This window comes from Phoca vitulina, unplaced genomic scaffold (assembly GCF_004348235.1).
Source record: "Phoca vitulina isolate PV1807 unplaced genomic scaffold, GSC_HSeal_1.0 scaffold27, whole genome shotgun sequence".
Lineage (NCBI taxonomy): Eukaryota > Metazoa > Chordata > Mammalia > Carnivora > Phocidae > Phoca > Phoca vitulina.
The window spans coordinates 11,550,117-11,622,205 of NW_022589730.1; the positions used below are offsets into that span (position 1 = coordinate 11,550,117).

General features: G+C 35.5%; 1 long non-coding RNA gene across 1 annotated transcript; it reads left to right on the plus strand.

Annotated features, from left to right (window-relative positions):
* Positions 1-8,559: 8,559 nt before the first annotated feature.
* Positions 8,560-51,140, plus strand: LOC116643832. The gene is made up of 3 exons (XR_004301637.1): positions 8,560-8,699; positions 34,385-34,464; positions 50,423-51,140. It is a non-coding gene; the product is annotated as an uncharacterized LOC116643832 (long non-coding RNA).
* The last annotated feature ends 20,949 nt before the right edge of the window (positions 51,141-72,089 follow it).

Below are 72,089 nucleotides of genomic sequence, written 5' to 3' on the forward strand. Positions count from 1 at the left end.
GATTCCATAACTAAGGTGCAATGCATACTAAATTTGAATCTATGAATTTGAATCCTCTTTTGAAAATTCTGAAGTAGAAAATGTCCTTAAAACATTCTTTCAAAGATGCTCTAAAATTAAAATGGCGCTCCTTAAAAACTCGGTTTTTAAAAATCGCTCTTCTTCTGGGACCTGATAAGCCAAGTTGTTCTTTTTTTCTTTTGTCTTTTTTTCCTCCCCCTCAGAGGGAAAGGACATTTTATGACTAAGTTGTAGACAATTAACAGGATAGTGTTGTAACTGAAGGGCTGACAGTCTTACCTATAATGGTGCAATCTGCCTCACTTTAATCTCTTAGCTGCTACAGGGATATACGATCAAGTACTATTATCTGATATTTTGGCAGGTAAGGAGGGGCAGTAATCTTCTTTAAACCCGTACAAGTTGATTCTTTTGAGGTACCTCTAGCTATACATAAACATTTTGTGTTTCTTTTCTTTTTGTGTGTGTGTGTGTTTCTACATATGCATATTCTATCCATTTAAAAGAAAACAGAAATGTTCCGTTCTTTCTTTAGACTTCAGAATTGGCTTCACAGATCACTCAGATGTGCTTCCCCCTCATAGAGTCAGAAGTAACCAACTCAATCTTTAAAAAGAACTGTGAATATCAAGATATAAAACAAGCAACCAAACATTACAGAAGAATCCCAATATTTTAGTTTCAAACTCCATTCATACTATATACAGTATACTCTGCTCATATTAGATGCAGGTGCATTTTATCTAAACTCATACTACATACAGGTGGCATTTTGTTTCCACTCTATATATGTTTATATATATATAATTTATGTATATATATATTCTTCATCTAACTTACATTTTAGCTATTTCTATCCCCCTCTGTTGACCACTACAGTGTTAGTTCTTTTGAGGATAGAGGTCATGAGTTAATCATTTATGCATCCTGTACAGGGAGAATTGGTCTTTATAAACTTTCATAAATAATGCTACAAAAATATTATTTATTTTATTTTATTTATTTATTTTGAGAGAGAGGGAGAGCACCAGCAGAGGGAGAGGGAGAAGCAGATTCCCCGCTGAGCAGGGAGCCCCATGTGGGACTCATCCCAGGACCCTGGGACCATGACCTGAGCCAAAGGCAGATGCTTAACCGACTGAGCCATGCAGGCGCCCTAAAATATTATTATTAATTTAACTAATTTATAATATGGCCATAATAATATGTTAAATTGTATTTTCTTACAATTTTTTACTAAGGGAAATTCTTGGCGTAGTCTGACACCTCATTCCAGTTGTGCAACCAGAGATACCATTTCTTGTTACATTTTAGACTCTCACAGCTTTTTTGCTCGCCGGATACCGAATGGTAACAGGAGAAAATGTCCAAATACTGGGCCTTCTAAGTGCCTGACTATCAACCGAGAGGAAAATGTAATGTGGTCGAAATTATTTTTTAAACCCTGTCCTCTATTCTACAGAGAATATAAATTTCAAAAATGTGACTGCCCAAGCATCTGCTCAGTTACCAGCTAAGGCTGGCCAGAGTTCTTACGAACCCTCTAGCTGCCAAAAGTGCGCTGTGTGGGGCGTGCGAACGGCTGGCTCCCAAACTGGAACCGATCCGAACGGAGGCCTGAGGACGCAGGTTCGGGAAACGCAGGGGCGCGAGAGAGGAAAGGATGCCAAGTTCTCTCAGAAATCACCTACATATGTCCATTTGCTTTGTAACTGCAGTATGGTTTATTCCATTTCAGAGGGCAAATTAAACGGCAAGAGAGGGTTAGGGATGATACTTCATCTCCATGGAAAATAAAATTAGGTACAGATGGTGAGGATCCATCCGCTCGTCTTCTATTACCTGGAGTTGTAAAGGTGGTAGTTTGTCACTGAATCACCTGATTTGGCTGAAGTCATAACAAATCACAGTGGGTGGTTTTAATGTTGTAGGCAATGACTCTTCCCATCTTCTAATCCCCCAAATGATTTCTAGAGTAAAAAAAAAACAAAAACAAAAACGTCATTCTTACAGCAAGAAAATATAATTGTGCTGACTCAGGTTTGGGAGATAAAATAGAAATTATTCATTCAAAATACCATTCAAGATTTAAAAAAAAAAAAAGTATAGGAAGAGGAGGAGAAAACTCAACACTTTTACTGAATCTATAAAACTTTAGTAGATGTTTTCATTATACGGGTAGAGGATTAGTCCTTCACTATATAGTGAGGACTGATGAATAAAAATCATGTTATACGTCATAGACACTTGCCTACAGAAGAACCAGTGAGGAAGGCTGGGATATTTTATCTCCTCTGACTTTATTGTTATTTCACTTATCCATACGTATAAAATAAAATGTTTAATTACGAAAAATTTCAAAAATACAGGACAACAAATGATATCAGTAAATAACTATTTACTAAATGATGCTATAATGAATGTATGTGCTGTGAGTGTACATTTATATAGATAAAAATCTTGTATGTCCTATTAACATGCTAATATATTGCTATATCCACGGAGCGCCTGGGTGGGCTCAGGTCATGATCCTGGAGTCCCTGTGGGGCTCCTGCTCAGTGGGGAGTCTGCTTCTTCCTCTCCCTCTGCGTCCCCCACACCAGCTCTTATTCTCTCCCGCTCGCTCACTCTCTCTCTCTAATAAATAAAATCTTTAAAATACATCTATATCTATATAGATATAGATATATGTTGCTATATCCACTAAGTAGAAATAATACTGTTTGCATTTTTTACACAAAATATATTGTAATATATCATAAAACAGACTTTTTACATATGGTTAACTAGCCCATTGACTTTTGTTGCCATCTTCATCGTATCCCAAGTGCCAATACATATACAGCTCTTTTTCTTTCTTCTTTGTAAATTTTCTTTTATCTGTGTCTCTATCCTTGTGCTATTATCATACTGTTTGAATTAGTGGCTTTATAATAAACCTTACCTAATGTGGCAAGTTTTGACTTATTTTTCTTTATGGAAATTGTCTCTTGATCATTTCATCTTCTATATGAACTATTGGTTCAGCTTGCCTGATTGCATTGCAATTATGAGATACTTTGGGGGAAAAATGATAATCTTTGTGAGTTGGGAATTATGAATATTTTTATTTTTACTTAGATCTTTATGTGCTATGATAAAATATGATAATTTTTTACGAAACTTGAACAATTTTGTGAAATTTATCCTGATGACTGTGTTGTTGCTATTAGAAATAAATTTATTTATTTATTTATTTATTTAATTTTTAAAAATTGGCTCCACGCCCAATGTGGGGATGAACCCATGACCCTGAGATCAAGAGCTGCATGCTTTACCAGCTGAAACAGCCAGGTGCTCTTAGAAATGTTTTTTTAAATAATATTTTATAATTTTTTCTGGTATATAAGTTTTTAATGGTTTTCATATATGGATTTTTTTATATCCAACAAACGTAATTAGTGGGCACTGTTATAGTTTTTAGGGTTTCTCTGATGCTATATGCTACAAAAGATCACATCATTAAAGTTTCCTGACAATTTCATTTTCTTTATTGTACATTTTATATCTTTTTCATATCTTATTTAGCTGAATTGGTTTTCCAGTATAACACAGGAAAGGAGCAGTGATGGTGACACCGACTTTGAATGAGATATTTTGTATTTTCACCAAGTTCTAATATGTGCACTGTAAGATTTTGATAAGTCTTTGGATGGATCAAGTTTCACGTATTTTTTTTTCCTTTTGATCCTTTATGTTTGGAAGTTTTACATTTTATTTACCATTAAAACTTGTAACAGCCACTCTTGGCCTAATAATATTTAATGTTTTCAAGAGCTCTAAAGTTTTTCCTTTACAAGGTGGTTTAAATCTGATCTCTCATTTGCTGATTTATCTAGGATTTTAGTATCTCTTTTATAAGTAAATTACCATTATCTTTATATTGAATTTTGTGGTTAGTGTTTATTTAATTTTTTTTTTTCTTAGAAGTTTGGTTTCCTTCTTAACTACATCCCCTATGGCTCATTAGAGTGGCATAGCCACTATGGAAAACAGTATGGAGTTTCCTTAAAAAAAAAACTAAAAATAAGACTACCATATGATCCAGCAATCCCACTTCTGGGTATCTGTCCAATGAAGATGAAAACATTTATTCAAAATATACATGCGCCCCCATGTTCACTGCAGCATTATTAACAATAACCAAGATATGAAAACAACCTAAATGTCTATCTGTGGATTAATGGATAAAGAAATCATCTCTATGATAGATGATAGATAGATAGATGATAGATAGAGATAATGAAATATTTTTCAGCCATAAGAAAGAATTAAATCTTGCCATTTATGACAATGTGGATGGACCGTGAGGGCATTATGCTAAGCAAAATAAGTCAGACAGAGAAACACAAATATCATATGAAATTTTTTATATGTGGAATTATATATATATATATTTTTAATATATATATTTTAAATTGCAAGAGTGTATATATATAAAACCAAGCTCATAGATACGACAGATAGGTGGTTGTTGGTGCGGGGGGGGAGGTGGGGTGAGAGAAATGGGTGAACTGTTTGTTTGTTTTAGTTTAAATAAATTGAATAAAAACTTAGTAAAATTAAATAATAAAAAAATGTCTTAAAGGGAGTTGGACATTAGAATACAATTAAGAAACTAATATTTAGAGAAGACGGTATGATATTAATATGTGTACTTGAGTGTTCCTTGAATATTATTAAAAATAAATACAAACAATATTGTTATTAATTTTGTAGGAAAAATAAATCTCCAAATCTAGATCAATCCACTAAACTCACTTCAACCACATCTGATATACTTCTTTTTAATTTTATTTTATTATGTTAATCACCATACATTACATTATTAGTTTTTGATGTAGTGTTCCATGATTCATTGTTTGCGTATAACACCCAGTGCTCCATTCAATACGTGCCCTCTTTAATACTCATCACCAGGCTAACCCATCTGATATACTTTTACTGTTATACAGTTTCATTTTCCAGTAAAATACGAATGTGCTCTTAAGAGAGGTTAAGTAATAATCTTCCAGAAGATTTAATGCAAAATAGGCCCAGAAATCAAAAGAAAATAATCCTATATCCTCATCCCCTGCCCCTGTAACTACCTAAATTACTGGTGACAAATTGCTCACATCTGCAGTTGAATTCAGCTGTGCCAAGAACAGCAATTTTCCCTCTCCAGCATCTTCTTGAGCAGGCCACAGACTCACATAGCCACTTAGATTGCCAAGTACATTTAGGAATATTCTGGAGTAAACTGAAACCCTGTAAAGAGGTCCAGCTACCTGAAAGCTCTTGGCATAAAACAGAAACTATATTTTTAATTTAAACTATGCAAACACTGAAGAGATAGCAACAGCATGCATTCTGAAGATTCATAGGAAGGGTTGTTGGATTTTGAGAATTTAGGTCATTTCCACAGCTTCCTAAAGCTTGGATTGTGCCATAGTCATGTGATTATAGAAGCTGGAATATCTCATAGAGAAATCATTTTCTTCTACTTTAGTTGACTAATGATTTATGAATCCCACAATTGAGAGAGAGAGAGGGAGAGAAGTTGAGAAAGAGAGAGAGAGGGAGGGAGGGAAGCATATTAGTTAGAAGACAGATAAAAATAATTATCTAGTGGTTTGCCATTGTTCAGCTATTAACCACTAACTTGTGATTTGATTTATTGATAAATGTGTAATTGAAGATTCTGAAAATTGTACTGACCAAGACCCCGATAAATGATCTATTATTTTAGCCAAAAGGGGATTTATTTAGAGGTAATTTATCCCAAGACATTCACTATTTTGGGGGCAATAAAGCCCAAATAGTTTGATTTCCTCAAAATCACAGTTGGCTGGCGACAAAGCTGGGATAGAACCCACATCTCCTACTACGTCCTACATCTACATATCCTAAAAGATGATCTAAAAATAACAACAATAAGTATCAAAAGTGATCAGTGCAGAAATTTGGCAGAAAATTTCAGAAAAGAATCCAAACTCTCAAGTGCCAAATTATTTAGGAAGCAAAAACTTTTCTTAAAGTTTAGCACAGAATGCTTAAAAATGTGATTTTCTTAGAAAACCACGGTAGTTTCCCGTTATAGTGACTTACTATGACATCGTGGAATGAAATCTATTTCTAATGCATCTGAATTTGCATATGCAATGGCTCCACCACCATGGCCCATGTTATTAAGCTTTTGCACACAGAGGTAAAATTCTGAATTCTCATGTACTTGAGGCTAAAAATTAATGACTTTGCTTTAATTGCAAAGTAGGCTAGGGAGGTCAGGAATTGAAATCTTTATCTATGATCCTGATTTTTTTTTCTCCTCCAAGTTTCAAAAAGCAATAAAGTACCTTTATCTATATGCTCTCTGTAGGTTAGTGATGACAATTCAAGAGAAATAGTACAGAGCCATGTGTGAAGTTGAGGTCTCTTCCCTAAAATTTTTCTCCTAACTTTATTCATCACCAACAAACCTTCCCTTTTATTTTCTAACATAATAGTAGGTGCTGAAAGTGCCTTACTTTCTCCATGGAACTGTGATATATTCAGTAATCTCTGCAGCGGTTGTAAATGATGAAGGGAAAACATTGGTGGAATACTTGAAATGTAAATTATAAATATGTAGTCCTTACAGAAACACAATCCCAAACAAATGCATGAATAATGAAAGCAAAATATACATCGTGACTTTAACAATATGAATTTTGCTATAAGCTGAAAAAAATCTATACTCTATAAAAGTATTTCTCAAACTATTTTTATGTATCTGCTAAGAATACTGGTATGAATGTGTCTATGTCTTGAAGGTCATGAAGGTTGTTATATGAAGTCTATCAAGAGCCCAGTATGGAATTCCACACTCTGAATATCATAGGCTCGCTGGTGATTTGCAGGAGAAGGACCTCCGAATCCTTAAATCTTGTCCCACGACCCTGAGGCTTTTCCTACTGCTAGCGTCCTGAAGGAAATATAAATGGGGGACATGCTATTTAATAATCGCACTTTCTTACTAGTTTGGGCTCGCCCTCTTGTCCTTATCCAATCCTTTTAAGTGCTCTTGGCTGGATTATTTTTTAGTGGAGCCTTTCTCCTTAGATTTGAGGGAGGCCTCTGATGCCTATTTGAGGCTCGTTCACAATGTCCACTCTGGTTTGAACTTTTGACCTTCATAGGGGTAATCTAATGAGAATTTCAAATAGGAGAAGGTACAAAATAATTATTTGAATGTAAAAGTCCTAAATGTCTATTTCTATTACCAAAACCAAAGAACACACTAGCACCTTGGCAGAAGTGTTTCTTAGCTGTAGCCTCGGAACGGCCCCCATGGCGGAAGAGGAAGTAGGTAGGGAGCCACCGGAAGTGCGGTGCTCCCGGATGCCGGCGTCTGTGGTCCAGAGTCAGCAAAGCGTGGACGTGCTATTGATGGGAGCGCACATCAAGGCAGCTGGCTACAGCAGCACACCGAACACAGGCATCATAAATACCTGGAAACGAGAGCTAACAAAACATTAACGAATTTGAGATTTTATAGTATAAACCTCTACTTCCCTGATTGCAGAGTCCAATAATCACACTCTGGAGACAACCAGAATTTTCTCTAGCTAAATAAAGTTTTAGAATTCAAAAGCAGATTTTGTCACAAGTCTGATTGGTGGGTCCTATCTGAAAAAAAGCTAAACATATAAGAAATTACCTCCTTTTGAATGCAAACTTCATAGGAAATGACTAGGGGTCAATAATTTTCTTAAATTTTGGCTATCAATATTTGCCAGTGTAATACATTGGGGTGTCTTATGGGAAAAATATTGAGTATTCCAGAAAACCTAAAATAGCATCAGATTTCTTAGCATCAAGGATGAAGAAAAAAATGTTCAGAATCTAGACTTATCATAAGACTCAAAATTATAAACCTTTTTTTTGGTTGTTTTGCTATCTTCTTGTACACAAATTTAAAGTATACTGATTAATCTTTGTCAGCAGTCATAGTGTTTTGCTCTCCCTTTCATTTCCAAAATTATTTTTTTCTGCATTCCCATTTCATCTTCATTATTACAGATTTATTTTAACATTAACAGTTAATTTGGTCTATCCTCTAATATTATCATTGGCATTTTGTATCATATTAGACTTTTTGCCTGTAGCTTAGCTCAAACTCTGTGTAGCATTTTGTCGTGGTTGTTTAAGTCTTCAGAAATATGTAAAATACTTGTAATTTTATCTACTTGATTAAATTCAAATCAAGTAAGTTTAACATGACACATTTTAGAAATTCTAAGCTTAAATTCAGAAAGTCTGTGAAAATAAAGCCCAGAATAGCCTGTGTTGGCATTTCTCAGTATCGATCTTTAAATTAGCAAGTGTCCTTTTCATTTGAGTACTGAATACTCAATACTTGAACGTTCCTTGACTGAAATCACATGAAAATCTGGTACAATAGTCTGCAAATAACTACATAGTGTGTTGTGTGCGTGTGTGGACGCGCGAGCGCGCATGTGCACGCTCAACAGAGACAGAGACAGAGAAAGATTAGCTTTCTCATTTACCTCTATAAAGCAAGAATTCTACCCAGATATCTTTCCTTCGTGGAGGGAAGAGTGGCCATGCTGGGGATGAGCTCACCTGGAGGAGAGAAGTCAGAACTGAGCGGCAAGGTGGGTTGTGCGTGTGTGGTTGGTTTTTCTGTTTCACTGAACATATTATTCCTCCTCCCTCGTGAGGACTACGTACCAGCTTCCCAATTACTCAAAAGTTCTTACCGTAGGAATGAAAATAAAAAGGCAAGAAAAGGACAAAGATAACTCCTTCTACATAAGCTATATGCTGTTTTACAGTTTCTATAAACTTTATTATAACACTTGAGCCTGATTTATAACCAAACCTGTGTGCTTCTCAGTCCGCTGTAACTGTCTTACTAGCAATATCAAGGGGCTGTTGCAAGACTCAATTGCACACTTTAAGATTTTGTCCTCCCCAGAGCAAATAGCACAACAATGCTACATAAACTACACATGTTGGAATCTATAATCCCTCAGACATTTCTTTTTTCACCTTAAACACAGAGTATGTTGACTTTAAAGATGAGGAAAAGAAGTATTCTACAAGGTCATTCATCTTCTTTTCCCCTTGAATTTGAGGTTACTATCAACAGATGCAGAGATTTCCAGGTGATAGAAAGTAGTGCATATGACGTTTTCAATTTCAGAGACACAGCTCACTTGTTAGAATGTAACAGCGTAGATGGAACTGTTTACATTAAAATCATATGGAAAATATTTTCAGTGAAAGGAGAAAAAAATATTACAAAGTAAAATTCATCATAATCAAAACCCCGTATGAGCAATCAATGGGCAAATACCAGTAAGTAGGAGAGAATCTGAAGAGTACATTTGATTATATTTTCCCAAATGTGGTCGGTAATCTGTACAGAGGGGAAATTGTTCTTCATTTTATACAAGTGGTTTCTTTGTCAGTTCTCTTTCTCCTCGTTCTTGAGTCATTTCAGGAATGTCCATTATGAGGAAAGGAAATTAAAAGACTGGTATTATTGTAAAGGTTTGACATCCAATAAATCATATTTATGAAAATATGCCATGTGTTATTCATTAATACAAGCATTAACATGACAAACTTGGAAGTCTCCTCAGTAGGAATTTTGACCTCAAAAACTAGTAAGGAATAACCACATTGGTATTTGTTCAAACATTTGCATATAATTACTAGGTTTCCTAATTAAATGCCTAGCTTTTTTAAAGAACTGTGAAAATAAGTCAGATGAATAAGGGGAGAGTGACTGAGAAAGATTTACAATAATGCTTATACACTGGTTGATTATTTAAGGGGATTGTGTGATTTTTGACCATAATTTATGTGATAAAAATAAAGGATCAAAATACACTTTCTAGAAACCTTACAGATGTTTAAGAAAACATTAAAATTAAGTTATATAAGAAAAGATAAAAATTAGGCTAGATAAGAAAATATGATATTTCTTTTGTGTGATATTTTTCCTTGGCAAGATCCATGATGCAGGTGACTCATTTCAATAACAGAGAGCAGAGGATAGTAAGTTTCAAAAAGTTTGTCAATGGAAATAGGTTTCATCAAGGGCAGGAATCCCCCTTTAAAGGTAGAAAACTGAAGCCCAAACTTATTGACTCCCACGATGTCTTGGACTGATTAGTAACAGAGCCAAAGGGTACAACCCGGTTCTCCTGATGCTTGTCAATAACGCTCCCAGCACAGGCTGTTACCTTGAGCCAGCCTGAGCACGTACAAGTATCTTTAAGTTGATGGTTAGTAATGATCATTCAGAATAGATTGCCATACTTAAAACTAAGCACATTTTAAACTGTGGGTCAAGCATGTAACTTTCCTGTGACTCCAGCAAAAATCTCAGTTTTCTATCTTGAGAATCGCTTACTGAATTATTCAGATTTTAATTACACGTCTCTCTTTTGCAGAGCTTTATGCACCTCTTTTTCTGGGGTCAAAAGGCTATCATTCTCTCTTTTTCTCTCTCTGAACCAAATTGTCTATGTGAGGAGTGTGCAATTGTTACACTAGTTGCATTTCAAGGATATGTGGAATTTTCCACGTAGTCTGGCATAAGATCAGGAGCAAGGCTACTCCGTTGTCAGCTTGTTCATGATGATGGATCTTAAGGAGAATTTCCTTTCATCAGCCAGAGAGGAGGATCATTTAGCTGATTTATTATTATGGCTCATCACCTTGGAACATTCCTTAAAAGACCTTTCTGTGTGAAATGTAATCTCCATCAGCAGATATATTTTACATGACATCTGCAGTTTGATACATACCTGGAATATAAACTGTTTTAAGATTTTAGTTAATGTTCTACATTGCACAAATTGCTGTTTTAGCATTTATTGCTTGGTCATTTTTTTTCTACCTCCCGTGCTTTTGGCCTATCTAGGCAATGTGGAATGATCAGGTTGCTTTTCTAACACAATTCAGATGAAATCTTTTCCATACTGTTTTCAAGCCCTTTGGCATGGAGGGAGTGTATCCAAAATGATATAGAGTTAATGTATTTCCATTGTACTAATACTCTATACAACATGAATGGGTTTGGAATATGAGCCCAAGCCCAGTGGATCAGCACTACGTGAATAAGACATCTACTGGAACCCCCTTACCTCACTTTCCATTACTATTTCTGTTAAACATAGAAGTTTATGAAATTGCTCAGACTATTTGCTAATGATTAACAAAAGTAATAATATATTATAGAAATACACACATTAACTAATAGTTTGAGTTCCTCAAATTTTAATTTTGTATTTTAAGTCATTTTAATCTATTTCTGGCATTCAGCTACACTTTAGTTGCAAAGTCAGTCTCAATTTCATCTCTAGCTATGTTTGTTCTGCTAATAAATTTCAGGAATTGGAGTATCTCTATGTAGAGACTTAGCTGTTTAAAATTTATTTTGTAGGGGTGTCTGGGAGGCTCCGCCTGTTAAGCGTCTGACTCTTGATGTCGTCTCAGGTCATGATCTCAGGGTTGTGAGATGGAGCCCTTACTCTTCCTTTCCCTCTGCCCCTCCCCCAAAAAATATTTTAAAAAATTGATTTGTAAATTTGATCTAAAATACCAATGTGGCTCAAAATATAAATCAATTAAAGACAATACAAAAAAAACCTCATTCACTATTGACATTCACGGGCCACATTTTTCACAAAAGAAAGAAAAAAAACAACTTTGGTTACTCTTTTGAAAACCAAGAAAATACTCCACTTGTTTCCCCACACTTTTCAGACTATTCTATTATCTAATCTTGGGGGGTAGGGAGTCATTTTTGGAAACCAGAATATGTGGTCCATAAGCGAACTTGGTGAAAAACCAAATCAAATCTATTTAAATTTGGAAAAACAAATCCATATCATTAAAAGTGAGATTCTGATATTGTGAAGAGACATTCCAGAAGAACGGTGAGGATACTTTGGTGCTACTCTTGATCTTGAAATGATAAAATGTAAGTAGTTTCCTTCACACTTTTTTTAAAATATTTATTTATGTTAGGATTCCATGAAAATATGAGTCAACCAAACAGACCAACTAACAGTTTCTCTATATTTATTTTTTCACATGATATTTTAAATTATAGTCTCAAAGCAAAGTGTTTTCATCCGTAGAGAGCTGGTCTGCAGAGTGGATGGATGCATTATATAGGTTTGCTCTTATCTATAGCATTTTTTGGACTGAAAGTTCTTTTATTTTTAATTTTATTTTATTATGTTAGTCAACATACATCAATAGTTTTTGATGTAGTATTCCATTATTCATTGTTTGCGTATAACACCCAGTGCTCCATTCAATCACGGGGCTAACCCATCCCCCCACACCCCTCCCCTCTAAAACCCTCAGTTTGTTTCTCAGAGTGGACTGAAAGTTCTTAAGTATAGGATCCTTATTCGCTGAACAACAGAGTACATGAAGAATTTCAATATCCAAAATGCAGGCTTCCAAATTATACCGTTTCTGCCCTGCCCACAGAACTTAATTGGTCAGATTTTCCTCCCCAGTTTAATGTATCCTACCAGCAATTCAATCTTTTTTCTTGCTCAATCGCTATTGAGAGTGCCGTATTCTAAAGGATGAAAGGTGAAAGTAGAGTCATCACCTGGCATCGGCATTTTGGCTGATTGTAAAATCCATGGTCACAAAGTGGAAAATCAGATGTCCAAAGTTCCACTTGATTCTACTTGACCTTGGGAATGCCGGATCAACGTGGGGCAGGGGATTTGAAAGTTCGGAGTCCTTGTGACCTAATTTCAGATGATGCTATTCTTGGATGCTGAACAACCTGGTTTAGCTAGACTGTCACTGACTTAATTCCTCCCTGATTCTGGGGACAGGACAACTTAAATCCTAGTTTCTGATTTTCTCTTGGGAGTTTCTCTCGGGAGTTTTTGTGTGCAGCAGGTGGGAAGTGTGTGGAAAGGACAAGAGCTTCGAATGGGTCTGCTGGCCAGACATCGTTTTCTGTTAGATGGTCCATCATTTTTTACTGTTAAAAAGACATCTCTTTTAAATATTTGTGCATTTTTTTTTCAGTTTAGAGTGCCATTATCATTGATAATTATGTATTCTGTAAAGCCATTCTTCAAACGCTTAGCTATTTGTTTCAAATATATACTAATATGGTTCGTGGCTTTTCAGTTTTCTGACATTAATAGTAAAAGGAATCCTCACATGGAAAAGAATCACTATATGGTTCAATAATAATGAAATTACATTATGAAAAGTTTCATATGTACATATTTGTTTTATTTAATTAAATAGGCTTGTAGCTGCTAATACATTCTGAATACAGTCTCTCAAAGAAATGTCTTGCCTTGCAGCTTTGAGTTAAGTATGTATAATTTTTTTAAATCAATTTGCAAAACAAGTATATTTGGCATAAATTTTGGATATCCAACTTCATTATAAATTTGAGAATAATGAGTATTGTGCTGAAACATTGGTAGCACTATTCAGCACTTAATATGTCCCAGAAAAATTTGGCAGGAGATAAGAAAGCCCGATTTTGTTGAGTCTTGTTTGAGCTGATTTTATGCAAAAAGCTCATTATTGCTTTTCTTTTCTTCTAATTATTTGTTTAGGCGATCTCCCTCAAATTTATTACAACAAAAGCAATTGCATTAACAAAAATAAAATGACTTATACTGACACAAATTTTGTCTTTTTGAGGGATCGAATGATATTAAAAATGCTTTCATTATTCTATTTGTCTCACGTGACTGTGACTGGCTCTATTTTGCATCATTCCTAACAAAGGTGAATTTTATTCAAAATAGACAAAAAAGTGAAAATTGTTGTCACGATCCCCTCAGAATCATAAAATTGAGATAAACTGTGAAACTTTTCAGTTTTTTACTCAACATAATTTTCTAAATTGAAAACTCACTCTGAGCTTTGCTGGAAATTTCTCAAGGTTCCCCAACAACTGAGAACAATGCAGTTATAACTGGCCATGACATTCATGCCCCTTTGAAGAAAGAAGCCCCCCCCCCCGAAAAGGCCTATTGCTACCTGCAATGCTGCATCTTGGCCCTTTTAAAAGAATAACTGGCTTTCATACAGAGCCAATTTCAATTTTTGCTTTTTGTGAAGCTGGGATTTTGAACACTGCTCTCCATTCCTGGTTTGGTGGTTTGATTTTATGTTTTACCCTGTGTGTATATCTGCGAATAACTAGGATGCACAAGAGTGGCTAATACAATTTGTTTAGGAGATGCTTCTGATGGATTTCAAGTTTCACATGCCAAACAGACTGCAGGCCACACGTCAGTTTACAAACCTTTAGCCTTGAGTTTGATGCTTCATTGATAACGCGTGGTACCGTGGCTCTGATCCAGAGAACTAACTGGGGAAACCGCATAGGGCAGGGGATGTCTGGCTCATGCAGAAACAATACCCAAAGCATTCTGTTGGTATTAATCAAGCGTTTCCTTGTTCATTGTTTCACTTAATCTGAACAACTGTTCTTTCAGAGGACATCATATTCATCTGGTAATCCTATTTTATTGGACTAGATATGTCATAGACACCTTCTCATTCAGACAGTTGAGTATTTTCCGTTTAATACTACCAGGTTAATAACTCCTTTTTCAGTCTTTCTAATCATGCAAGATGAGAGACATCCTCGCGTTCCCAAAGATACACCCTAGTTCTGATGAGCAACTTGAACCTAAAATAGTTCCCCAAAACCTTGGATGAGGCTACATCATGGATACAAACAGTTGCACTTCCAGCCATTCAGGGAATATTTTCTTAACGCGACCTTCTAGTCACAACTTAAAACATTAATCAAAATTTCTTATGCTCCAAGGGGTGCCTAGCAGGCTCAGTTGGAAGAGTGAGCGAATCTTGATTTCAGGGTCATGAGTTCAAGCCCTGCGTTGGATATAGATATTACTAAAAAAAAAATTAAAATAAACTTAAAAAAAAATTCTTACTCTCCTAAAGCTATCCAGAGCTATTTAAAATTATTACTAAGGCAAAGTTTATTTTTAATTAATTTTCCTTACGTTTTGGTCTGACCTTCAATCATCAGCTCCAGCAGAATTTCAAAGACAATTTGCATTAAGCATTTTAAAGTCAAGGCATTTTAATAAGTCTGCTTACTTACCAAATTCCACATCTGAAACTTTTGTGAAAGGGAAGGTGGTTAAACGTGCTCAACTTAGTTATCTTGCGATTTCTTGGAAAGAAGTGACCACAACACACAAGTTCATGGGCACTGGGCAGTTTGGCATAAATCTATACCTGGTACAAAACTGGACCACATATTTATCTCTGTTTAATTGGAATCAGAAAATGTTACTTAGATGTTCAATTAAATAAAATTTTAATAATTTAGCTGTGAATACTTAATAAGAATTAAATTTCCACACTTAATAATTTAAAATATTACACTTGCAATTTTCACTTTTGTAACTTCTATTAATCATCAATTATTCATTGAATAAGAGATTTTTAATATTTAGCTCAGAAAATTTAAATAGTGCTCATAAATAAGGAGGATATTAAATAGAAGAATGCATATAATTTCCCAAGCATAGAATTAGGGACTGCAGTACTTTTAATTAGCATCTGCCTTTTTAGAAAAGAGAAAAATATACTAATGTGCTTCTCGTTGGCCTGATCTTTCTCAGTCTATGAAAACTTATCATACTTATAATTCAGTAAAACGTGTCTCTGAAAAGACTTGTGTACATTTATATCTTCTCCTTAGCTAAAGGAATGATAGGTGAAAATGTCAGTTAAATGTCTTTTATTACTGTAATTAGAATTAATTTTCAGCAATGAAACAGATTGTACACACACTAATGTAATTCTATATTGATTTTAACTATTAGTCATGTTTCTTCTGTTACAAGGATTGTTTTAACTTTATTTGGATGAATATACCTAATTCGGGGTAACTAGGGCCTCCTAAAATAAATATCAGCAGATTATAAAGCAAAGGAAACCATTTAAATTGAATTGATGTAATGGCACTTAACATTTTCTTTATATAAAACTTTATCCATGTGCATGAATTTTAAATTCCTACCATAAATCCTAATACTACAAATTACCTTTAACATTAAAAGGCAGGGATAAAAATAAATATCTTGCCTAATACCAATTATGGGACAAGAATAAAGTACTCATACTTAGGTTCCTTATATCAAACTTTCAACTAGTGGTAAAAAAAAAAATCAAGATTATTTTCACCTCCCACAGTACACATTACTATCCCTAATCATCCAATCTAATATCATTCCTCAAACTCAATCATCCCAGTACCTTATTAATTCCATTTTTTATCAGTCCCATTGCTCAATTTACTTTAGTTTCATCTTCATCTTAAGTGTTGATCCTCAAGAGTCAGTGTCGTATTCGGAGAATTGGCCAACATTTTTCCTGAATACGTGTGCAGCTTTTCGCAACAAGAGGCTAAGTTCGTTAAGTGCTAGGTTCTGGGGTTTAAGAGTTCTTGTCTCCAAAATGAACCTGAGCTTTTCATTAAATCTTTGCAAATGGCTATTTTATATTAAGAAACGACTCTTATTCCATTGTTTAATTCTGCTAGCGTTTCTTTTTTGCCAAACTCTTATATTTAATGGACTATCACATTACTCATAAAGAATAAAATAACAACATAATGAATATAATGCATTTTTGCTTTAGAGTCAGCAGGATGTTAACATAATAAACTGATCATCTAATTCTATAAACACATGCTTATAGGGTGACTTAAGCCACCAATATGTAAACTTGTGTTGTTAGCACAATTAAGTATTTGGTGTTTCAGATTAGATGGGAATAAATTTGTCTGACTGAAGATTCCATTTTGCATTTATGTAAACAGTAGTGTATCTTTAGGGAATATAACTAATTTCAACCTATTACACTAATGTAAAGTAAAATTGTATATTTTCTGTAGTTTTTTATCAGAAAAAGTTACAGATGAGTATGTCTTAATTATTTTGATGAGCTATAACTTATATAAAATAACTTACCAATTAAAGGACATAGGATACATAATAGTAAGAGAAAATGAACTTCAACTCAAGGAAACAATTCCTTCTCGAACTGAGGCAGTTTTAGCTTAAAAACATGCTGTGATATTTAAGCTTATTCTTCCTTATTAATGGTCTTAAATGTAAGGGTTATGTTTTATTAATCTTTGATTCTCGATTTTTATCACCTATGGCAGTTAGTTGTGCTAATTTGCAGATCCAAAAATTTGTTAAAAGAAAATTAAAATAGAAGAGTCTCTAAAAGTTTTGGAATGGAACAGTAATACAAATTATCTATGTTTGCTAAGCATCTTGAGTATCTTTAAAATTTATGTAAAAGCCATATTAACTTTTTCAGCCCCCAGAATTATGCAAAAATTTACTGATAGATACTACTTATGGTAAATAATATGGCACTGTATGGTAAATGATATTCTGAGGTCAACTAATATGAGACACATTCCAAATATTTTTTAAAGAGGGACAAATGTAAATCACTGGCTGAAAGAATAAAGATGTGACCATTCTTGGCCATGACAAAGGAGAAGTTGCTTAACTGGCCCACCCACCTCTTAAATTTAAGACTCTGATATCTCAGAGCAGAGTCACTGTAAGTCATGTGAAAAAGCAGATAGATTTTTAGCTTAGAGAGCTATCAGATAAAACATAGATATCTTCTGGCAGATCCCAATTTACTAGATGACCAAATGAATATGACTTATTTTTTCTTGACTAATTTAAGTTGAAACCAATAATGAATTAAAGCAGGAATAATTTGGTTAAAAATCTACTCTTCTTATTTTTAATATAAAAGTGATATATAGTTATTGTAGATAATAATGGATAAGCAAACAAAGGAAAAAAGAAGGAGAAAAAGAAAGAGAGGGAGGGAGAGAGAGGAAGCGGGGGGGAAAGGGAGGGAAGAAAGAGGAAGATGGATAAGGATAGGGCCTAGGGAAGAGAAGAGAAAAAAAAAATCACTAAAATTTCTACCATTGAGGAAATAGGTGTGACCCTCTTAGTACATATCCTTCCCAGTATTATCTGTGCATATGAAGATGTGCGTATTTGGGTGCATAAATCTGCCTTACGTCTTTCCTGGTCATACACACAGCTCTGAACATGCAAGTGGACTTCTGTACTCCCAGGAAATATGTCAGAGCTTTTTCAAAGCCTCCTATGGACATCGCATTTCCTAGTTTTTTAAGGGTTTTTTTGGTCAACCCCTTCATAGCTCCAACTGGTAACACCACCTCAGGCAGCTGTGATATTCAACAATTTCGACTGATTGTTTTTGACAAAAATCCTAGGGATATGGCTGATCACACCAAGCAAGTTCTGAGGCAGGTCAATGAAGGCAAACCCTGATAATGGAGCTTTCCTGTGAGATGCCAGACAGGTCAAATAGTGACAATTATCTCCGGGTGGTGCTTTTAGAGGCTCCAAATCCATTCTTCCCAGACAGGGGCTATAGGCTATGGGTTTTCACAGCCTCTGTGGTTGTGAGGCTGTTGGTTTTCCAAGGCTTTCTCAGAAAGGGAGACGCTAAAAATGAGTCAATATGGCACAGTGCTCACTGTTCCTAATGAATTTCAGCCGCATTTCTAGAATAAACACTCCTACTGTTAGTTTTCAAAGTTTGGAATACATTGATTTTGACAATTTTGACCAGAGCTCACACCGCTTTTGTGGAGGAACATATTTTCTGAGGTCTTCACTCCACCCCTCCTTGAAATGTTTCTTATCTCTCAATACGTTTGAAGGATGTGAAGTGATCTGGACACCAAGACTATTAAGAAAGAAGGAGGTAGATAAGGAAATTTTGTCCCCAAATAATTTTGGACACAGAACTTGGTGGCAGTTGTTTTCTCTTCTTAGCAAAATGATATGCTTTATTTAATATCCAATGCATCCAATGATTCAATAATAAAACTCATAAATGCAAAGATAGGTGAAAACACATCAAGGTACAACTCTCTCTAAATACATGAATAAAATGGCCATTGTAATTTGATCTATTGCTTTAGATAATTTTTAGAGTACAGCATATATTGATTTCCATTATGAATATCCAAAAAGAGAACACTCATAAATCATGATATATAATAACTAAAATAGATCCTACTTCGTATTCTACTATAAACTATCATTTAAACAAGGATTACTTCCAAAGATAGACTGATTTAATTTGAAATAATCTCAGCAGAAGCACTGAGGGTTTGGTACAGACACTAAAATTTAACTTGTTTCAATCCTGTTTGTGCAATCTTAAAGCTCAGCATCAGTAGATGCTGACAACAGTCTTTCATTATGTTATTGGAAATAACATTCTCTACTAAGTATTTCTTTCCATATAGGAACATTCGTGTGTGAATATCTAAGCAAACTGAAAATGAAGCTTAATAATAAATTATATGAACATTCGAATGATATTCTATTATGCATATGAATACAAATTGTGCCTAATAATTCCTTTAATTAAACATCTTTAATATAATATGTTATATTAATATATAATATCTTATCATTAAGAAAAATAAGTCTCTGATATGATCTAGAAAGAAGTATGAACCTGCATGTCTTCTAAAATCTACTGACTATATTTGAAGACAAATTTAAGAACTCTGATAACCAGAACATGTGTTGAAAAAGAAGCCATCTGACAAGTCACTGGAACATAAATAAACAAGTACTAAACACTTGTTTGGAGGAGGCAGCACTCAGTTATGAGTTTCTGACAATAGGGAGGCTTACCAGACCGTGCATTACAAGAGTACCTGATGCCACAGTCCCTATTGAGATGTGTTCCTAGCACCGTACCTTAATAATCATACCTAGGAACCCTGCATATTCTCTGACATCATTTCTCTGATATGGTGGGGTTTACGAAGAACTTAATGATACCAAAGGGCTTAAGCCAGCTCCAGTTTGCATATTCTTCCTAAGCAACTCCATTGGGAGGGTTTCCAGAAATCAGAAATCTTGTATTTTAACATAAAGAGTAATATATGTATTTTTCCCTCAGGGGGCCTAGTAGCATTCTTTTCTCAGACTCTGTCAGCTTTCAAAAGGAAATACTGTTTATCAGAATAAAATCAGAATATAAAATAAATGGCACAATGAAATCATTAATACACCAGCTCAGGAAATCACAATATAGGGTATCCTGGCCGAAAAATCTTTAGTCATTGGAGCCCTGCTACTCCTTTGTCCAAAGTATAGAATAGAGCTCTCCAGGCTAGACATTAGCTACAGTATATGATAGAATATGGGGATAATATAATCAACTTATTAAAGTTGATAGTATATACATATACATATATATGTATTATATATATACATGCATATATAATTTTAAGGTAATGCTACAGAGTTTATTAGATTTATAATGCATTATAACTGTACATGTTGTTTTCAACAGCGTATGCATGTGTATTATGGTAACATCAAATTATTACAGAAATTATTTTATCATTTATGTTGGCATAAGGTAAAATTATCTCAAAATTCATATATATATAAATAATATTATAGATATATAACTACATAATTATAATTATATATAGTTAGTTAAGGCCCAACCCAATATTCCACAAATATATCTATATATCTTGCCAAGGCGTTTAAATGTAATAAATAAAAAGATAAAGACTAAAATATGGAGAAAATCTCTCAAGGCACAATCTCATACTTAAATTTCTGTTTAGGAAATCAAGAAAGCAATCAGCAAGTGAATAAATAACCAAAATACTAAAAAATAATACCAAGAACCATGAAAGTGACAAGACCATATACAAATTACCAGGAAAACATTTAGAGAAAAAAATATAAACTATATTAAGAAAAACAAGGTTAAGTTATGTAATATAACTCAAAAAAATAGACAAAGTATAATGAATATTTTGTTAATGAAGAAGAATGGTCTATAAAAATACAAATATTCAAAACTACTGGTATTTTAAAAATACAAGGTAAAAAAAAATATATATATATATGTTGTGTCTATCTGATTTTCTCTTAAATTTCAATAATTAGTACTGGTGATGCTATAAAGGAAGAGACATTCTTTTATGTTATTTGTGAGCATGTAAATTGATGTATATCTTGAGAGAAGTCTGACTATATCCATCAGAGGTCTATAAAATATTGTTACAACTTGACTTAGCATTTCTATTTTTAGAAAGGTTCCAAATCAGGAAAAGTATTAAGATAAATGTGAATGAATGTTTTAAAATAAAAAGAAATTTAGAAAAATATAATCAGAAATATGGAATATCTTTAATGTATTTTGAAATCACTCATGAGACTATTAAACAATTTTAAAGATAATGTAGATATATATTTAAAATTGAAAGATATTATGTTAAGTAATGGAGTAGATGTATAATTGATTGAAAAAAGTCTTCAGTGAATGCAAATATTAATTTCCAATTTTATAAATATTTAGTGTGTGTGTGTGTGTGTGTGTGTGTGTGGTTTTCTACATAAAGGCCTAGGAAATAGAGTTGCAGATCAAACTTTCCACATTACCTTCTTGAGGGAAGATTTAAAGCAATGAGTACAGTCTTTCTTTTTATATTTGCTTTAGTATTTTCTGAAAGGAAAATTAACTAATTCTTTAATTAGATAAAAGTTAAAAAATAATTGAGATCAGTTCAGAAATCAATTTGTCATAATTCACTACCATGATCCTGTTAACAACTAGCTTTTGGTTACAGTAAAGGATGGTATTCACAAAATGTTATAGTAATTTGATTCAGTTATTTTTAATCTAAGGTACTTTATATTTAATTATTTATTTATAAAGGCTTATCAAAATTTTCTTTTACAAAGAATTTAAAGAGAGAAAATTATTTTACCATTGTTTCTAGAAGAATATGTGAATGAGTATCTGTATATTTATTTTCTCCTGCTGTGGAGTAAAATACCACAAATGTAGCAGCTTTCAACAATGCACGTTTATCACCTCAGTTTCTGTGGATTAGCAGTGTGAGCATGGCTTAACTGGGTCTTCTGTTCAGGAGCTCACAGGGTTTCAACCATGATGTTGGCCAGGACTATGATATCATCTGAGTCTTGGGATACACTTTTTTTTTTTTTTTTTAAGATTTTATATATTTATTTGTCAGAGAAAGAGAGAGAAAGCACAAGCAGGGGGAGCGGCAGGCAGAGGGAGAGGGAGAAACAGACTCCACGCTGAGCGGAGAGTCAAATGCGGGACTCCCATCTGGGACTCCAGGATCATGACCTGAGCTGAAGGCGGATGCTTAACCGACTGAGTCACCCAGGCGCCCCTTGGGATTCACTTCTAAAAACCCACTGGCTGTTGGCAGAGCTCAGTTCTGTGAAGTAGTAGGACTGAGGCCTCAGTCCCTGGAGATAGCCTGACAGTCACTGTCAGGTGACCTTCATCATAACACCATAGCAGTTTGCTTCTTCAAGACCAACGGGAGTGTGTCTCTGCTGCTTCCCACTTTTGATCCCAAGAACTTTTTTTAACTGATTAGGTCAGATCTACCCAAGCTAATATCCCTTTTGGTTACCTTAAAGCCAGCAACTAGGGATTTTAATTATATCTGTAAAAGCCCTTCATTCTTACCATAGAACATTACCTAACCAAGAGAGTACCACATAATATTGTGTTGAAGCAAGTTATGGGTACTGCCTACACTCCAGAAGAAGAACCCAATACAAAAGTATGACTCAGTGGGGATCATCTCAGGGTATGTCATAAAATATACACGGTAATTAATAGAGATTTATAAAATTCTCAGTGAGTATCCATGCTGTCCACATCTGCTGAAGTTGACTAGTCAATATAATTTACCCACTAGTTTCTGTAAGATTTCTGTAAGAGCTCTCTGATATTTTAATAGAATCACAATATTTATGGAGTATTCTTGATGTAAAATTTTAAATGGCTTTAAAAAGTCTCATAACAACTTCATGAGTTATCTGTTTTTATTCATTTATATAAATGACTTAACTGACCACAGTGCCAAAAATTAAATGCTTCATTTAGCTATACGAGAAATATTCAAGGAAACTGACACTGAACTCCAATATGTTTTGATGAAGCATTGCCATTATGATTCAAGATAATTATTTATGCCAAAAGAATATGTTACATTGCATTGGAACATCAATTATTTTTTATTTATAAATAATAAGCTCTGTGAAATGTTACTTTACCACCATATCTAAGTTCCAGCTGATATACATTAGTGAGAATCATGGAAGTTGGTTTTAGAAAGCTTCATATTGAGGAATTTAACCATGAGAGACTGTTTTAAAAGTTAACAGAATCCTTTTAGCTTAAAAGTTCACCTAAGGCAGAGATGCTTGTTTTCTAAAAACTATCCATTTTCAGAATTTCAGGAGTAATTTATTTAAAATATATTAAGTTATGAGATGTTTAGTTTGTAACTAAGGCCCAAAAATGATTGATAATAACACTGCTCAACAATTCGGTTTTTCATTATAAAGTGTTTAATTTGTGTCAAGTACACTACAAAGCACTAGAAATTCAGAGATGAGGACTTTGGCTTCTAATAATGTGGATCAAGTTCTTTGTTAGAACCAACTTTTGCAAGGAAAACAATAAAACTGCAGGTAATTAGTCTTAATGAACTAAATACATAGAAGAGCTAATGGGAAACTGCCAGGACAAATTCTCAGGAAAGTCCTAAAGGAAGAGTAGTGGGCAAAATACTTGAGCATAAAAGTATTTTTGTCCTATTAGTCCTGATAATTCAGCAAATGTAGGTTTTGGTTCAGAAGCCTCATGGAGTGAGTAGAAAGAGAGAGATAACTTAAATCTAAGGCAGAAATTGTATATGAACTCCTTGCCATATTAAGCTGGGAACTCGAAGGGCTACACTCTCCAGGTAACAGTGAGATACATGTAATTCGCTTTCATAATCCCTGATCTCCACAAATCCCGAAGGACTTTTGGGGATTTTTTTTTAACCCAAAACTGAGTTAAACAGGAGAAAAAAAACCAAAATGATAAAATAATAGTAATACCAACTAAAAACATTTATTCGGGATAGCCAACACAATACTGAAGAAGAACAAAGTTGGAGGATTGACACTACTTGACTTCAGTACTTACTATGAAGCTACAGGTATTATGGCACTGTGGTATTGGTAAAGAATAGACAAATAAATAAATGGGATAGAGTAGAAAGCCCAGAAATAAACCCACACAAGCATAGTCAACTAATCTTAGACAAAGGAAAAAAGCAATACAATGGAGCATTTTTCCAATAAATGGTTTGGAGCAACTGGATATCCACATGCAAAAAAAAAAAAAAAAAGAAGAAGAATCAAGACACAGACCTTATAATCTTCACAAAAATTAACTCAAAATGGGTTACAGACCTAAATGCAAAATGCAAAATTATAAAACTTCTAGAAGACAACATAAGAAAAAAATCTTAATTGGGTAAGGGAATGACTTTTTAAGATCTAACACCCAATACAGAACGATAAAACAAATAATTAGTAAGCTGGACTTCATTAAAACTAAAAACTTCTGCTCTTTGAAAGACAATGTCAAGAGGATGAGAAGACAAGAGACAGAATGAGAGAAAGTATTTGCAAAGAACAAATCTGATAAAGGACAGTTATCCGAAAACACAAAGAACTCTTTTAAACTCAACAATTAGAAAACAAGCAACCCAATTTAAGAATGGGCCAAAGACCTGAACAGACACCTCACCAAAGAAGATACAGAGATGACAAATAAGCATATAAAAAGATGCTCCACATGATCTCTTATCAGAGAAATGGACATTAAATAAAAGAGATATCACTGCACACCCATGAGATTGTCCAAAATCTAGAGCAATGACAACACAGTGTCATGGAAAAAATGCATTTATTAAGAAAATAGACTATAACAAATAGCAAATATATCATCTTTAAGAGGCTTTATGAGATACAAGCACTTGAAGAAACCTGAACACTCATGGGAAATATTTTACAAAATAAACACGATGTGTTTCCTTCCAAGCTCTCCTTCTGCCTGGGAGACAATCTACATTTCCACACCCATTCCCCCCTCCTTATCTGTATAATGCCAGATTATTTTCCAGGACTTGGATTAAATACACAAAAAATTTACCTGAATCCCCACACTTGGTTGAGTTGCTGCCTTCAACACACTCATTGCAACCTGTAGTGTTTTTTTTTCTCCCCCTAGAAGTTAATCATAATTTTTAGAATGATATATATGTTTGCTTAGTGGTAACAAGGGCCCTCTTTTCTCTACTTTCCAATAGATTTTTTTTCTCACTTCACAAACTCTCTCAAAGTCCGGTTAGGTTCTGACTGCCACACAATCCCATAATAAATCCCATATATTGTAGGTTTTTGTTCTGGCATCATTCCACTTGCAGGTGTGATTTTCTTTTCCATTAATCTTTTATCATGAAACCAACTGTCCCAAAACTCAGTGGCTTAAAATAACAATTATTCTGTTTGTCTCATGATTTGGGCATCAGAAATTTTAGCTGGACTTGGCTAGATGATCCTTTTGTTCCACGCAGTATTAGCAGAGGTTACTTGATGCTATTTAGCTGGTAGATGGGCTGGTCTAGAGGGTCCTAGCTGACTTTACTCACATGTTTGGTTTTTTGATGGAGATTATACTGGAATGCTGGTATATGTTGAGACTGTTGACCATAGTGTCTGTTTAGTTTCTACCATGGTGGTCAGGGAAGTTGGACTTTATTTATTTATTTATTTATTTATTTATTTATTTATCTATCTATCTATCTATCTTTTTGAGAGAGAGAGCGTGTGTGTGTGAGTGAGAGGGGAGGGCCAGAGGGAGACTCTTAAGCAGGCTCCATCTCACAACCTTGAGATCATGACCTGAGCCAAGATCAAGAGTCAGACAATTGACTGAGCCACCCAGGTGCCCCAAGGAAGTTGGACTTCTTAAATAGCCTCTGGAACATTAAGAATAGTTGCTCCAGTAAACAAGATGGAAGTCCCATGGTGACATATTACCTAGCATTGGAAGTAAAGCTTCTTTTCTCTTATACCGTATTTTCCAAAGCAGACACAAACTTGCCCAGAGTTAAGGGGGAGGGAATATAGATCTTAGCTGGGGTGGATGGGATATCAAAGAATTTGGAGTTTTTAAATTTGGCTCTTCTATCAACAGACTAATTGGTACATAAACTATACCATGCTCATACAGAGATGTATGCATACAACAGTAAAAGTAAATGAACTACAGCTAAACACATCATCATGGATGAATCTCATAACATAATATAACAATGCTGAGTGATAAACACAAACCATAGAATATTACATGTCATATGACTCAGTTCATATGAATTTTAAAAGCTAGAAAACAAAAGAATATATTATTTAATTGTATACAGATTGAAATAAAATGTAGCATAGTGGTTACCTCTAGAAGCAAGAGAAGGAATGCAGTAGGAAGACTCATAGAGGTGCTTCTAAAGTACTAGGAACTAACTCTTCAGCTAGCTATCAGAAATATTAATTTTTGTTTTCTTTTAACTGATTATATACGTTTAGACACATCCGAATGTATTCTGTGTCAAATATATTAAAAATATAATAGGAATGAAAGAAAGATGAACAAATGAAGGACTCTGAAGACAACTCTTGAGAAATTTAACCCTAAAAAGAATGAGAAAAAAAAGTAGTCTCTAACAGAGTTTGAGATTAAGTGGAGATTTCATGTATTTTAGCTGCGAAACAATAAAGCAAGAGAATGATCAAGAAGGAGTGAAAAGGGAAGATGTTAAAAAAGAGAGATTTCCAAAAGAGGTATTTGTAATGATAAATGGGGATAGGAATTCAAGCACAAGAAGAGGGCCTGGTATTTAATATGGAGGAGAGACATAGCTAACAATATATGTAAAGAAAAGGATGGATTCACATGCAGGAGGATGTCTAATGACAATATGAAGGCAATACGGAACATTGCTTTCTAAAATAGGCATATTAGGCTAACATATTTATTTAAACTTAACCGGGATGCTGTTTATTGATTCACAAATAAAAATATAATTGCTAAAACACCTAGACATTAACATGCCACCTAGACATTCTTCATTCTTCCTGCAGGAAAGTCTAGGTGGGAATCTACACATTAGTCAAAACAATACTTGTTCCTCCCTAAAAGTTAGAATTCAGGAATCTGATCAAATAATCTTAATTGCTAATGACATTTGGCTAAGATATCCATCCAGTTATTTTCATCTTTAATGGTAATTGTGTCCCCCCCCCAAAAAAGAAAAAGAATAACCTGGATGGTTATGTTAAACTGGAAATTGCTTTATGAATACTGCCAAATTTTCTAAATCTCATTGATAAAACTTTCAGGAAAAAAATGAATTTCTAATTCTACCTCAGAAAATAACTATCAGAATTTGATTTAGAATATATCTGCTACCTGTACAGTCTAGTAAAGATTTTAAAATACAGTTATGACTTGAAACAGATAATATTATCCTCAGTATACTTATACTGACAAATTCATAACTCATTCTAAAATACCCTGAGTCAAATACCTAAATACAGAAAGAGCTCACTAATGCAACCTTCTTCTGTCATAATGCCTGTGATTCACCTCTCACTTTGTGAATTTTATACTCCCCATTTTCATCAAATGGAAGTGAACCAGATTAAACAGATTTATCAATCTAAAAGATACCTGGTGGTAGTCAATAGAAATGTTTTTCATTTTCTAGCCTATGTTTAAAACACAAATGATGTACATTACTGTATAAACATATAAAAAGTGCTCCATATTTTGTGTTATGGTCTTAAAAGCTTTTTGAAAATAAATATTAATATTGAGTAAACATTTCCACACTCTTTCAAGTACAATTTATATTTAGGAACTTCAGGGAATCAATTCATAGAAATGGAAGAGCAGCAAGGAAAGTGGAAAGCTATATAAATTATACACAAATTGTAGAAAGCCACCGAAGAAGTGAAATAGCATTGCCATTCAGATTTAATGCTTTCTTTATCAAGGTATATAAATTGTACCTCTAATGGGTTGACTGTACACTTGACTCACTTTAGCCCATGTACAGGCCATTTCTCTAGAGCTAGGAAAGTTGTTTAAGCCTGTTTAAGACTTAAGGTGCATAAAGAACATCTGAAGTCAAAAGATATTCAAAGAAATTGATCAAATACAGAGTTTTCCCAGCCTATTATTCTAGCTGCTGACAACTAGGTGGTTGTTAAGTGTAAATCAAAACACTTCCAAGCTAGATGTCCACGACTGTAGTCACTCACACAGTATTTCCATCAAATCTCATTTCACTCTTCCTTTGAATGGAATGATTGATTGATTGTTCACAGCCTGCATGACTCTGTGCTGCCCTAGATCCATCTCTACTCTCCACACTCCAAGCTGAGTTTGCATCATTGACTTTCTGCCAGCCATTTGGCTGCCAGGACACGGAGTGACATTTAATGATCTTTCAACATGGCAATACCACATTCATCACTCTTTATCACTAGTGACAGACCTAAATTCAAATGCAAACATGAAATGGAGACTGACTTCAACCCAAACTGGAATACTTGTGAGTTGACATCTATCAACACAGATTGACAAGATACCTGGAAGAGAAAATAACGTGTTGTTTGTACAATAATTAAAAATACTAGTTGTAAGACTATCCTGAGAAATCAAGAACATTTTAATTTCATGAAGCGATAGTTCTTACCAAAAGCTTTGAGGTGGAAACTGTATTATCTCAACTGTCATATCAACTAATATCAAATATCTATACAAACTTGGAAAAGACAATTTACTTTTAATGTAATATTCCATTTTGTAAAACAAATACCATAATATCCATGCATGCTCTTCACAGAGTTCTTAAGGGAAAAGGAGCCTCAAAAGTTATAACAATAATATAGAAGAAAAGAATGATCAATGTAACTATACATTTTTCTAAGCTCCTTTGTCCTCTGACTGGAATTACCCTTCTAGAGGAAGTTAGATTCTATACTGAGGTATTTTCTTTTGTTTTCTTAACCAAATACCTCCGTGACGCTTGCATTGTCCCAATAGCAAAACACCAGCCTACATTTCACTGACATTTGGGAGTAATGGAGTATCGGTAATGTATGTCAATACTGTTTAAAAAGTAGTTGTTAAAATGTGTACGAAGAAATATATGCAAGGAATTCCTATCTTTGGAGCCCCTCAGCTATTCTCACTAGCATAAACCTAAGTAAAACTTCACTTCCTTTCTCGAAACTAAGAGATTCTTTGTTAAAAGCAATACCAACAACCTTTAACAACAAAACCTTTAATTAAAAAAAATTCTATTTAATCACTCCAGTTAAATCAAGAAGAAAAAATAACCTTCAAAATAAAATGTTGACGCTAACTTCATGAAGTCAGAGACTGAGTTTTATTCTGTATACTTCTATATGCACAGAAGCTGATGTTTAGTAAATAATTGTAGAACTTAATTGAATAAAACATCATAAAACCATTAATTTCACAATGAGGGACAGTAAGTTCTTGTATGTTGCAATATCAAGAAAACCCCTTGCTATTATATTATGAACCCACTGAAGTATTTCTCTAAAATAAATGATTCTTTGATCTAATCTCCCTTTACTTTAGACCTATGGCAATTTCCACATTCTGCCCTATATTTTATAACTAGAGTACCTAGTTTAATCTTTTGTTCCACTGTCAAATTCTTTAAGAATAGAGAACTATGCTAAGGTAGGGCCAATTACAGAATTTATCATATTGTAAGTGCTCAGTAAACATTTATTGAGTGAAATTGATGCCTTAAAAGCATTAGCCTCAAGAACCACAGAATGTTCATGGTGTTATACTTCCTAAAGTGGATGCTGGTAGGGTCCACCGGGTTCCCTCTTACCAGCAGGAGCATCTATCCCTTAGCCTGTTAGTGTTAACTGTTAAAAATTCACAGCTGCCTCTTTTTCCAGAGAATTTACTTCAGCCAAAGGGAGCCAGCTCACTCAGGGAGACATCCCCACTCCCACCTGGCATAGACTTTGCATACAAGATGCAGGCTCCTTGCCTCAAGGCAGGACTAACTCTGTGGAGCAATTTCCCAAGTGCATTTCTCATGGAGAGTACTCCCACAATAAATCACTTGAACAGGAACTCCCATCTTACACTCTGTTTCTAGGGAAGCTGATCTAAGGCACTTCGTGCTGTAAGTGCTCCTAGAAAACAGACTCAAAGGATAAGGTCTTGGCTTTGCATCACTTGCCAGCTAATTGCAAGGAGTACCCCACCCCAGGTGGTAGTAGAGTAATGCACATCTCTGACAATCATAGCAATGTGATTCCAATGTGTTTGAACTGGGATCTGATACAATTGCCTGTCTGGGGAATTTGAGAAGGATGGGAAGAAATAGCAACTATAGAACTGGATGGCTATTTCTCAGCATGACTGATTCATTTAAGAGTAGAAATAACAACCTTGGGTAATCAGATTAGCGATTTTAAGGCAAGTGTGAGAGAGAGACTTCGCGGTATTTAAATAGATCCTCATCTCTTGCAGTTCAAAAACAGACACAGCCAAGTAACAGGTACAACATTTAAGTCTGAGAGTGGCAAACAATCAGGGAAGGTTCACACATTAAAGTCTCTTTGACAGGGAAGGAATGGGGCCCTTCAATGTGGTACAAGAGTATCTTGGTAGATGCATCGAGAACGTTGACTCCTCGATTTCTCCTGTACCATTTGTATCTCCCAATATGCTCCATACGCCCTTGTAGGAATAGAGAGACCCTCTTGCTGAAAGAAAAGGCAGAACATTCCAATTAGACAGCTACTTTACAAGAAAATGCTTTTCCACCACCGGGTTTGTCCTCTCTCCTCCTGACCGTGATAGAATAATTTGGATCAAATTGTAGCATAAGTGTACTGGGAATATGTGAAGACAATAAATGGAGAAGAAAGATTATATGTTAAAGGGGCTGTTACTGACTAACATGCCTGGTAAGAATGCCTGAGAATGAATCCTGTGGGCTTGAGAAAAAGAAAGGGGGATAGAAAGTTGGATAGAAGAGCTTGTAAACATTATACGAGACCCAAACACTGGCAAGGACCCTGTTGACAATTCTATCATGCTTGACTCTTGGAAGCTTAGAAAAAGTGACCAAAGTGATGGTTCATAATAGAGTACAGATGCCAGAAGTACCATGACAAACTAGTGGGATGGACCAAAAGTCTCAGAGACATGGGTGTGTTAGAATCAATCCATCATAAACCCACCTTAGAACCATGTTCTAGGAGAGGTTTCTGAGCAGCCTCCAGTTACCAAGGACATGGTAAATGCAACGGGGAAGACAGATTCTAGAATCAGATAAAATCTCAGTAGTAGCTGTTTAATTAGTATTAAAAAACAAAAATTCAACCAAGTAAATTTAAAGATGAAATTGGCTTTATTTAACAAATCATGAATTGAGCATCATCCCATCTAAGAACAGAAAGAAGCCCCGTCAAGCTGTAGAAATGGAAATGGAAGGTGAACAGGAAAAAAAGAAAAGTATTAGGAAAGAATGCATTGTTTCAGACAAAATCACCTTCCTAAGGGGAAAAGAAGGGGGTCTATTGGGCAGATTATCTCACTAGTGCTGACCAGATAATTTAATGCTCACTGATTAAAGATTGCATTCTTGGAGGGATGAAACTACCGTTAGGTTAGGTACTAAATCTTGGTTGGCTGATGTGTAGTTGGATACAAGTGATTCCATTTTGGGTCTACTGTCTCCCCCAGTAGTAATAGGGACAATAAGACCTCAGAAAAGCAGAGGCCAGCTGACAACACCTAACCATCCGAAGCAAGGTAAGTGTGGTGGTGTTAGCTGGAAACAAGTTTAGAATGTCAATCAGGGATATGACCAGCAGGTATCCATGGAGATGACTTGTAGTACTTGGTGTCTCCATGAACTACACTGATGGGCAGCCAAAGTATTTAATACATCATTAAAAGGGATTAAGAGTGGAGGTGCTGAAGTCAACACTTTGCCCATGTCTAGATCTAAGTCAGTCCCATGCGATAGAGAGGTGCAATCCCCTTTGGAAGAATGCATTGTAACACCAGGAAAAAAAAAAAAAAAAGAGTAAACAGGTGTTATCTTCACAGTCTTCCAAGAAACCTATGATCATTTCCTGGGGTAACCATACACTGGGGAAGTGGGCTGTCAAGTTCTTTTAAGTGCAGTTGGATATAGGGCAAACGTAAGGATCAAATAATAATTGGAGTTTTAACCCAGCACCATTCCAAAATTTGTCCATTGTGTACAGAGACCCACCCCATAGTCATTTCTTCAGATTGTAATTTAAATGGACATCCTTGGTTGTTTACAACACTCTCAATAAGATAAGAGCTACTATAGTAGGAAATTCATATGGAAGCCTCTGAAACTGCCCCTTCCCCACTATCAAGATAATAAATAAAAAGCCATATTGTATCCCAAGGGAATGACACAAGTAGATGTCACACTCAAAGATTCAAAGGATGCATTTAATTTATAAGTCTGGCCCCACGCAAAACTGGAGAGGTCATTCCAGGTAATAGGGAGCTACTGCAAATTTCACCACGCAGTAGCTAAGGTATTTTTAATACCACCAGTGACTCTTGATATGGCTGTGCCCAATCAAAGTATATTTCAACAGTGAAAGCAAAATAAAGATGTTTAAACATACACAAAATCTAGAAGAACTCATCACCAGCAGATTCACACTATAGGAAACATAAAAGAAAGTCCTTCAGGCAGACGGATGTTAACTAGACTCATTGTGGTGATCATTTTGCAATATATCCACATATTGAATGATTATGTTGTACACCTGAAACTAATGTAATATAATATGTCATACCTCAGTTTTACAAAAAGGAAAAAAAAACAGAATACTTAAATATCAGTGTAAATAAGTATAATTAGCTCTTACTATCAAAGAAATTATTCAGAATTACTCAAGTACAAAGCTTATGTTTCACCAGAAAAAAAAATGACTGGCTTTATTTGTATATTAAAATGTAAAGACATTGTATTCATTGTTATGGGATATCTATGAAAATATTTTACCTAGTTGATGATATTATTATTGTAATTCTTTATGGCCATGTGATGATATTAATAATTTACAGATAAGCTAATATATCATTTGTGAACATTATAAAATGATATGACTAAATAGTTTTGAGAAATAAGCATACATCTTTATATAAATATTCTTGAGGACAGATACCAATATTTTCGGAATCATTGTATCACATTGTAGCAAGATCATCTAACTTAACATATGAACCCAATGGTATAGATTTGCTCAAGGACTCTTGCTGTGGAAAGTAATTGAAAATATTGTCAATTCTCCCACTTGGACAAGACATGTAATTTTAAACCAACCTCCAATATTTTCACAGTTACTGATTCATTATTCCATTCATTTAATGTAAGAATCTGACAAATATGGTTTTCTTCCTATACAAATTCATTATTTATTTGAATCAGTCTTTTCATTTAATTAGTATACATGTAAAAGAAAAATATTAATTTCTACGTCATCAGAAGCTACAATATTGAGTAGGAAATAATAAAATCAATACAAAAATATTTTGTACACGGGCGCCTGGGTGGCTCAGTTGGTTAAGCGACTGCCTTCGGCTCAGGTCATGATCCTGGAGTCCCGGGATCGAGTCCCACATCGGGCTCCCTGCTCAGCGGGGAGTCTGCTTCTCCCTCTGACCTTCCCCCCTCTCATGTGCTCTCTCTCTCTCACTCTCTCAAATAAATGAATAAATAAAATCTTTAAAAAAAAATATTTTGTACACTATATTTAAAGAATTGAATCAACTGAGCTCAAATACTGAATTCATCACTTACTCTGGGCAAAGGTACAAATTATTTGAAACTGTTTGGTGCTTACCAAGATATGCTTGACTTTTTTGAAGCCTAAGCCATTCTGGCTTTATAAAAAGCTATATAACCCCACACACACACACAAACACACACACACACACACAGACCTAGTAATTTTTTTTTTATCTTCCCATACCTATAAGGACAATAGATGTAAAATATCAACATTTACTTATCCAATTGAATTAATTACTTTGCTCTAGTAAGAGTGAAAATTTGTTATAATTTTATTTGCCATAAGCATCACTTGACTGTCCTGTCAGTGATGATTACAGTTAATTTAAGAGTGTTTGTATTCTTTATTTAAAATAAAAAAAAAATTAAAACATTCTGATATGCTTCTATTTTTGCTTGGTTTGGGAACAGGAAGTGTAGAAAATATACTGAAGTTAAAATAAACAATCCTCTCCATGTGAAGACCAAAGTTTGATTTGGAAAGCAAACAAGTAAGTGCCAGTTTGATCAATTATATGTGATAAGACATTTATATCAAGAGTAATGGAAACTTGAGTGAAGAAACAAATTCTGCTCTAGGGATTCACGTCACAATTTAGAAAGGAGATACTAATTACTCTGGTCTCCTTTGCACTTATCCCCGGTGCCAGAATAATGTTGTTACATGTTACATGCCGTGTCTGTACAGTGGATGATTCTCTTTGTTTCTAGTCATGTCTTACCGGATTTATTGCAATAACTTTTTCTCCATTGTACTCCTCTTTATTCCAGTCTTCCCCAAACAGCTGTATTATCTGTTCCAAAACTATGTGAGTTTATGTCACTCTCCTTAAATATCAATGGCTTCTGATTAAGCCCAGACAAAACCCCAAGCAATTGTTCATGGTCTATGGGAATTTTCATGAAGGGGAGCCCACCTACCTGCTTCTCCAATCTCATCTCATGTTATTGTCTCTAATACCCCATTATGCCCCAGCCATTCTGGACTTTTCCGAGACACTTGAACACATTATCAAGACTAATATTTTCTTTCTTTTTTCCCTGGGCTAATTTTCTTCCAAATGTTTGTGTGGCTGACTTACTCTCAACATTTAAGATATTACTCAACTGTCACCTGATCGCCTAATTTAAAATGCCTCTTTTGCTGCCTTCAGTCCCTCTCCCTTATCCTACTTTATTTTTATAACACTTATAACTAATTTTAGGTAATGTAATATATTTATTTATATTGTTTATTGTAGGTATTCTTTATTTTTTTATTTTCCACCATCTCCCCAGCACTTAGAATTATGGCTGGCAATAAGTATTTTTGAATGTTTATATCTATTTTCTAAAAGACTTTATTTATTTATTTCAAAGAAAGAAAAGAGAGAGCATTACCAGGGAGTGAGGGGAGGAGCAGAAGGAGAGGAACAAGCAGACTCCACGCTGAGCATGGAGCCCAACACAGGACTCAACGAGGGGCTCGATCTCATGACCCTGAGATCATGGCCTGAACTGAAAGCAAGTCAGACGCTTAAACAACTGAGCCATTCAGATGCCCCTGTATCTATTTTTGAAGTATGAGTGGCCATCGAGAGGAAAAAATAACCATTAATGTATATGAAACACTATGAAAAATGCATATAGATATACTAGTAAAGCCAATATATAACACCAACATTGGGAAAGTTGCAGTGACTTAAAAAATAAACAATATTCCAGCTTATCACATTTTTGCACTTGAAAAATTTGGTAGCAATTTTTGGGTGTTGGTGAAAGCCATTGGAAGAGGTAAGCAAGAACAAGTTTATATGTGTATTTAGTAGATTCTGTAGCAAGCTGGGTAACGGCTTCCTACAGATGTCCCCATCCTAATCCCCAGAATCTGTGAACACGTTATTTCATATGGCCAAAGGACCTTTGCAAATATGATTAAACCGAGTGTCTTGAGATGGAGAGATTATCCTGGATTGTTCACATGGTCTTATTGCAATTACCAAGGTTCTTATGAGAGGGAAGCAAGAGAACAAATCAGAGAAAGTAGTGTGACAATGGAAAGGGAAAGAAGAGAGAGATTTGAAGGTTTGCTGCTTTGATGGTGGAAGATGGGGCTACGGGCCAGGAAATGCAGGCACCTCTAGAAGCTGAAAAGGCAAAGTAACAGATCCTGTCCGTGAGAACATAGAATGAAACAGCCCTGAAGGACTTGAATTTCAGTGCAGTGGCAACGATTTTGGACTCAGAAGTCCAAAATATTGGATAACTAGTGTAAGGAGTACATTTGCATTGTTTGAAGCCACCTACTTTGTGGTCATTTGTTACAGCAGCAACAGGAAACTCATAGAGATGCTATTTCAGAAGAAAAAGACAAGCTGTGTTATGTTGAAAGACATCAAAAGAGAAAGTAGAGAGGGGGTGAACAGATTGGAAGCTTCTGTAATAATCTAGGAGAGACAGTTTTATCTAGGATTAGTGCAAGGACGGTAGTCATAGAAGAATACTATAAATACAAAAAAAGTTTCTGAAAGTTGACAGAACCTGGTGATTTAGTTGATGTTGGGGAATTGGAGAATTCATTGGAGTAAGAAAATTAAAGACAAAGTTATAGATTTCTGGATTGGGAAAATAAGCAAATGGGAATTCATTTAATATGCAAGGCAAGGAAGGAGTTAACAGAATGTGATGAATACACTTTTATATATTGTTTGAGATTTTTCTGGATATTCAAGAAAATCAGGTTTAGTAAGATGGAAATAATGGTCCTAATTTCAAGAACTTAAAACATAGTTAGAGGGCAAGTAATATTTGCAAAGAAGTTTAAGCCTTGGGAATGGATCAAATTGCCCAGGAAGGAAATGTAAAATGAGAAAAGAAGGTAAAGAGAAAAAGAATAAGAAGTTTAATAAAGAGTAGGGACATCAAGCAGATGCAATTAAAAATAATATGGTATAGTATATATGTTATATATATATATAATATGTTATACCAGGGAAATATCAAAGATTGATATACCACTATATGCTTGTTCATTGCAAGAAATGGCTAATGTTAGACAGAAACAAAAAATGGCAGAATGAGGCTGGGATATCTTGTAGGACTGAAGGAATATTTAAACACTCAAAGGTTACCAAGAAAAGATAATACAAAAGATTGAGGATACTCCAGGGGTGAGTACTTGAGCTTCTCTAAGACTGATACTTTCCACTGACTCCGTCTCTGAGCCCACCATTCCAAATTTGAAGGTAGGACAGCCTTTGCTTTTCTGATTAAGCCTCAGTCATTGGCAGGTGCTGGGTACCTGGTCTTAGGTGTATAGCTTTACAAGTTCTGCCCCTTCCTCTGAGATGGAGTTTGTTTGTGTTTGTTTTCTTTCCTGTTCCTTTCTTCTATTCAGTTTTCAGAAGTCATCAGTGTTCTTGTTCTTTTCTCCAAATAACAAGGCTCTTGATCCATAGGGTAGACAGGGCACATGGAGAAGGTTAGAGTTTTAGCATGACTCCTGTTCCATCTCTCAGCCAGAACCTGGAGAGAAGCCTCCTCAGATTCCTCTCCAGTCCTCCCTGTAAAGTGGTGGTGGGTTTCAGGGAGGCAAAGACTTTAAGAGAAGATGAACCTTCTTACGCCAGATGCGCCATAGCAGCCACACTTGGTCACTAGCAATTTATTAAAAATATTTAGTTGAGTCTTCTTCCTGGTTTAGATAGCATCCAGCAGCTCTGTCCCAGGTACACACATGCTGAGATCTTTCCCCTGCAGGGACCTATCTCTCCCCACATGCTGATTTGCTTACCCTGAATTGTTTCAAGAAAAGTTGTTAATTTCCAATTTGCCCATTTTTTCTTTTTTCATTGTTGTGGGGGAGAGAATGAAGCTTGCCCAACTCTCTACATTTCCTAGATGGAATGTGATGTCTTGAGTAACATTTGGATTTCACATGAATCGTTGCAAATTTCTTATTGTTAATTCTTCAAAAAACAAGGAATGACAGTATAGAAATATATTATAATTTAAGATTTGAAGCCTTGTTCCAATGGTTTAATGCCTCATTTTCAGACATTATTCAATAAATGTGCATTGAGTGTTTATTGTAGATGTCATGAGTAGTCTACCCAGATGGGAATAGCCTCCTTCAGAAAGCAGTTCGTAAGGTATACTGATATATTTTCTATCCACTGAGCAGAATAATTTTGGCAGCAATTGTAATATGTGAAATTTCCAAATATCATTTCTATTTATACATACATAGTTATATCTGGCTGCATTCCAACATATATTTAATAGCTGAAGGAGTCATTGAACTTAAGACCAAAAAAATAAAAAGAAACGAAAAGAAAGAAAAATTCATTGACAGTGCCCAAATCTACTCTCTATAATGAGAACAGAATGTCATTTTTCTAAAAGTTATCAAATAGAAAAAGAGAGAGAGACAGATGGGCAGAATCCTATAATTAATGAGCATCACGGCTCTGTGCAAATGTCTCTTTCCTCCTCACTAGGGACGGAGAAGGACACTTCAGCATGCGGCTAGGTGACATATTCCTGTCCGGGTCCTAAAACTCTCTTCTGGATGCTGGTTCTCTTTTGCAACTCCATGTGATTCTGCCTAGGGGTGGCTTCTCTCCATTGCACTCAGAGAATTCTCAGCTGCTCCTTCTGCTGTTACGGAGTTGGTCTCAGCTGACTACCACGCCCACAGTATCTGTGCTTCTAAGAGTCCTTGTTTTGATGCCAACCCTCCTATAACTGCTGGCTAGGCTGGAACCCAGGAATGGTTTCCTTCTTGTTTCTGAGCCGTGAGTAAACCAGGACCACGTCTGTTAGAGGGGAATTTTTCTTCTTTTAAATTTATTTCAATTTTGTGATTTTGTCGGGAAGAGAACTTCTTTCTTTATAAGTAAAATCTCAAAAATAAGCTTCCCATAGGGCGCCTGGGTGGCTCAGTTGGTTAAGTGACTGCCTTCGGCTCAGGTCATGATCCTGGAGTCCCTGCATCGAGTCCCGCATCGGGCTCCCTGCTCGGCAGGGAGCCTGCTTCTCCCTCTGACCCTCCCCCCTCTCATGTGCTCTCTCTCTCTCTCTCATTCTCTCTCAAATAAATAAATAAAATCTTTAAAAAAAAAAAAAGCTTCCCATAGCACAGAAGCCAGGGAATTTCTAACAAGGCTTCTTTCCTTCAACTGAGTATCTTCTGCTGAAGCACCCTGCAACTGTACCATTTATTAGTTAGTTCATGCCCACTGTGTGTGAACTGCATGTTCATACTGGATAAACATTATATTCAAATGTTGCCTAATTAACATTGTGTTGCTTGACCTTAAGTGTATGTGGCATTTTAAGAATTATTTTATATTATGCATGAGACATATTCCTGCATCCAGTGTGAAGTAAACATTAAAGAAAAAAACAGAAGTCACTTTGTTATTCAGGCATTAATTTTAAATTACATATTTTGATAAACCTTCAAGGTTCACTGAGTTACCTTCTAGTAGACACAGTCCTCTGCTGTTAAATGAGAGTCCAGAATTCTAAAATAAGCACCACTAGTACGTAATTGCAGAGCTTCATTTTATCAAATTATTAATAGAGTAAACAAGAAAATTCTGTAGAGTTGCACTGGTCAATAGAAATGTAATGCAAGCTACAAATGTATGTATGTATGTAATTTTAAATGTTCCAGTAGCCACATTTTAAAAAAGTTCTTAAAAAGATAAAATTCATTTTAACAACATATGTAACCTTAAATATTATCATTTTAATATAAATAAATAATTATTAACAAAATATTTTTCATTATTTTTTCATATTAAGCGTCCTTGAAATCTGACATGTAATTTAAGCCTAGAATTCAATTCTTTCCAGGCTAGTGACATTTTAAGTGGTCAATAATGTGGCCAGGGGCTTCTATATATGACAGTGCAGCTCTTTTCTTTTAGAAAGAAAGAGCTAGTCTTAACCTAATTCAATGCATGTGCTGTGATAATGAGTATTTATCTAGAGGCTTTTCTTCAGACCATGGCACGGTGGTCTGCATCGTCCTAATATTTACCCATCTAGGCTAAATCATGAACAATAGCTGTTAAAATACAAGTAGTTTCTCAAAGGAGTAATGTACAATTCCATTATCCAGCATTAAACAGGTAAGGCAGATAACTTTATCAAATTAGTTCTCAAATCATATACTATAGCTCTTAGAGATAGGCTATTTAGACCTATATGCTTGAATATTTCCTTTCCCAGCACCAATCTTAGCGTATCATAAACATTAGTTACTCAAATAAAAATGTGCATTGATTGTTTCATGAACCAAGGAAAGAAATAATGCTGCATATTTGGAATATGTAAAATATGGTATGATATTATATGATACATTAAATGCCCTGGTAGCTCAAGAGAGAGAGTGTAGGCAGAAATGGACAAAAGAAGACATCTAACAACATAGTTTTAACTGGTATCCTGGTAAGAAGGACGGCCAGTAGGGAGTTTTCAGTGGCAGAACTATATAAAGAACTTTTGAGAAGAGTGATATATTGAATGAGAATGCATATCTTAATCTGGCTTCCATTTCTTATCTAAAAATGGTTGCACATTTTCCACTTTACTATAGCTATGTCTTTTTATTCTGACACTTGACCACACTGACCATTGTTATAACAGTTTCCCACTTCTAAGTATCAAATACTCATGGTATTTAGGTTACAGAAAAGCTGTTATATTAAAGACTCAAGAATACGTTACTTACACATGAAAGATGTTTATTTCCATGTTATAACAGTCCAAAGTTGGCATTGTTTCTGGCTAGTGTAGGGTACCCCAAGCCTTCCATATGCTTGCTCATCATGTGGATGGTGTTGCCCTCGTGTACATAGTTGAGAAAGGCACATATACACCTCTACATTTCAGCTTGTGGGAAGTGAAAAAAGAAGTAAAGAATAAGCTCTCGTACATTGAAGAGTACAAGCCCAGTAAGTGTGTCCAGGAATGTGGATTTAAAACATTCACTCACATCCCATTAGCTGGAATCTAATTTACATGGCAACACTTAGCATCAACAGCTTAGCTAAATCTTTTATTTCCATGGAGAAAGGCAGACATATGGGGACATCTGTAAGCCTCTACCATTCATGTAAATCCACACATATTGCATATGTAAATTTATCTATATATATAAATGTGTATATATGTAATTCTACATGTATATGAATAATCAATGTATACTGCACATATAAATACATATATAGTTATATATATATAATTATATATAAGTGCAATGAAGTGCAGATATAAGACTATTCCCTTTTGTTTCAGTTTTCTGGTTTCAGAATAGATATTATCATACTCTGGTTTTATGGTAATCATAATTTAAGAATTGAGTAGTAAGGGATAGCATTGTATAAATTCTATCCTACTTTTTAAACATTATTTCAAAGAATGTCTAACATGCAAAAGTAGAACAGTGTATGGAACCCTTATGTATTCATTACCCATATGCAACTATTGTTTTAATCATGGCCAAACTTAACTCATCTCTGTCTGTATTTACTTCTGTCATCACTGAAATGCTGTGAGGCAAGTCTCGGAAATCATATCATCCATAAAACTGCAGGTATAAATTTGAAAAGAGAATGATGTTTTGTTATTAATACTACAATGACACATTGTCACAGCTTTGTGTTTTAAATAATTACTGTATCCAAGAAAATGAAGATGAAGTCTCTAGAAAGCAGAATGGTCATTTAAAATTAGCAAATATCATGAAAATTGTTGAAAAGGACCAAGAGCAAAAATTTACTTTGAAGTGACATAGATATGGCTCTCTGACTATTGAAGTTAAACACATTTAAGAAGGTTAAAGGATTTACAAGTTGAAATGAAATGAAATTTTCTGAAAAATACTGTGTTTGCTTTGTAATTTGTCAACATAGTATAAGGTAGTATTTCAAATGAGCAGGTATGTGTAGGTATTGAAAGAGAAATTCTAAAAATAGAATAAAAATATAGATTACAATTGATAGTGTATGCTATTTAGTTTTTTATTACTGTAACACCTTTTAAATATAGAGTTCAGAAAATATAGCATAAATGAATAAAATGAATAAAACTTAAAATAGTCAAAAAGAGACAGATTATAGAGAAGGAATGACAAGTAAGGGAGTTATATTTTAAAGTGTCTGATTTCATTGATTTTTTTTTTTCAAAAACGTATGAAAGCTAATTTTTGGATGCCATATTTAATTCTTCCTAGCTTTTTAGATACCATGCGTCTTGAAATTATTGCATAAGCATTGTTTTATTGTTGTAAGAATACTACATGAAGGTGGGCTTATAATTTGAAAGAACAGAGGTAAAAAAATACAATATATGGCATTGTCTAATAGTGTCAATTTTCTCTCACAAATGTAACCCCCAATATATATCTTTCTTTTACTATATGAAATTTAGTTAAACTTTGCGGGAGTTAAAAGACCAAAAAGATCAATTTTCTGATTCAAACATCCTTATACAATCTTATACAATCAGGAAACACCTACAGATATTTCAATATCTGTATCCTGTAATATAAGCTTTTATTTATACTAACTACTTGTAAAACAAGGTTTTTCCTTCCTATAATTAGAAAGGTAGGCTTCTATAAACTAAGCTAGAAATAATAAATTATAGTCATTATAAGTCTTTCCAAATTTATGTTCTGTTTTTACGTGTTCACTTTAATTCTGCTTCATATACAGTTAAGTTCTAGCTATGAAGTAAAAGACGTTAGAATTGAAATATTTTCAAAAGTCAAAAGGCTGAAAACACTTTTTTACTAAGTCAATAAGACGCTAAGGGGATCAAATATAATCCATTTTAAAACACAATGAATTCTTCCTGAAATTGAGGTTTAGTTTTAATTCCAATGATATTTAAACATGTATATTCAATAAAATCATTAACTAGAAAGAGTAGATTGTGGTTTTATTAGAATATGAGAAGCCTGTGAAAATGAGTTTAAGTGTATATAGCTAACGATGCGTGATGAATCACGATAAATCTTATCATGTTAAACCTAATTTTCCAAATCAAATAGTCACAACTTACTTATTTTTTAAAGATTTTATTTATTTATTTGAGAGAAAGTGAGCACAAGCAGGCTGAGGGGCAGAGGGACAGGTAGAGTCCCTGCTGAGCAGCAAGCCCCATGCAGGGCTTGATCCCAAGATCCTGAGATCTTGACCTGAGTCGAACTCAGACCCTTAACCGACTGAGCCACCCAGTTGCCCCTCAAATATTCACAATTTAAATTTCAAAATTTTTCTTCATATTTTGTAGCAATTCCATCTCCAACAGAAATCAGAACAAAGATAAAAGAAGAAAGTGTAGGGATTTTTTTAAATATTTATTTGTGCTCTTCCTTACATTACTCCAATAATTATATGTTCTACCAGAATATGTTTTATGATGGATCTGGGAAAACCATGCCAGTCTATTGATTTGAAGATTTTATTGCCAGCATAAGGACATGTGTTTTCCTATACAATGCCGGAATAAGGCAAAACCCAGAAATTTCTCCAGAGTGGGAGAAGAACCAATGTGAAAGACAGAAGCTTTCTGATATTGAGGAGAATTACTAGATTCCACTTTGCACTTTTGCTGTGAAGTAAGGTTTGTACATTCTAGAACTTGGCATCACATATCCAAGTTTCATGCTTTTTCATTTCTTCTCCAATTTTGTCATCAATTCTCATGGTCAGCTATATATCTCTATTATATCTATACATTTCTATGATATGCATGTATTTTGAAAACAGTGTCTATTGATATAGTGTTCTGATTATTTTCCTTATATCATTGTCGTAATGTCTGTCTTGGATCATAAGAAATTCTCTGGTAAGAATAAACGCATATAAATTGGTCTTTATGGAACAATTTAAATATCATAAAGTTTTTTTTTTTTTGCTTTTTTGAAGATGATGCCACATAAGTAAATGGTAAAATAGAACAAGTTGACATACATAATATTGTGGAGTTGGTAAAGATATGCCTCTGTATTTATGTAGGTTGAACATAAATGTTTGTTGAATCATAAAAGTGATAATTTGCAAGATTACTTTCATACTTTACTTAAAAATATTGCTAACTTTTTGTTTTTATTTGATTTGGATCTAGAAATACATTAAGACCTTTTGTCTTTATTTTTCATTAAATTTTCTTTTTATGTGAGTTCAGGTCATTACGTCAAAATCAATGCAAAGACAAAATAATATTGTGTCTAAATGAATTCTCATGTCTTGCATTTCAATCCCTCCATAGGCAAGGATAGTTTATATTTTTTTATTTCTATTCAAATTCATATTTTAATATTTTCCTTACAAAAATTACAAATTTATATTTACATATGGGAAAATTTTAACACAGATTTGTGATTAACATTTTGGGATTCTGATGAAAGCATACACTCTCTCTCTGCCAATGGAGGATGTTAGGGGGCTGGGATAGAAAACGTGATAGAGAACATTTTTCAAAAAGATCATCTTTTTTTTTTTTAACAGAAAATCAGCCACTGTTAATTTAGAAATCATCTGTTTTCTGAAGAGACCTAAATGCTATTGACCAGCTGGGCAAACCAAGTAATACTCCTTATGGCAGGGTGTGCAAGGTGGATAACAAACAGGTTTAGATGAGGAGGAAGAGGCAAGTCACAGAGCATGAAGCGAGAGACAACTGAACTGGAGCAACCATCAGACTGAAGGGTTTCAGTTCCTGCACGTCTTCATGAAAGTCTTAACTCAAGAAAAAACATAATGCAATTTACCTCTCTGATACTTAAAATCTAACATGCCTTTGACTTTAGAAATCCATTAGTTATATTTTTGGTTTTTTTAGTTTGTTTGTGTGATGGCTATATGGATTATTTTTGTTTAGGTTATCCTTCATATCACTTAATCTTGAAGGGTTTTAAGGCTTCTTCTATATTTAGATATTCTATTCTTGAGAAATAACTAAGGCGCATAGAATCCTTAACTTAGAGGTAAATAGGTCATTCAGAGACAGCTTCATTACACTGCCCCCCAAAGCTATGAAATCATAGAAGCTCAATACAAAACAATTCAGAGAAAATTTCTGCTCTTACATATTACCTTTATATTTCTTTTTCCAATATTACTTTTAATAAACACTTTACTCTGAAGCAAGTGGAAAAACTATAATTTAAATCATTCTATAAGATACTTGCAATATGGCAATGTTAAGGATACAAGTCAAGGGAAAAACAAATGAAAATTTAATATATTACATTAAAAATGGACACTTTATGACACACATCAACTCTTCAGATTATATACAAAAATTAAATAAGCAATTTATATTGTGATATAACTCAATAAATAAAGCACAGGTCAGCATTCCCCATGGCCTTTTTCGAGGAACACTATTCCCTTTAGATAATCTGTTCAAAATGGTTCGTTCCATTGCCAAACACTTTGGCAAGCCCTGTATACTGTACCTTCAGGGGGACTGATCTTTCATAAAATCATTTTAAATATAACTAAGACAATTTTCATTATAGAGACCTGTTAATTTTATCACCCACTGCCTTTACCAAAGTGATTTGTTCACCAGGCTATTTTTTCCTCTTTTAGAATGTATTGCCATCCCATGAAATAAATCTCTTAAGAATAAACTCTGGGATATAATGTCATTTATTAAATTTATATATAAGTCAAATGAAAACCTATTTAAATATAAAATATCTTAATTATGGTTATTAATATGTTAATTATTAATAATATAATAATGTATATATTAGGATTCCTTTTTTTAGGCTCCTGTTTTAGGCTCATAGTTGTGAAATCTTATCTCCTAAGTATGTTATTTAAAAATGTTTTGAATGTTTCCTTCCAGATCTTGTGTTATTTGTACATATAAATGAGTTTTGTGCTTTCAGTTTTTTTGTCTTTTTCTTTCATTTCAGAGGGTTTTTTGAACATATTTAGTATTCCATAGTGTTCCATGTGGAATAGTGTTCCACATCTATTTTTATTTAAAAGAAGGGCATTAAATATTGTTTGGAAGTCCTGTGTATGTGGACAGGGCTGTGGGCTTTTTTGGCTGTGTTACAAGGCAGTAAAGCAGAGTTTTCAAGAGTCATTCAGTTTTTCCAGAGAAACATTCTCCCCTGCCTGAGGAGATAGGACAGGCATAAGATTTCTTGCCAGCCTCATGGGAGCAACTGGACAAAGAGCTTGAGACATCTCTACTCTTGTATTTGAAGGTTCAATTGATCCCTCTGTGCATAGTCCTGAACATTAACCCTTTTTACTACCATGTCGGATAGTTATTCCAAAGCCTCTGTTTCTAAGTTTCTCCTGAAATAAACCTTATATTTCATAAGTATGGTTTCATACTGGGTGGAAAGTCAGAGAGTAAGCAAAAACATTTCAGGATTTCATAAAAAGGTTGGAAGAAGGAACTGGGAAGGAGAGCCCAATGGCTCTATCAAAAACTTTTGGTTTCTAACCATAAGAGACTTAACTGTAGGAAACAAACTGAGGGTTGCTGGAGGGGAGGTGGGTAGGGGGATGGGATAACTGGGTGATAGACATTAAGGAAGGCATGTCATGTAATGAGCACTGGGTGTTATATGCAACTGATGAATCATTAAATTGTACCCCTGAAACTAATAACACACTATATCTTAACTAACTTGAATTTAAATAAAATCTCAAAAAACAAAAAACCAAACCAAAACAACAACAAAAAAAACTTTTGGTTTCTTTTCATTAGCCCACTCATTTTTTTTTTTCAGTATAGTATTTTATCAATTAAAAATGAAAACAGGGGCACCTGGGTGTCTCAGTTGTTAAGCGTCTGCCTTCGGCTCTGGTCATGATCCCAGGGTCCTGGGATTGAGCCCCGCATCAGGCTCCCTGCTCAGTGGGAAACGTGCTTCTCCCTCTCCCACTCCCCCTGCTTGTGTTCCCTCTCTCGCTGTGTCTCTCTCTGTCAAATAAATAAATAAAATCTTAAAAAAAATAAATAAAAATAAAAAATAAAAACAATAACAAACCAGCAATTATAAATCCTGACTGAAAAACCCAAAATATCACAAGATCCTGAGTATTTTAAAAAATATTAACATCTCAGATTAAAATGATAGATTGAATACTGTTTGGTATGATCTACTTCAATCATCAAGTTTTTAAATATTAAGTATTTAAAGTATTAGTTTATTATAGTTACCTCTGTTATCTCATATATTTCATTCCGAATTCTTCATTACAGGACAAGGACATGTCTGGGGCCATATTAGGGACACGTGGGTCACCAATGATATCAGACATCAAGGGCAAGCATTCTTTTACTCTTCTGTAATCTGAATATTATTTTCTTTCATGCAAAAGAAAAGAATTTTCACATGAAGCTTTTATCATTTTTCCCATTTTGTCCTGCTTTTAACAAAATAACTTTACAGACATAAAAGCTCTCTTTTTCTTGAAAATCTGCTCCAAGAGAAGAACCAATAGAACATTCATTTTTTGAAATGATCCCATAAGTGTTTGAAGTCTCTTTCTCAACTATTCAGTTTGGTATTACAGCTGTAGAAGGGCACACCCAAGATATTAGTTTTGATGCTTTCCCTCAAATGAAGAAAAATCTTTTCATTCAATCCTTGTTAAAAACCCATAATATTATTACATAATCCTTGCGATAAAAATAGCTATTCATAAAACCCTTATCTACTCAAAATCACAAATGTTTCAAGACTGCAAATAACTATAGTCTGTCAGTGTTATGTATCAGTGGGTTATACCATGAATCATTTGACATGTAAGCAACCAAGCTCCTGACAGAATTGGCTGATATTAGAAAATCCCAGTTTATTCCAAAACCACACCATGTAAGTGAAAGTGATACCAATCTCCTCTCACATTATGTCTCTCTCAGCACTTATGTCCAGCATTGTCTCCTTCCCTATAACATCATTCAGTCAATCTGTAGGATGTTTTGATGAAAAATCAAGGACAGTAAGGAAGATCAAAGGTAGACTAACCAGTGAAGATTATTTGTCTCCTTCCCTAAAAATTAGGCAAAAGATACGGATAGAAGGATTGAATGAGTTCAAATGGAACAACTCTAATATATTTATGTTTAAAAGGAGACTAATTCTAAAAAAATAAGAATACCCAAATATGTAACAAAACTGGAAAACATGAAAATATGTCTTGAAAGAATGATGTGGCCAGCACTTTTCAAATGTAAGGATACATGTGAAGACTCTTCTGCAGTTTACAATTACAACACTATCGGGGATGTTGCTTTCAAAACTGGCTCATAGAACAATTTCCTTAACTGAAACAATAACCACTCTGACTCAGGTGTACCATCGTACCAGGTTGTCTTAGTTACTGGTACTTCCCAATTTTATATGTTTCCTCCGTTTGCTGTTGGGGTGTTTGAGGTATAACTACCCAGGAAACAAATAAGCAAACCAACCAACAAACAAAAACATGCACATCCAGAATTGACATTAAGTTCTTTTTGAAAGTTATTTAGTCTCTTTAAGGATTAGACTAGCAGGGTGCCTGGGTGGCTCAGTCGGTTAAGCATCTGCCTTCGGCTCAGGTCATGATCCCAGGGTCCTTGGATCGAGTCCCGCATGGGGCTCCTTGCTCAGCGGGGAGTCTGCTTCTCCCTCTACCTGCAGCTCCCCCTGCTTGTGCTCTCTCTGTCAAATAAATAAATAAAATCTTAAAAAAAAAAAAAAGGATTAGACTAGCAACCAATTAAAGTTCAGTTACTGAACAACCTTAGTTTGGATTAATGTTATGAGGCTGTTTTCCATTTTGTTTACTTTTCTCCATATGCAAATTAATTTTGGTGGTTCCGTGCGACAAAACATTTTGCAAATGACAGTAAACATTTTGCAAACTGAGTATCATCCACACATCATGTGTTCTTTAACGAGAACAAAATAAGGATGCTCATTCAGTCATAATTACATTCATTCAATCAGAAACATCACCTGCCATCTTTTTAGGGACAGGCCCACCAGGGAGTCTGAGGAACCTTCAGGCAGGCAGATTGTGGAATGCCAACTTCTTCAGTAAGACTGAGAACATGACTTACACTTAGGTAACTATAAGGTTTTCTTATATTACCTCAAGAATCTCATCTTATGTTTTCCAAATGACTTTAAATGAAGTTTAGAAAAATTCCTAAAAAGAAACTAAGTAGGCTCTTGGGTTCGGTATCTATTGAAATCAGTTCAAAATTTGATGGGTATTTCATATACTTGGTCCATATAAATACACCTTCACAGTTGTTTGTTTCCCTAAAAGTCTCAACTCTTTTTTTTTTTTTAAGATTTTATTTATTTATTTGACAGAGAGACACAGCAAGAGCAGGAACACAAGTAGGGGGAGTGGGAGAGGGAGAAGCAGGCTCCCCGCCGAGCAGGGAGCCCGATGTGGGGCTCGATCCCAGGACCTTGGGACCATGACCTGAGCAGAAGGCAGATGCTTAACAACTGAGCCACCCAGGCACCCCCTAAACATCTCAACTCTTAAAGAATAACTTGCTGAATAAGAGATAAAGTACTTATTGCTTATTAAGTGAATTAATAAGTAAAGAAATTTTTATAAACAGATCCAAATAATTCTTTTGTTTTCTTCTTCAGGTTCAAAGGGTAAGGTTTTAAAGCATAACCCCGCAATTAGATAGATAATGTGATTAGATTATTTTCCAGAAAAAAAAAAATAGAGACAACCTAAGAGTGATAATGTGGCAACCTACAGAATTATCTTTCTTCAGATTACCATGGGGGTATTTCAGAGAGGGATATATTGTGAGATTTAACATACAAAAGTTTCTTTCTCTCTATGTCCCTAAATTATACATACCATTCAGTGCCCTGCAATGACTGGGAAGGAATGACTAGGATTTTTAAATCAAATGACTGTTGGGATTTTTGAGGACTTTGCAAGAAATGTCTTTCTCTAATCTTTTCGCAGATTTAAGCACAAATGACTGGCATAGAATTTAGATGCTGATATGAAAAAAAAATTATGCCAATAGATTGATGGACTGATGGACAAACAAAATGTTTTCTAAAATGGTATATGTTCCCGTATAATTAAATGATTTATGTTATTAGATGCTTTTCTTAAGGCAGTGTAAGTCTCCTCTATTTCCCTTAGGTCTATGTGAGGCAACACATTTTCAGGGTCAAGACCACTGAAGATATCCTGAAAGAGGGAAAAGAGAGCTTCTAATATCACGTAGTTACCAGAGCACCACGTGACTCCACCGGTTCCTCAGGAGGGAGCTGTATAGTGGGTTGAATAGTAACCTCCTCTAATTCTTATCTACCCAGAACCATACAATGTAACCTTATTTGGAAGAAGGATGCTTGCAGATTTAATCAGTTAAGTTAGAATGAGGTCCTACTGGATTAGAGCAGGGCCATAAATTCATTGACTGATGTTTTTATAGGATGGGAAGACGCACAGACCCACACAGGGAAGAAGACCATGTGTTGATGGAGATGGACTGGAGTCACAGGGCTACAAGCTGGGGAATGCCAGGGGTTTCCAGCAACACCAGATGCAAGGAGAGAGGCATGGGACAATTTCTTCTGTAGAGACTCCACAAGGAACCAACCCTGTGAACACCTTGATTTCAGATGTCTAGCCTCCTGAACTGTTAAAGGATAGATTCCCGTTGTTTTAAGCCACCATGTTTATTATATTTGTTATAGCAGCCCTAGGAAACTAATGTAGGAGTCTCGTGAGAATGTTAATGAAGTAGAAGAGCAACAGAAATAATAGGATTGAATTTTGAACATATAAGTGGAATCATTACAGTTCTTATGCCAAAATATTTGCTGTTAAATATCTAAAAGAATGCTGTCAAATATTCGAATATTAATGAAGACAAGAGTACGTCTATAGCAAATACACTCACATATATACCTACATAGGTAATACCATTTCTTAAGTTATTGCTTGTTTCTAATTTACATGAGCACAGTAGCCAAAAAAAAAAAAAAAATGCTCATTGGGTTTCCTTGTATTACTTTATTAAGAACAGGAAGGGTGTGTGGGCCCTGGGGATCTTGTGGGCACAAGAACTACTCCTTAGTGAGAGCCTCACAGACCTCTTTTGTGTATGTTTCTAAATCTGTGCAACAAAACTCTTGGACATTATGAGCTCTAACATACTATATAACCAACTAATCACATGATTTCCTTACTAAACAAATATTAAAAGTTTATTTCTCTGAGAACTCTATTTTATTTTATTATGTATATTGTATATTATATACATTTATGTATGAATAATATTTCATTATGTGATAATGTAAAAGCTTATGCTATATGTCATTCCAATTTTCTAGAAGGAATGAAATACCATTGCCGTTGTGAATGTGTACTTCAACTGATCTGACACACGTTTACTATTTCAGATATATTGAAGTCATTCTTCCTTCTTGCACAAATATCTGTAATATAATAGTGACCTGCCTTAGTGCTGAGGTATCTATAGTATTTAACTACAACAGAATGTTTACGTAAACCATATTATGAAACAGTGTATTTTAAATTATGTGTGATTACATAATATAGTAGTTAGGTCTTATGTGCTCATTTGTCAATACGACATAATCGTTTCAGCTCTGTACTTCAGGGGCATTTCTGTTCTTTGTATTTCAGTTACCAAATCTCTGTAGATTTAGCTGTTATGCAGATATTTTACTAAGGGACCTCATTAAAGGGCAGTTAGTTGGTCAAGGCCTTGCTAAATACTTTCTAATGCATAGTGATCCCGCAGTCCAGGTTAGCAACTTCAGGGAGGAATAAGAATAAGATTATGTATAATCTCAACTGTTTTTGCAAAACCTACAAAGAGCAGATTACTTGCATTCTTCTGTTCAGATGAGGGGGTCAAGATACTTGTAATTTTGCTCTTTTGTTGACACAGGGGGCACTAAGAGATAGGCTGATACTAGCATGGTGAACACCAGCAATGAGCTCAGCTCTGCCGTGTCACTGATGGCTCTGAAAGTGGTCCCTCATGTTGTCAGCAGCACGTACAGTCATCCCCCCCTTACGGGAGGGAGATACCTCCCAAAACCACCAGGATGTCTGAAACCACATATGGTACCAAACCCTATATATGCCCTATTTTTCCTAGACATACATATCCATGATAAAGGTTAATGAGGCCCGGTGAGAGATTAACAAAAATAATAACAAAATAGAGCAATTATAACAATATACTGCAACAAAAGTTATGTGACTGTGGCCTCTCCCAAAATATCTTATTGTACGGTACTCACCCTTCTTCTTGTGACACTGTGATGAAATGCCTACATGATGAGATGAAATGAGATGAACGGACATAAGCATTGGGATGTAGGGTTTGGCTACTTTGACCTTTGGATGATAATGTCAGAAGGATCATCCGTTTCTGGACCATAGCTGACCTCAGGTAACTGAAACTACAGAAAGCCAAACTGCATTCTGGATAAAAGGGTGACGACTGTATACTAGTGAAATCATCAAAAAAAAAAAAAAAAAAAAAAAAAAGGCCCGAACAGTACATCACACATTGTATTACTCTAAAGAGAGCTATAAGTAGATCATGAAATCAGTAAATCTTAACAATTTGTTCAATGGATAGTTATTAAAAAAATATTTTATGATGAAGAAATCTATGTCTGATGGTAAGCAAATATATCTATCTTCTATAACTCTTTACTTTTAAAATAATTTACTCCTTTATTACAGAAATACTACATATAAGAAAAGAATTTAAATAACTAACACTGGTAACATGACACTCCAGTACATCCTAACAGTGCCTCACTATAAAACTTCCACTTATGTATTTATTCAATTATGAGCATTTAAATCTAATTTTGAAACCATTAAATGAAAAAATATAATACATGAACAACACTTTGCCGCTTAAATTATCCTTTAGGTGGCTGTTAATATGTAAAGTATTAAAAATGGCTGAGAAGCTTTTTGCTGTTTACATTTTTTACTCGATTAAAAATGTATTCTTTTTATGACTGTCTCCTTATGCAGGCTTTCTGGATTTTGGTATTTTAAATATCATAAATATGATGTAGGGAAATACATTCAATGCAAAACCTTCAATTATAAAACATAATCATCTTGCCTTGTGTGATTTTATTCTGGGTGTACATATGCAGTTTAAATTTATACATGCATGCACATCACTTGAAATTGTTCTCCATTTTTAAGAAAAGATAATTTTCCAGCCCTTCAAGAAATAAATATGAATGTTCCTTTACCCAACCCCCTGTTGCAAGTTATCAAATCCTAGGAGAATTAAGGACAGCAAATTTTGTATTAGTTTGTAGCTGTGGCATTTTAGAGAAGGCAAATTCAACTTGCAAATTGGAGCCCAGCTGCTGGTTTAAATCAGCTGAAAATGAAATGGGAACATCTTATTAAAATGTTCATTTGATATAGGTGAATATCTTTCCAAGAGGAATAATGTGAACTCAATTTATAGGGAAGACTAAGACAATAAGTCAGGAGCAGTGTCAAGATCACAAGAACACATCAAAAAGGACAAAATATAGATTATAAAACGTTGAAGTATCAAAGAGATTATGCTCTGATAGACTGAGAAGCAATCTAAAAGGTATTTGCTTTTTGTGTTTTCTCATCACTCATGAGTTAAGTGAGGGATGACTGGAGCGGAGATTCATTTATTTACCTATTGCCAATGAAGCCTGACTCTCGTCAAACGATCCTCCCTGCACTCACCTGGGAGGCATTCATATCTTTGTCTCATGACAACATAATGGCATGTTCTGTTTCAACGATCTCCTATTTGTCAGAATTATCATGTTGCTCAAATTTCAGAGAATCTTATGTTAACATAGGTGCACTCAGGCTCTAGAAGGCACAGCTCAGTGGAGGATCCTGGGTTGTTGACTACAACAGGTCTAAAGGAAGTCACAGACATCAATTAGAGGTTAATGTCGTTGCAAAAAAAAAAAAAAAGTCTGATCATGAAATCGTATACTAAATGTGTTCACTTGTCCATTCATGTTTTTATGTATTTAGTGAATCCCTTTGATGTACAAGGCAAGGTTATTAACAGGTGGACATTTGGCAGGTAAGAGGTAAGAGTGAATTAGGGTGGGCATAAGATATGATCATTTGAAACCAGCCACTCCTTGATTTCTCCAGATTGTTGAGACCACAAAGAATGTGCTGCCTTTATTGAGGAACGAATTGAACTTTACGCTAACATTCTGACATCCAATGCAGATCATTCCCTGCTGTCTCCAGGGAGAATGGGCCCCAGTTACCCGCAGTGGAAAACTATTCATTACTGCACCCTATACTTTTCCTCCTTCCTCTTGTCACTGTCCCTGTACCTTCAACATGGCTCTCTGGGATCAACTTCCCAATACGTTACCTGCTCCTCTTCTCAGAGTCTCCTTCCCAGGATACCCAAAACAAAGATAAATAGAGTATTCCATCAAGATCATATCTCAGTGTATTAATCCCTCCCCCATCAGTGACATTTATGTTATCTCCACTGTTTGATCACTAAGAACAATGCTGCTAAGAACATTCTTCTGGGTGTCTCCTCAAGTTCTGCATATGCTTACAAAGTTTTGAGGAATACACACTCATTTATTAGCAGTGGAGGGGCGCCTGGGTGGCTCAGTCAGTTAGGCGTCCCATTCTTGGTTTCCACTCAGGTCATGATCTCAGGGTCATGAGGTTGAGCCTTGCGTCAGGCTCCGCGCTGAGCACGGAGTCTGCTTTCCCTCTCCCTCTGCTCCTCCCTGCTCTCTCTCTCCCCCCTCTCTCTTATAAATAAATAAATAAAATCTTTTTTAAAAAGCCCAAACTTTTGGCAGTGGTTATTTCTCCTAGGTAGGATGAGAGTGCATTGAACTTTCTATGAGAATATTTCTTATTTTGAATTTTTTACAATGTACGTATATTTGTAATTAAGGTTTCATATATGGATATGTATGTGCATGTGAATATGTATATAAGTAAATGTACATGAATATTCATATGTATTAAAAAACTAAATACAAAATTGGAAGTTCTGTGAATTCCTGAATATATTTCTTTTGTCATACAACTGGCAGCAAAACGTAGTGTTTAGAGGGTGCAATCTAGGAAAAGACTGCCTACGTTCAAATCCTATATTGGCCCCCTACTGACTGCATGACCAGAGGCAAAGCACTGAACTTATCAGTGCCTCAGTTTCTCCGTATGTAAGGGAGTTCCTAAGAACTCTAGGGTTTGCTATAGGGAATAAATTATATGCACGTTGCACTAGCAATTTTGTCTAGCAGTTAGCATTACATGAATTTGCTATTAATATCTGATTCAATTTAATGAAAACTTAATTGACAGGCATAGAGATAAACAAGATACAGCTTGTTCCTTTGAAGATACTTACTATCGACTCGGAAAGATAAGGCACAGATCCAAATTCCTTTAACATACACAAGGACCTATATGATTAATGCAGGGATAGTGAGATAGAGGTTGGAAGAGAATTTCTGTCATGGCAGATTGACAAATACTTCAGTGATGATATAGAATCTAATTTATCTTTGTAGAAAGAATATCAATCAGTACCCAATGAAGGGGAATATTTTGGAGATGGAATCATCTCTGAATAAAACCACTGCTAACCCATTTATAAATTATTTTAAATATTGACCTTGTCTAAGCAATAAGTCTTATACTTGAAGATTGTCTCCTTTTCGTTGCGCAGTGCAAGATCCAAAACTACTCTTAATTTTTTAATCTCTTACTGAAATGAAGTTATATTTTTCTAAATGAAGTAATAATGAATTATTTAAACATATTTGCATATTTTTGTGTATCACGCCTCTATCATATAAGATTACTGTTTTCAAGTTAGGAAACACAATGTTATATAAATAAGAGCTAAATGGGAAAAACAAGAAATTTGCCAATTTCTTGCATACATATTACAGTCTCTTTTTTTTATTACGTTCTAAAATTACAGATTGAAAATCTACAGAAATAACTGAAACCCTCAAAAGTCTTCCCCTCCAGCACCATTCCAATACTCCAAAGTGTAAGATTATATCATACCATTGGTCAACAAGCTTTATCAAACACCAATATCCCAAATGTGGGATAGTGTCATTGTCCATCTTTAAGACTTTAGTGTTGAAGCTAATGTTAATCACTTGTGACCTGAAATAGAAACTAAGTTGGAAGGAAGGTGCTATAGACTGAATGTTAGTCCCCACTCACAATTCATGCTGAAACCTAACCCCCATGGTGGTGGTATTTGGAAATGGAGCCTTTGGGAGGTAATTAGATCAGGAGGACCTCATGCTTATGAATGGGATTAGTGTTCTTATTAAAGAGACCCCAGAGAGCTTCCCCTTCTACTCTGTGAGGACACAGGAAAAGATCTATTAACCACGAAGCCAGATTTCACCAAATACCAAATGTACTGGCACCTTGATTAACGGTCCAGCCTCCAGAACTGTGAGAAATAAATTTCTGTTATTTTAAAGCTACCCACTCCATGATATTCTGTTATAGCAGCTCAATCAGACTAAGACAGAATATAAAAACTTATAAAGACTTAGGCACCCAAATACAGTAGAACAACATTAGGTCCATGGGGAAGAGGTATATCCTGAAAGAAGAAAACTAATTCTATCCACTTCACATTCTTTGTTGCAGTTACCATCATGTCAACAGAGTATTCTGGTATAGATTGAATGCCTTTATTTATACACTCACTTGATACATACGCAATGTCAAGGGCATAGAACGAAGAGGTTGACCTGATAGAAACAGTCATACTCTCCTGTACTTGATTGTTTGAATTATTCTGATTAAAAATCTCGAGTGTAGACAGAGACCTACTGATGTATCACAAAGATATGAGATTAAGTGTCAAGGTAGTTGTTACTATCCTTCATTGCCCTTTTTAATAAGTAGGGGGAGAGAGAGAGAGAGAGCATTAGCAGTGGTTTCTTCTACTCAAATCATGAGCAATGCCTTCCAGAGGCATTGGGAGCACTTAGAGAATAAACGTTTATCTAAAATTTCTCCTTCTATTATGACTAGTATGATACCACGCACAAGCAAGACTATCTATTTATTTATTTATTTGTCAATGCAGTAGAATCAAGCACTCTACCAGGAATTTTCAGACTAGAAAATTGATTGTGATTTGCTTTCTTTTTCTGTCCATAGGCACACAAATTCTATCAAAAGAATATCAGTATTCTTTTTTAATATAGTTTCAGAACAATTAAGGTTTTGCTTACTATTATCATGGTAATATTAAGATGCAGATTTTTGACACATTTCTGCTCAAAAATCTTTTGGCTTTTGCTCTGTCCTGTCTACTCCGTCAGCAGTTTTTGAGAAAATGTTAAATTAGTAGCTCAGACCCATCAAAGAAGGCAGGGGATAATCAAAATAAGATGGAAAACTTTAAAGCTGCTTTTATTCTTTTCTGGAAAAGTAAATTATTTCTAAAATTTATTTGATACAATTACATATGAGTTTTGTCACACATACCAGTTTATCAAGACATCCCAAAGTGCTGGCATAGTTTAGTGAGAAACTGTTGGTCTAAAACTAATACAAGCTTTAAGATTCTTGTCAATATGATCTTACCTTTGTTTTTCAAAGTTCTATAACTATTTTCAGACAATTTACATCTTTGCCAAAATATGCCACCTGCCATTTTCTAAACATTGTATGTGTTTCCACTTTCATGCCTTTGCTCACACTGTTTTCCAGGTTTTCATCACCAACACAACCTGTTGATGAGATAAGGCTGAGTTTATTAATTTCCACAACAAAAGATTGTCTCAGATTGGAGAAGTCAGAGTTATTGAGATTTGTGGGGTTTTTTTATTTTATTTTTAAGATTTTATTTATTTATTTGACAGAGAAAGAGAGTACAAGCAGGGGGAGTGGCAGGCAGAGGGAGAAGGAGAAGCAGGCTTCCGGCTGAGCAGGGAGACCCTTACAGGGTTAGATCCCAGGACCCTGCGATCATGACCTGAGCTGAAGGCAGACGCTTAATGACTGAACCACCCAGGCTCCCTGAGAGTTACTGAGATTTGGATGTGTGGTTTAAAGTGTCTCTTTCAAGGCACCTGGATGGCTCAGCTGGTTAAGCAGCCGACTCTTGATTTTGGCTCAGGTTGTGATCTCAGGGTCTTGGGATCTAGCCATGAGTTGGGCTCTGTGCTCAGCAGGGAGTCTGCTTCATATTCTCGCTCCCACCCCTCTCCCCCTTTGCCTCACACCTGGTTCGCTCTCTCTCTCTCTAATCGCTCTCTCTAAAATCAATCAATCAATCAATCAATCAATAAATAAATAAATAAAATCTTTAAAAATTTAAAAATAAAGTGCATCTTTCATTGCCGGAACCTGATTAAAACTGGATACGAATCATGACACCACAGCCCAGGATCTCTGAAAACGCTAAGCTTAGAATTTTGGCCAGGGGTTCAAATAATTTTAGAGTACAAATTGTCTGTCAATGTTTTCCACTGAAGAGTTGTTGGGGCTGGCAGAAAGTTCCAGTGACAAACAATCAAACCAGGTGCTTGGACAGGACAGTTCTGGAAGGGTGAGTAAATGTGAATGAAGACAGAAATAACACAGTCATGTTGAAATAGACTGTAAGGATTGGTTAGATTGTCATCATCTGGGCAAGGTGTGGGGTAGACGGCTCTGGTTCTCAGGGAGTTTTAAGATATAAAAGGCTAAATTCTACCCTCAGATGTTTATCAGTTCATAAAGTTACTAGGAGCTGTTTACATGTGGCCAAGAGAAGTAAGTTTAAAAGTAAGACAAAATACTGTAGAGATTAAAGAGTAACTGGAAGTGACAGGAATTTTATTTCTTCAATTCATTCCCTAGCCAGTGGGAGAAATAATGATCATATTTACTATTTGTAAAATATGATCAAGTCCTTCTACATGATTTTGTCCCCGTAAAACAGGCAGGAACCTTATAGGTGGAACTCTCAGCAGTAAAATATCATAATAAAGTAGCACTTAAGTAGGAGAAAAAGATTGTTGGCAAGTGCTCCTTGAATACAATTAAATAATTCATTTTTATATATAATCACAACTAACATAAAGTATTTGGGAGTTTGTTTTTGTTTGTTTTTTTGTTTGATCTTGATCCTGAATCAAGAATTCACATTCCAAGGGAAAGTCTTATCTTCATAGGGCATAGAATCCCATTTGTATATTTTCCTTTGGATGCAGGGATATTATCTATTAATATTCTTGATTCTGCACTTTTCAGTTGTTTTTAAGCTGGATAGGGGGAAAAAGAAGAATTACCAGACACTTAGGCAGCTCCTTCCTCTTTTCTCATATCTGTGACCAGGAAAAGAGTTCTTCAGCTGCTTGGCAGAAATGGCCAGAGATATTAAATAGTGAGAATGGAAAGTGGGAATATAGTCCTTTCATGAGCATTTTGCCTCCTCAGCTTCCAAGAACACCAGAGCTTACTTCTTTAGGATGCTTATGAAAGCAGTAATGAAGTGAGTCAGGCCAAAAGACAAATACTGTAGGATTTCACATAAAAGTGGAGCCTAAAAGCAAATGAGCAAACAAAGCAAAAACTTCTCTTCTGTTCTGAAGAGACCAGAATGTTGGTTCCTAGAGGGGAAGGGAGTCAAGAGGTACAAACTTCCAGGAATAAAATATGTAAGCCATGGGGTTGTAACGTACAGCAATATCATATAGGCAATGATATTGTGGTGCATACTTGAAAGTTGCCAAGAATAAATCCTAGAAGTTCTCACCACAAGAAAAAAAAAATAAAAAACTTGTAACTTTCTTTGGTGCTGAATGGTAAGTAGACTTATTGTGGGGATTATTTCCCAGTGTACACAAATCTCGAATCATTACCTTGTACACCTGAAACTAATACGCTATACGTCCATTATGCCCCAATTACAAAAATGGACATGTCAATTATGCCTCGATTAAAAGAAAAGAAAACAAAGAGGAAAGGAAAGGGAGAAAAAAGAAGATGACGAAGAAAGCAGGGCTGCCATCAAGGTGGCCTCAGCAGAACGTTGAAGCTAGAGACCAGGGCCTTGATTGGCTCTTCTTTCTCTTGCTTAAAAACCCACTTCCCTCAGGGGCAGTCATTTTTGTTCCTTTTCAGAATTGTAATTCCCTCATAGCCAAATTTCCTTGCAAGAAAGGATTTGATTTCCGTCATTTACAGCATAGAATAACTATAAATCAATGAGCCACCTCTCCGACGTTCTGGTATGGGTAGCTTCCACGGGTATTGTGGAATAAAATACCATCTGTCCTCATTCAAGGGATCACAGTCCTCAGCTTTGCAGAGGAGATAGTTTGCAGGAAATCATTGTCTTGCATGTATGGAATCAGGCCACGTATGTTGGATTTCACTGCTGTCATTGTGTTCTCAACATAAACGTTGGTGTGTAAGTCTAGCAGTAGTAGCCTTTGAATTTTACTTTAATTACCAGAAACATTTGAAATGAATCCCATCTTTAAATAGATGACCAATTAAGTCCCTATTACGAATTATAGAATATAGGATTTGGGGGCAGCCTGGGTAGCATGCGGAGGGGTCATTTAACTGTGCAACATGTACATAGAATGCTGCTGACCTCTGATGACACTAATAATAATAATAATAACAGCTGGAAGTCAGTGGAGAAAAAAGGGCAGTGATAACTTCCAAAGATTTGGTGCATTGAGGTCTTTCGCAGCAGAATGTGGAGCTACATAAAAAGTAAGAACTATGGGGCGCCCAGGTGGCTCAGTCAGTTAGGCATCTGCCTTTGGCTCAGGTCATGATCCCGGGATCCTGGGATTGAGCCCCATGTCGGGCTCCCTGCTCAGCGGGGAGCCTGCTTCTCCCTCTCCCCGTGCTTGTGCTCTCTCTCGCTCTGTGTCAAATAAATAAATAAAATCTTTAAAAAAAAAGTAAGAACTAAAACACAGCAAAGCAAAGGCAGATTCCTATTGTACAACATTTTAGATCACTTCTGAACAGGAAGTCCATCCAAGCTACATGGGCCTGGAAGAGAAGTGGCGAGAAGAAAGTTATTTTGATTAATACATGTCATTTAGTAGCTGATGGTTTTAATCAGTGTAAAAGTTGAAAAGAATAGCCCAGAACAACTGCCTGCTTTTTTTTCCCCCACTGTCAAATTTAACTTTCTTTGAACACATTCCAAATTGGTTTCTCTTATCAAATCAATAGTTGGAAAGCAAAGTATTCTCATTTTTTGACCTATGGTTACAACCTGACAAATTAGTTACAAGCTGACAAATAAACCATACATGTTTTGATAAACAACACATTTCAGTAAAGGAAAAAGATGAGTAGAGATAACAAGTTGGCAGAATTGTTAAGCAAATACTCTACTTGGCAAATAAAAATGCTCCTAAGGAGAGCATAATCAGATTGCAGCACCTGGCATGTCTCTATGATCTCCCCATTTCCTCTTTTTATTCCATGACTCAGTAGATCTATTTATGACATGTTCACCTTTATTCAGATCTGTTGGAATACATTTCTAGGCCCAAGATGGAGCCGCTTCTGTCTGGGAAGCCGCATCGGCAAATAGAAACTTTGATAACTGAAGCAATGTATTCAGCCAGTCCCCTAGTCCCAAGCCACCGGGGCTCCACACGCATTTCCTTAGCCCTCATTCATTTTCTACTTTTCCTATAAAAGCTTCCTGCTTTCTGCCCTATTTTGCAGTTCTCTGGACCCTTGGGAACAGACTGCCCTCTTCATAAAGCATTAAAGTTGGTTTGTATCCTCGAATTGTCCTGTTAAATCATTTTTTTAAAAGAACAAAACCTTTTACCCACATTCAGTTATTAAGTGTTACATGTATAGCTATGCATTGTTACATATTGATATGTGTATTGATCACACACACACACATACACACAGAGGAGGAATTCAAAAGCATAAACTGCAGGGTGACATGTTGTTGGTCAGAAACTAGGTAATTCCATCATTTTTTTTTCTTTTTTTGACCACTATATGTCCAACCTAATTTTTGCTGGAGACAACTTCAGAAAGAACTATTTGAAAATTCACTCCATCTATGTGAAGAATACAGCTTACAGAAAATCCCAGGGGATTGTACCATACATTATAGGGAACAAGAGAAAAGAATATAAGAGAATTTAGCTATGAGTGACATATTATATTTTATAGCTATGTTAACATGATACTAAATATTTTCCTCAAGTGCCAACTTTTCATGACACTTTCTCTAAAAAGGTTTCTCCCTTTTCCAAACTTTGCCTTTCTTAGAGACATTAGTACTTGCATTGACAAAATTAAACATTCCTACCCATCTTTTAATTGTTCCATAAACATTAATTTTGTCTCTTTAATAAAGACAAAAATCTTCGGGGACTGCAACTTGTCTACACTTCAAAAACTTTAATTAAAGTACTTATGGTGTGGAGCACATACTGAATTCTTAATAAATATCTGTTAATGTTGATATGCTAAGTGATTTTTAAAGGGGATAGAAGAAGAAGGGAAGAAAAAAGGGAAGGAAGAGGAAGAGAGAGAAAGAAGAAAGGAGAGAAAGTAAAAAAGAGGGGAAAGAAAGACAAGGGAAAGAAAGAAGCAAGGAGAAAAAGAAAAAAAATATTTAATTTAAAATTAAAGCCAGAAGCTAGAGTGGGGGGGGGGGTGCAAAATGGGTGAAGGGGGTCAAAAGGTGCCAGTTATAAATAAGTAAGTCTTGAGGATATAGTGTATGCCATGGTGACTATAGTTAATAATACTTTATGGCATATTGAAAGTTGCTAAGGGACTAAATGTTAAAAGGTCTCATCACAAGAAAAAAAATTGTAGCTATTATGGTGACAGATGTTAACTAGACTACTTGTGGTCGTTTCACAATATATACAAATATAAAATCATTATATTGTACACTTGAAACATAATATAATATTATATGCCAGTTATACCTCACTAAAAAAACGTAACTAAAAAATAGAATAAGTAAAATTAAATCACAAATGTTGTGGTCTGGTTACTGTCAAAAAGCATTCCAAAGCAAATTAATAGAAAGTAATTCCTAAATCAAAATACACTAAAATGTATATGGAATATAGACTATGTCTATGTGTATAATATTGTGTGAATGCTGAATTTTATCTCTAAATTTGTAGTTGATAATATATTAACACATGAGTATTTGCTTTTAACTCTTGTTACTAAATTGGTATTAGTTAATCAATCAGTGGAGATTTAAAACATATATTTGTTCAAAAGCAACATTTACGTCCTATTCTTTATAATATAATACAACACAATACAATATAATAAAGCTGACCATTCAAATCAGTTATCTAGAAAAAGAATGCCCAGGACAAAGTAATAAATTTCTCTACCAAAAATTCTGTGGATTTATAGCAATTCCACCCACCTGAATTCTATAGGTTTACCTTCAAAATATATCTGGAATCCCACCATTTTTCACCATTGTCCCAATACTTCCACCATGTTATCAACATATCCATCCTCCCATTCATCACTCACGCTCCTGACCTGTCCATGTGCCTAAGGAAATCCACCTGAAGGTGTCTCTTCGCATTCCCTCACATCTGCTCAGGGACATCACCACAGCTAATCTCACTGCTTTCTCCTGCTTCACATCTATATCCTCTTTCTACAGGACAGTTCACATCAACATAGGAAGATACTGTTATTTCTACCATATTGAAACACTTTTTCTTGATTTCACTTCAGTCATCCGCTACTGCTACATTTCTTTATCCCCTCTATTAATCAGAATTATCCAGAGACACAGAACAAATAGAAGTGTGTGTGTGTGTGTGTGTGTATAAAGAGATTTATTTTATGGAATTGGCCCACAGGATTGTAGAGACTAGGTGAGTCCAAAATATAATGAGGAAGGGAGGAGGGCTGCACACTCAGGAAAGAGTTGTACTTAGAATCCAAAGGAGGAGACTATGGTGCAGGTGAAGTCAGAAGGCAGTCTGTTGGAAAATTCCCTCTTGCTGAGAAGACGTCCATCTTTTCTTCTATTCAGCCCTTCCACTGATGGGATGAGGCCCACCCACATTATGGAGGACAATCTGCTGTATTCAAAGTCCACTAGTAAATTATCTTGGCACCCCTAAACCATCTCGTAGACCATAATTAATCTTCAAATAAAGGCAATAGTAAGTCATATTTCTACCTAACGTGATACAACTATCCCATGTACAACCAAATATGCACTAATCTCTTTCCAGTAAGAGGCAGCCCTTCAGTGATGTTTATTCTTCTCCCTGATATTCCTTATCTTAAATGCTGTAATATAAAATTACAATATTTAAATATCATGATATAAAGTCAATACGTCTATGTTACCTACTAAAGGGATATTGTGTGTCTATCTATCATCTATCTATCTATCAAGAAACACAAAGAAAAAAATAAGAAAAAATGCTCGTGACAATTATAGTTCTCAGTTCTATAATTGGCCATGTGGTAGTGGCTAGTATTTATAAGCACCTTATTCCATTATCCATTCCAAGTTCCCCTTATCACTAGCAAGCACTTCAGAAAGTTGTGTGTTTGTGTTTGTTTTTACCTGGTAGAGTGACTCCAAACCTTCATTCCTGAAGGTGTGGGCCATTAGTACCCTGCCTGGATCAGATTGGTATAATTTCCCATTGACTTTAATCACAAGGCATGGTAATACAAGGAGATGCCCTAACACATAATTTCACGTAATATATAGTTTACTTATTTATCATGTTTCTTATTTAAATTCCACAATGTCAGGCATCATTTCTTTTCTGTTTTATCTCCAGTATTCTATATAGTTCCTTGCTGCCCATAGCAAGCACTCAATTTGTTTGAAATGAATGAATTAGTCAACAGTCAAATAAATGAATGATTCTACTTTTGCCATTCTGGCTCAATCCACCATCATCTCTCACCCTGGATTATTGCAATTCCCTTGCAACCAGATTCTCTTTGCACAGACTTGCCCACTTAACTGAATTCTCACTTACACTTCTTTCCTGAGATCACTACCACGCACTCAGTGTATTCTTATTCCACTGGATTGGAAGCTTCTTAAGGCCAGAGAGTTTGGATATTTGAATACTTTCACCACTGGCATATTCCTCACTTGCTGGAACAATGCTTGATGTATAACAAACACTGAGTAGGATTTGTTGAGTAGAAAAATGCAAGGGACACCTGGGTGGCTCAGATGGTTAAGCGTCTGCCTTCAGCTCAGATCATGATTCCAGGGTCCTGGGATCAAGTCCTGCATCGGGCTCCTTGCTCAGAAGGGAGCCTGCTTCTCCCTCTGCCTGCCGCTCCCCCCTGCTTGTGCTATCTCCCTCACCCCTCTGTCTCTCTCTGTGTGTCTCTCTGACAAATAAATAAAATCCTTAAAAAAAAAAAAAAGGAAAAATGCAAAAATGACCCCCTTCCTCTCAATAAATGTCAATTTGTTCAGGCTTTGTCTCCAAAAAATAATTCTGAATTGAAAGCAAGACTTCCATCTTCTGCCTAGGGGAAAGAGAATGTATGAGTGTATGGAGCACAACATATCCATCAAAATACCGGGTTTGAAAATGAACAGTTTTAACAGAAAGAATTAGAGGTTGACATGACCATTGAGAAGTTGGGGGGATGGAGGTCAGAGAAGCTGTCACCAGTGATATCAGCCTGCTGCTCTCAAGCAGGAGGTTTTAAAAATCTCACCCAGCAATTGCTGAAAATCCAAGATTATCTCACCCTGAAGCCCTTGTCAATCTCACCAGTCTCTGGAAAGCTCTACCTTCTATTTCAATCTCCATCATATACAACAGCGATGCTCAAGAAAATCTCCTAGCTGCTATTTTGGACCTCATATCTGCTCATGCATGCTTAAAACAGCATCTGGAGAGTGATGACTTTCCTTTCTCTCTGCTCCCAAATCTTTTGTAATTGCCTATTGTTGGCAGATTCTAACCTGTTCTGTGCCCAAGGTAGAGGATCCTGGGGGATTTGACTTCTCTGCAATGCAGGGTGAAATCTTAATTTCTGAGTGAAATCTCAGAATCAGCGGTGATTCTGATTTGAAAACAAATAGCCAAGCACAAATTCTTACTCAGGAAGTTAAGGAGTCTTGGAAAAAAAAGATACTGCTTTCCCTCACTCATTTATTTTCCTTTATGGAGTATTGTGGTTGTTATTCTTGGTTTAGTTTTGTTTTATGATTGGCTTCCTACCTTACTCTGAGCATAAATCTTGGATGACTCTAACTTAGATTTATTGCCCACCAGGCATCTAACTCAATTATCTGGTCCCAGCTGTTGTGTTAGGTGTACAGTTCTTCTAGAACACTACGCATCTTCAAGGAAAGTGTTTGATTTATCTAAAGTACTAACTAGGCTGTGTATTGTGAGAAGCTCTGAGCTTATTTTTCTCATAAAATTTTCTATCGTATCCCAAGAAAAACTATAAGGCTTTCTTGTGGCAGTACATATTTTATTTTGTGGAAGGACAAGGCATTCTTGTTAACATTAATAAATACGTGAAAATTATTAGGAAAATGTTAATTATAAAGAAAACGACAACAACAAGCTTGGTACTGACTGTTCTTTAACATAATTAATTTAGGGTAAACAAATACCTGCTGAAGCACTTTTTCATTTTCTTCATCCTGAACACAGTTTTTACTTCATTTTAGCTTTATTTTGCTTTCCCCACTACCCTCTGTATATTAATAGATGCTGAAAGGCCTAGAGAGAATAGAAGAGGTTATTAAGTACGTGTTAATAAGCAATTAAGAATCTCTGTAAACGACTTGTTGTCCCCAGCAATACTTATATTTTACAGTTGCCAACAACTATTGTCCTGAGATCAAAATCACTCTGACCCTCAAAGTTCGCAGAAATCCAAAGTTACAAAATACATTATACATTTCACCAAAGGTGAACATTTATCACCACGTCTGTGTGCCCTTGAAGTGTCTTTTAGTTGCCTGCATAAACATAGAAAGTATTTCTGATTAGAAACTTCTCCAGCTCTATTGGCCAAGTAAGTATACATGTCTGGATTGAGAGGGAATTATCACAATTATCACCCAACCTCTGCCCTTGCCTCATTTTAAGGCCACCCCTCTGTATGCCGTTGGCAATGACAATACTTTTGCTGCCCAGTTGTCAATAGAAATTATTCTGGCTGTGAAGAATAGAATAGGCTATTTATCAACTACCTTCGGGCCTTTTGTAGGCGACATACAAAGAATGAGCGGCGTGCCCTCGTATGCAGAGACAAATGAGGTTTTCTCTCTCCTGTCAATCTTTACAAGCCCTAATCTACAAATTCAACATTCCAACTATATGTTCATTTTCATTTTCACATAAATGAAAACTCCTGTGAACGCATGCAATTCTGCTAAGTACCTCATCAGCATGAAGCAAGACCTGGACCAATTGCCACTTTGCGTCTCTTCACGGTATATGCACAACTTGTTATCCTATGATGTTTTCAGTCTTCATACTCTGCTTGCAGGATTTCTTAACACCTCCAATTTAAACTTTCTTTAATAATGTCTGCTTTCTCCTATGGAAGGCAATGGAGGTATAGTCACTTTGGTTGTATGAATCACTGTAGGTCACTGTGTGTCCCAACGTGACTGGATAGACATTCACAAATTAAAGTACACATGTCTATACAACACAAAACACCCATATGTACACAGTGGGGAGAGAGAACAGCCAAACATCTTTGTGCATGACATTTGTTTAAAACTTAATTTGATTCATTTTGTCAAAATTCATGATTTCTCTCAGTGATTAATAGTGCATGTTCAGTCTCAGATGGAAAAATGATTGATGTTTAATGTCAAACGTAGTTGGGCACAGACCTTTCGGCATGTCACTGGCTGTGACTGTGATGCGAGGCTCGTGTGCTCTAACAGGGAGGAAACGTGTCTCTTTGATTAAAGCCCCCACTGTTTAAATGCAGGGCACTGAGCTCTAGTAAGCGAGACAAGCTGTCACCATCAAATGGCTTCTGATAATAAACTTTCAGGCATGAGGGTGAAAGTGTTCTGTAACCTTAATTCATGTCATTGTTTCAAAAGCTTATGTTCACACCATTCATGGAAAATAACTAAGGATGCTAATATCATACAAACTGCATAAATTAAACTACCACATATGTGCTTGCCTTCTTGACAATGCTGAAATGATATTAGGTAAAGGTGTGATGCTTTGGAACTAACTCAAGTGACCTTTCCAGGTGTGTAAATTCCAAGCCTGCCTATTGTAATTATATCTGATGAGGGACAGGTACTACACAGGCAGGAATTGAATGCCAATAAAAGTCACTGTAGATTTTATACAAAAATATTCTAGTCTCCATAGCTCCTCATTTGCAGAAACAACAGCTAAGGTCCCAGAATAAGACCATATAAAGAGGAACAAATTGTTAGGAGAGGTGAGACAAGAAAAGACCTCATCAGAGGATCGTGCTCATCGATTTGTTGATATCTGAAATCATTATAGACAGCGCAATACATATCAAACAGCTACAGTTCACCAAACACATGAGAGTAATGACATTATCTTTTATCACCACCATGCCTGACAATTTCACCATTAACTACCACCCCCCACCCGCCCCCAGGCAAGCTATGCTGTTCCCCAGGTGGACCTTTGGCCCATTGAGTTGACACAGAACTTAGATGTTCTGAGGTGCTTCTTGTTTACAGACCTCACTTGGATTTCTGATTTTTCTCCGGGGCTGAAGATTGAGGCTGTTTTCTTAGCCCATTACCCATAGAAGAGGAAGAGAAATAAAAAAGAGGACACTATATCACTTGACTTGAAAATAATCCTCGTTGGCAGCTATTATTAGCTCTATTAACAGGGGCAAACCAACAACAAACAACAAAAATGTAATAAAAGATCATCCCAAGGCTCATTTCACCTCCTCAGACAAGATTTGTTTGAGCAGGGATGGCCAGCTAAACTGAAATGTTGCATTGCTCTAGTTGTTAAGCCCTAGAGAAGATAACTGAGGGTAAAGATAATTAGAGCTAAGGTTATTTACAGGTTTGTGGAAAACCCAGTGAGAGTGAAGCATGTTGTAAACAGTACCGTCCAACACAGAGGAGAAGGGCTAAGTACCCCTGGTTTTGCACAGGACCTAGAGGCTTACACAGGTTGTCCTGGTGATAACACTTACAGGGTCGGAACACCGACGAGCCCGCACTCCGTTAAAAGATAAATTGAGGTGTATTAAAAATTGGAAGAGTTTATTTGAGTACTTGTCAGTTTGAATCAGGCAGTCCCACACTGGAAGCTGTTAGCGCTCAGTAGACAAGAGTCAGGGGAAAAACTTATCTAAGGGAAGCGTGGGAGCGAAGAAAGGGAATTATTTGATTGGCTACAGCTTAAAGCTTAGTTAGCTGTTTGTGATTGGTTGTCCTTAGCGTTTTGACTTGCTAATCTGGTGGCATTCAGGGGCTTAGATTTTGGTTTGCGTGGGTAAGCCACCGGGTCCTTAGAGCCAGCTCAGTCTAATGGCCCCGTTGTTTACTGAACTTAACAGCTCCCAAGCAGGACACTATTCTGGAGAGACTGGAAGAACCGAAGACATGGTAACACTGAAATAGAACACTTCTTAGGTTTTCAAACATGTTTTATTGCATAGGAAAGGATCCTATTGATTAGAAACTCAAGAGATAGGACTTCTAGCCATTTTGAAAATCAAGAAGTGGAAGGTACTGTTGTTATAGGCATCTTAAGGTATCTAAAAACACTAAACAAATTATGCCACATTTCTGTGGTATTACCATGGTCAGTGTATATCTCTCATCAATACATAGGATATGATTATTTCAAATGTGGGAAAAATAGGACAGAAACAAAAACATCACCATGTTTTAGGACTTGAAGGACGCTTACATTTTAACTTTCCTTTAATTTCTCATAATAGATGTTTTTTTCTTTTCTTTTTTAAAAGAAATCACAAAGCCTTTTGTGCAATGTTATCCAATGGAACGTCCTTTCATTCTGAAATGTGCAGGTATATGTCCTTAGGGGACATATTTATTCTCCATTTTAGCACATCTTATCCATACATAATTTGCATGTATCATTTCCATTTAAATATGATAAGGAAGAAATTTGTGTAAAAACAGACCAACTCATTGGTACATATTTAATTACAATTCCTTCAAAAGTAGTTTCTTAAAGATTCCTGCAAAAGCTAGATTACATAACATGATAATTCACTCAATATTACTCTAGAAAACATAGCAAAAATAATAAATAAATATTTTAAGTTGTGCATTAGAGAACTTTTGGGGGATCAAGTATCCACTTCACGGTATACTCTTCCATACGCAGTTGAATAACTATATCTCAGGAAAAAATTAGAGAAACTGGCTTTTCCTTTCCTTATATTTTTGTTCTGTTAAACTGCTCTTTGCTTTTACTAGGAAAAAGAAAAACTAGTAGTAGACTACAGATCTACAAAGATTGGCAGGATGATCTCATTTTGTGTAGCAACAATGGATGAGCCATAAATAAGAAAAGATTAATAAAAATAAACAAAAGATAAATATTCGTTGTACATACTACTGATGGGACAGGTTCTTGAACCAGTCGACGTTATAGTCTGGTTATTCATAAGGTAAACTATAATTTCAAAAGTTATGCTCCTACAACATTTTTTTTTTTTTTTTAAAGATTTTATTTATTTATTTGACAGAGAGAGACACAGCAAGAGAGGGAACACAAGCAGGGGGAGTGGGAGAGGGAGAAGCAGGCTTCCCGCAGAGCAGGGAGCCCGATGTGGGGCTCGATCCCAGGACCCTGGGATCATGACCTGAGCCGAAGGCAGACGCTTAACGACTGAGCCACCCGGGCGTCCCATCCTACAACATTTTTTGACATCACCCACCCGAAGCCACTGACACAAGGAATAATTTCAAACAAGAATATGACACTTGTAGAATAAAAGAACCCTAAGGCTGACAAAGAGAATGAGCAAATGTGCTGGACCTTCCAATTCCCTCTGAGCACCAGTGCCACACTATCAGAAAGAATACAAGCCATTAGCTCTCAGGATGAGCACTTTGGGGTTGTGGTTAATCCTACCATTTTAGATTTGATCACTACTCAAATACCAGATTCTTAAAAGTAGTAGCAAGTGGTAAGTTGCAAATGTGTGTGTGTGTGTGTGTAAAAATATATGCTGATGTTACCTAGAGTTATTTTGCTTCCATATGTTCTGAACATTAATTCATTGATCTCATCAGCTCATATCACTTTTTGTGTTATTAAAATGCCCCACATTAATCTGCATCAAATCTAAGTGAAATGATTTTCTAGTATGTCATTGACTAATCTTCCTATAAAAGAGACCACTTACATATTATATACTCAGCACAGGATCTTACTGAACAGATATTCAAGAATCATTGTCATCAACGTGAATCACATTATCTTCCCTAAATCTCCAAATAATTTGGTATAACATATGCCTTAAAGAGCAAGTTATTCACAGTGAGATTACATTTTAGCTGATAGAGTAAGTGTAAAGAGAGAAGATAGAAATGGACAGGCAGAGAGTAAAGAGAATAGAATATGGATAAAATGCAATAATAAACATATTAAAAATATCTCACTGAACCTCAGGATTCAAGTTCAAATATCCTGGCAGGGGGTGGGGGTGGGAATAGGCAAATACAAAAAGAACAGAAGAGAAGTCGGCAAGAAGGGAAAGAGGGAGGGAGGGGATGAGGTGATATAGAGAACATCCAGCTGTTAATTCTTACAATCTTTTCCATCAGAATTTGATTCTGTTAAATGATTTAATTAGCTGTCCACATCTCCTCTAGTCCTCCAACTTACCCTGCACTAATTCCACTACGTAAGCTGCTGATAGACCACAAAAGTATGATTTAAAATAGTGGGCGGGGCGCTTGGGTGGCTCAGTCGGTTAAGCCTCGGACTCTTGATCTCAGCTCAGGTCTTGATCTCAGGGTTGTGAGTTCAAGCTCAGCCTACTTAAAAAAAAAATAAAGATCTTCTAATTTCTGTCTCAGCTTTCCCTGG